This window comes from Nelumbo nucifera, chromosome 3 (genome assembly GCF_055504915.1).
Source record: "Nelumbo nucifera cultivar China Antique chromosome 3, China Antique-T2T, whole genome shotgun sequence".
NCBI lineage: Eukaryota > Viridiplantae > Streptophyta > Magnoliopsida > Proteales > Nelumbonaceae > Nelumbo > Nelumbo nucifera.
This window is the reverse complement of record NC_142651.1, coordinates 66,206,088-66,267,035: the sequence shown is the minus strand read 5'-3', so window position 1 is coordinate 66,267,035 and position 60,948 is coordinate 66,206,088. Positions and strand designations below refer to the sequence as shown.

Here is a 60,948-nt window from a genome sequence, read left to right as displayed (position 1 = left end):
ATAGCACAAGACAATAGTGTTAAACAGTAGGAATATATAATTAGTCAATTAACTAAAACGATAATTTAAGAAATTTTCCAAAAATATTTTAGATAGAATATAGAAATATAGAACCGAAGGGTCTGGCTCTGGCCTCTGGGTCGGGACCGGAATAGACGGTTTCGCCTGTCCCGAAGCAGACCCGACCCATTTACAGACCTACAAGCGATAGGTAACCGGCACCAGGGAAATGCCACCAAAGAAAATAATAGACTGTTGATAAACGAAAAGAAGACCATCTTTCAGAATCAGAAGAAGAGGGTTAGGAGACTTGACACTTTAGTTACAGTCAACAATTGCTAGATTGTAGGTCAGTTTCTGTTTTCTCTCTCTCTCTCTGTATTCTACATTTCCTGAGCTAGGTCCGCATAAAATCTATTATCGTGCATTGAATCGCTTCCAAATACCTTCCCAAGTTTTCTTTTCTCTCCTTCTCTTGCATTTAGATTTGATAGATAGGCGGGACTCTTATAGTGCAAGAATCAAGTTTCTGTATCGGTATTAGAGTGTGTCTTGTTTATTTTATTTTGTTTGTGTAGTTACATTGAAAGAACATTCTTTCTGAAAAGATCAGCAATGCATCGTTTGAGGTTGCAGTATAATAAGTTTCTACTTTGTATCAAATGGCTATTAGTTCTTGTTCAATGCTTTAGATCAAAGAGGCCTTGGAAATCTGACAAGCTTTAGATTCTAAAGTTGTTCTATGAAAAAAAAATGATTTCTTCTGCCTTGCTCGGTACAGAGGAAGTACACTACATATATGCCACTTTCGATGTTCAGATGTTTTTTTCTGACTATTATCGCAAATTGAAATTATAGTTTAGCTTCTCTTGGAATTTCAAGAACCGATTTTTGGTTTGGTATGGTGTTCAGGACGTAGGAAAAAATGGCAGGGGAAGAGAAGTGTTGTGTTGTCACAGGAGGAAGGGGATTTGCAGCACGGCATTTAGTGGAAATGCTGATCCGATCTAGAAAATGGTCAGTTTGCATTGCTGACTTGGCCCCATCTATCAAGCTTGAACCTGAAGAGGAGGAGGGAATCCTTGGGGAAGCTCTTCAATCGGGGCGTGCCAAATATGTGTCTGCCGATCTTCGCAACAAGTCCCAAGTGATCAAGGGTCATATTTATTCTCTTATTCCCAACTCGGTTATAATTTTGGTTTAATGGTCTCCATTGGCATGATCTTGTAGATGGGAATTTTTGATCTTTACATCTTCTGAAGTTTTGTTCACACCCGTTATTACTTATCTTGTGATTTCTCAAAACAAATTTTGTCTTCCCTTTTGCAGCATGCCAAGGGGCTGAGGTTATCTTTCACATGGCTGCCCCAGATTCATCCATCAATAATTATCAGCTTCAGCATTCGGTCAATGTTGAAGGTAAACCATTGTGGTTGTGTGGGACTTTCTAAGATCAAGTAGTGGAGTTCCTTTGACTATTTGATGCTTGTTTTATGCTTAATTTTCTATTTTACAGGAACTAAAAATGTTATCGATGCTTGTGTTGAGTGCAAAGTAAAGAGACTTATCTATACAAGTTCTTCTAGTGTGGTCTTTGATGGAGTTCATGGAATATTTAATGGAGATGAATCAATGCCATATCCACCTAAGGTCTCAACTCTATAATTTTTATTCCTCTTAACATTATCTAGATAAGCTTTACATCTGCCCTTCATTCCTCTCAAAGGAAGCAGCAGTATTTGACCTTATACCGAAAGCATGTGGTTTTCTTTTCTGGTTTAAAATTTTTCTAATGTTCATATGAATAAGGATAGAAAAGCTTCCCTTGCATGCTCCATACGCATGGTGTCATTGACGTAGCATTTAATAGGTCTAGCTTTGGAAAGATCTCATGTGGATACAACAACTTGAACCCACAGAAATGCTGGCATATTTTTCTTGACAGTTATCAATAATGTGATATTGTAATAGATTGGATATTTAGGACCATCTCGGTTGTTGGATATTGCTGCAAACATCTTCTTCATAGAACTCATAAGATGGTGGATTTTGATTACTTATGATGGTGTGCTACATGCCTTATTTATGTTATAAACTAGGATTCTATTCCCCTCCTATGATACCTAAATACCTGATTACTAATATTGTATCATGTTAGATGCTTCAACTTTTAGTGTAAATTTCGTATTCAATACCATATCCAGCTGTGTCCTTGCCATATAACAAAGTTTTCCCAACCTGTTCTCATCTCATGATTTCTCTCTCTCTCTCTCTCTCTCTCCCTCCCTCTATTTTACACAGACATACACAAAAAATAAATAAAAAAAGAAGAGTGAGAAGGAAAAGAAAAAAATTGTAATCTTATTCTTCTAGCTGAACAGAAATATAGTATGCATTTATATATACACACATAGTATATACATGTGTTTATGTCTGTGTTCATATGTCCTTTTCTCCTAGTCATTTGTCTAGAGAGAAATATTGATAGCTTCTCTTTAATGTGTGCTATATTTGCCTCAAATACTGACATTTCTTTTCTCTTCTAAGTTTGGAACTTATTTGTTAAATTTTCAGCACAATGATTTTTATTCAGCAACTAAAGCTAAAGGAGAGGAACTGGTCATCAAGTCAAATGGTACAAATGGGCTTTTGACATGCTGCATACGTCCCAGTAGCATTTTTGGTCCTGGTGACAAGCTTTTGGTTCCATCATTAGTTTCGGCTGCAAGGGCTGGAAAATCTAAGGTTGGACTTTATTTATTTATTTCAATATTTCCTATTACGTCTATTTCCATGTCATTGATAGTTTGGTTTAATTATTGCTTGGCGTTTTTGTCTTGTCTCCCACCCCAAAAGTAAGTTGTTGGGAATTAATTCATCAAGATACAATATCAGATGAAAATGAGGAAAGCTGGAGCTTGAATCATAAAGATTGTGGTTCTGTTAACTATAAAAGAATCATATGGATTGTAATTATAATCTACAAGAGGTCAGCTGTATATTTCCCAGTGTTTTAAAAACCTACCTGGAGTTTGACCTGTCTTTTCCCTTTGGGTGGTGGGTCAGCAGTTGGACCAGCCAGGTTGAAACTTGAAAGAGTTTGCACATGTATTGTTTGGGTCGGTCAAGGATGGACTATATTTGTAACAGGCTAGAACTCTATTGCACATATGCTCCAGCTTGAGGGGGAGTGTTCAAGTTAGTTAACCGGGGCAAATATGTCTTTTCCTGTTATATTTCTCTCTTATGTTTAACATATGTAATGGGGGGGCATAGTTGTAATTTTCCTCTTAATGAATGAGAATTTATCCTGGGTTGATTGTCAAGAGAGGTAACTAGACTTCTCTTGGTAGTTCTCCCTTCTTTCTTTCTCTCCTTATCTCCTTCTCTATACTGTTCTCCTCTTCTTTTCCTTTCCTTTCCTTTTCTTTTCCTTTCTTTTCTTTTACTTTTTCAGGTCGCCATAAGTTTTGTTTTATTCAGATATGTTAATCTGTTTCTTTGTTTTTTTTTTTATTTCTATCTCTGTTTGTTTTTTCTATTCAGATGGGTCAGTTTTGTTTGGGAATATCTGGATTGAATTACAGATTTGTAGGACTGTGATAGTACCAGGGATGTGAAACAGACAAGGAATATTGTTGGTGATTTGGAGTTGGTATTAATCTAGCAGACCTGTAGATGACAAAAACAAATTGAAATGTATTAAAAAATAGGAGTAAGATCTTCATATTTTCAAAGTGGCTGTGATATTGCAGAGATAAATTACATGGAAAACCCAGAATTAACTGCACAAAAGTAAAACCAAAACAAGAAAACAGAGAAGTTACTCTCTCTCTCTCTCTCTCTCTCTCAAAAAAAAAAAAGAATATAATAAAGGGTGGGAGCGAGAAATATAAAAAGAATATAATAAAGGAACCAAAGGTTGCCTACTGCAGACCGGCTCCTTTACTTTTCCTGAGGTTATATATTCTCTTTGTTTTTCAAGTATGCAGTAACTCTATCTGCTCTTCTAGAACTGCTATTTCTCTGTTTTCTGTTTGATTTAGGACAGAAAATCTTAAATAGAATTTGTGTTGAAAACAGTGAAGAAGGATAATTATTGATTCTCTTTCTCCATGCTTTTCCTCTTGCTATATTTTGGTTAATCTCTCCTTAGTTCCAGGCCACTTTTGAGGCTTAAAATTTGGGTCCTCAGCAGCTCCCTGTCATTCACTCACACAGGTGTCTTAATCAGGTTACTATACTTGGTCTCATGGTTTAAAGTATCGATACGATACGCCCCGTATCGGGCGTATCGTATCGTATCTTTTGAAAAAGATACAGTCCAAAATGCCTCCCCAACTTTTTTTAATCATAAAAAACACATTTTAAGCTTCCCAAAAAACCAAACTTTGAAAAAAAAAACTAAAAAAAAAGGTGTTTCAGCTGTTTCTAAGTACCGATACGATATGGTCGAAATGCATATTGTATCGATACTTTGAACCTTGCTTGGCCTTAATGCACTACCATCCATACCATCCATAGGTTTGTGTTGATATATTCATAATTCATACTAGTTCTACTGTTTTGGAGTGTAATAAGTAGAACTAGAAAAATGATACTAGTGAAAAGAACTAGAAAGTGATACTGTTCATGATTCACACTAGTGTTTCTATGCATGGTTTAGAGAGTAACACAAGGAATAGTCTGAATCATACCTATTTAGTGATTTAAATGTTAGAAAACCTATTTACATTATAAGCATTTGCAAGGACTTCCTTAGAAAACCTTAAATAATAAATCTATTTTATGCCATTTATTTTCTTGAAAATTGAAGTAATTATTAGTGATTTAAATGTTATTCATGCCTAATAATACCTTAGCATTAATGATTATTTGTATTTTGATTAGGAGAGATTAAAAACTTATTGTTGGAAAAATAGTAATATTTAGGGTAAAGGACTTAAACCTCCCTTAATGTTTCTAATAAATACTAAAACCTTCCTTCATTTTTCAAAAAGGAGTAAGACCTCCCATGTCAGTCAACTGCCAATTTGAGTCTTTTCTCACCTATGCAGACCGGACATTTTGTGAACAGTAGTGCAGCTAGTGCTGTTTGATAAAAAGAACCTGAAATCAAAGTACACAAAGTTTTCATACAATTTTGAATCTAAAGATGATACTTCACTGGGAGTTCAGAAAAGATTTTGATCAATAGTCTTTGTATAAAGAGTAGCTCCATTGTGGTAGTGCTGCTTGTTTGGAGAAGTTATACAACAGTCAGTTTTCAAACTACAATTCTATAACAAGATAGACAAATGAGAGAGAAAAAGACAGGGGAAGGAAATAAAAGGCAGAGAAAGAATTTCAAAAAAAGTTATTTTTATCCTTTGCTGTTAGTGGGAATTTTGGTGTCAATGAATTAATGGTTAGAACATGCTCACATGGAGATTGACAGAGCAAAAGTTTTGGCATGTTTCACTACTCTTTCTTATCTTGCTTCTTTAAATGAAGTTACTTCCTTAGCGAAATAAAAACAAGGTACCAAAGACAAAGGATCATAAAAGGAAAACTTCGGTTTTTAAAAAAATTGATTTGCATATGATGCTACATGTAAACGGATTTGAACAGATTGATAACAGAGGGGGCATTTTTGTCCTATGTCATCATCCAAAAGGGAAGGTAGCAGTCCAATTTGAAAAGAGAAGGGATGTTTCAGTATTTAGGAGGAACATCAAGAGAGGTTTAAGTCTTTTACCCTAATATTTAACTTATTGGAAGAAAAAACCTAGGAGCAGTTTACAAAATTTTCAACTTCCAAAATTTTTACTCGTTGTGCTGCCTTCAACTCCATCCCTAGATCTCCCATGTCATTGAGCTAACAACAAACTTTGCATATAATATGCACGTGTTGGAATCTCACCTCCTAAATTTATTCTGTCAATCTTAAGATTAGGCGTTGATTTGGGCCGTAGAAGGAAAGGGAGTGATAGGGCTGATGGGCTGTTAAGGGTGATGTTTTTGAGATTCCAAGAAAACCCAGTGCTTCGAGTAAATCTAGCATGGTTCATGTCACAAGGGTTTTCTCAAGACTGAAAGGTCTGGTTGGAGCAGGTCCGACTAACAAATACAAAAGAATTTATAAAAGAAGTAAAAGTGAAAAGTTCTTGTGTCGAGAACCCCCAAGAAGAAAAACAACCTTTGTAGGCTGGAGATGAGAGTGAGAATTTTTTGCCAAAGGCAGGGGATGATGTGGTAGTGGGTCTGGAAGGGGGGAAGACTCTAGAAAAAGGAAAATCAGGTGAGAGGAGGGTGGAAATCAAGAAGACAGTGGAGAGACAGGTGAAAGTGGGCAAATCTCTTGGTTTGTTCTTTTTGGGAGGGGAGAGTGTGGTCAGAAAGGCAATAGAACAGTTTGAAAAAAAAAAAGAAGAAAAGAGGAATTTAGAAAGAAAATAGTGGGAGAGGGAGGTGAGATTTGGGATGAAGGGGAGGGAAAGGAAGACGGATGGATTGAAGAAGAGTGAAGGGGCTTTGGAAGTTTAAGTAGTTTAGGGGAGGGGAGGAAGGATCGGAGTGGCTATCTTGGGTGAAGGTCCTTGGAGTTGGTAGAAGTTGGGGGTGGCTGTGGGCAATTTCATTGCTGTTGGTTTTTTGCTGCCAATGCTCTTAATGCTGAGAGAAGTTTTTAGTATTTGTCCTCGGGAGGTGGTGTATTTCAATTTGTAATCTGGAAATTTTGTTGCTCCGATTCGGTTGTAATCTCGGTGGTTTAGGTGCTACCTTATCACCTATCCAGATTGTATTTTTTTTCTTCCTTTTAATGAAATTTTCTTTTTTACTTTCAAAAAAAGAGATCTGCTACCTGACAGAGGTACCTAGTGGTACTTGGAAGGACATAGAATTCTTTCGATAGATTTGGAAGGACATAGAACTAAGTTACCATCTCTTGGTTCCCAACTACCCATGTACCATTCAAAAAAAATTTTTTTGGACTGTTTCATACTCATGCCTATTATTTCTTTTGATCTAAATAACGGCAATTATAAAAAAAATCTAATAAAATAGAGAAATAAAAGTAACAAAAGATGAGAACACAGAACTGTTTTCTTTATGATGCTTTTTGATGGCATGCTGATGCATCCTTTGTTTATGTAAATACAGCCTGATGATATTTTTCTGTTTTATTTTTTTTATCAGTTCATCATTGGTGATGGAAATAACTTGTATGATTTCACATATGTTGAAAATGTGGCTCATGCGCATATATGTGCTGAGCAAACCCTAGCTTCAGAAGGAGAAGGTGCAAAGAGAGCTGCAGGGCAGGTACTATGTATGCTACTTTTAAGTTCTACTTTTTGGTTCCATGTGGTATTTTGGCATGCTTTGAGTAGCTGCAAATGTCATACCCTACTCCATTTTCATGGAAAGAGAAAATATATGGTTCCTATTGGAGAGTCTGTTGACATGCTCTCAGATGGTGCTGCATAGTATTTGAATGAAAGGAACCTACCATTCCTTGGTCCACCTCAGATATCTCCCATAGTTTGCTTTCTTTATTATAAATTACTATTACTATTATCATTAGGGTGAGGCACCAGATTGCACATAGTAGAAATCTTTAGCTAAAACATTAAGAAAATGCACCAGAAAAACAAAGGAGGGTGATAGGGATGGTTTAATGTGAACAGAAAGGGAGCAACAACTCAATCAAGCTTGACTACCAGTTGCAATTTTTTTTAATCATCTTAATGTGTGCAAATAGCTTTTAGCTGTTGAGTTGCTTTTTTATAGCCCTTCTTTTTATATAGTTCTTTGAAGGTCCCTCTTCTTTCTTTTAATGGAACATATTCATCTTTCAAAAGAAAAAACAATGAAGAAAACCCAAGGTAAATATAATTAGAAATACTGCCACTGTGCCACCACAGACTTCTGCACAAATGTTTGCTAAAGAATTTTCTGGTTGCACAACAAATGCACTTTTTTTTTTACTTGTTAATGGACAAGTCTATGTTTCTGCTATATATACAATGTTCTAGATTTGGTTCAAAATGTTAGTGCTATTATACACATCAGCTGTATAATGCATCATCTTTTTTTTTTTTTGAAGATAAACAAAAAAGAAAATTCATTAGATAAGAGAGGTTCAATGTAGCAGGTGACAAAGCATCAGCCACAAATGTTAGTGCTGTTATATGCATCAGCTGTATAATGCATCATGTGTTGGATTCTTTTTAAGTTCCGAATATCAAAAGAGAAATAATCAAAAACTTTAACTTATGATAAAGAGATCCATTTGACCATTTTCAATGTTTCTTACTGTTGTGTATTCTGGGGCATAGGGATGTAATTTTAGTCCCAATCCTTTAACTTAATAGCTGAAAAAAAAAAAGAAAAAGGAGTGTCTTATGTCTAGGCTTATTAGGATCCACAATAAAGAAATGGAATCAGGATAGAAATAGGAATATTATATTTGAAGCAAAATGAGAGACTTTGATTTTAATTGTCAGCAGTTTCCGTTCTAATTAGTATTTGGTATTGAGTGATTATGGTAAATTTTATGATTTAGTAGTTTCTGCCATTGCTTTTGCCAATTCATGGCACTTCCATAGTATGCAATCAATGCTGTTCTTTTTCCTTTTTTGATCAGTAATTCAATATCATTTTCTGTCTCAACCCATATAGCTTAAAAACTTTCCACACAATTATCATCTAACCACCAATCAAATCCCTCATTAACAATCTATCATTAAGGCTTCTTTTTTTTTTTTTTCTTTTGATCAACAACAGAATTTTATTAGTTAATTTATAAGAAAATTACACAGGAGAGGAGAGGTAAACTTCTTAACTCTCCTCACCGAAAAAATAAAATACAGATTACAATTGTGCCCAATACATTTGATTCCTTTCCACCCCTTGTTTTGCTAGAACATAGGCAAAAGCATTAGCAGTTCTTTTAACCCAACAAATCTTCACCTCCATATCTTGAGTTAGTCACTTGTATTTCTTCTTTTTACCACTGAACTTCCAGAAACCACTCCCCTCCTTTTGCAGCCAATCCTCTACCAGCTTTAAGTCACCTTCTATAATCAGCTTTACATTCATATCCTTTGCCTTTTGCACTCCCTCCATCACAGCCAGAATCTCAGCTCTTAATGAGTCTCCTACACCATTTGGTCCTGAGACCAAGTCAATAACTTTGCTTTCCTTATTCCTAAACACCCCACCAATACCGGAAGGACCTGTATTGCCTGCATTACTTCCATCCAAATTGAATTTAATAAAATCATTAACTGGTGGAGACCATAAATGCCTCATCTTGACCTGATATGAATCAGAAGAAGCCACTTCCTTCAAGTTCTTCATAATATCGATTGAAGAAAAGTCAGCAAATAGCTCCACAGTTTTCATCCAATGAACCACCCTAATCAGTAATCATGATGGCTCAATGATTGCCTCTTTTCTTTTTTCCTTAAAATATTCTCGAGTTTCGTAAAATGAACAGAAAAATTTTTCATACTGAAATATCTGAGCTATCTTTTCACCTCTTTTAATGGATACTTTGTTTTCCTTGTCAGTCTGATTTTTTTTTTTTCTATTGGTGGAGAAACAAACACAGCCTAAAGAAAAATAAAGGGTATATAGATCTGATTTTGCAAATGGCTCAAATCTGAAACTGTTAGCTCTCATGGATCAATATTTGTTTTTTTGCACTCCCCTAGAAGATTTGCCTGTCACAGACTTGCAATTACAGGTGGCCTGACCTGATCATGAAATGTTAATTGGCTAATGAATACTTGACTAGTGCTATATTTTTGCTTGGTTTCTGTCATTGGTATGCCAGGATTACTGGTCTCATCCGATTCCATAGCTTTGAGATTTTCAAAGGGGATTTGGCTTGTATTAACTGGAGAGCTTTTATACATTATCACCATTATTTAATGTTTCCTTCTTCTGGGACTGTAGCATCTCTCCTTGGTGGAATGTGTCGATGGTGGATGCAGTCCCAATGCATGTACTACTCTCATAACCTGGTGGCTGTAAACTATTCTTGTGGTCGGCATGACAGATTCTTCATTCTTCACATGTTCTTATGAAGTCGGCAGAGTCATCATCATCATCATCTAATCCTTGTCCCAGCTATATGGGGTTGGCTATATGAACCCTGTTTTGCCATTCCATTTGGTTCAGTTCCATATCCAGTGTTAAATTATGAGCCCTTAAATCATTTCTTACAATGTCAACCCATATCCATTTTGTCTGCCCCTAGATCTTCTAGCCCTTTTAATGTCATGGATCACTTGTTATTTTTGAGAAAGATAACTTTCGTATGTATATATAATAAATAAAGGGCAAGTTTTACCTAAGGGGATGTACAAACAAAAAAGACGGTCCCTCCCTAAAAATATTTACACAGGCAGAGTGCTATCACTTACATTTTTTTCCTATGAACACCTGCCTTAGCCAACTCATCAGCCATCTTGGTTAAGTTTCTTGGTATTCAATCCTAGCCTTGTTTGCATTGATGTTGCTTTATCCCTGGCTTCGGTTAAAAAATGAGCCAACCTCCATGCACCACTGTTCTCATCTCAGTTAATTGTGCTTGCCAAGTCACCTTCAACAGATAAGGATGATAAGTCCATCTGTCTAGCAATCTGGAGCCCTGTTCACATAGCTACAATTTCCACTTTTGTAGAGTCAGCAAGTCAAATTGGTCCAGTAAAAGGCCCAGCATGCTACCATCCCTCCTCAAGATCACACCTCCAATGCTGGCCTCACCAGGGTTGCCCAAGAGTTGAACTGTGCCTCTTCCATCCTGTTAGAAGCCTGCAACAAGGTTTGGGACGCCGGAGGTGATTGAAGTATCTCCACAAGGTTCCTTTGGAGGTCTCCCAAAGAAATGCCATGAAAAGCCTCAGAATGAGTTGCACAAGTGGAAGTTCTGCGCTACCAGCTCTTTATCAGAGCCAACCTTATTATAAAAAATTCTTCTGTTTTGCTCTTCCCACACACCCCACATGATTGCATGTGTAACCGTACTCCAATATATTTTCACTTTGTTGCCTAAACCTTGCGCATTTCACTGATATAACCTTGGATATGCCCCAGATCAGCCCAACTATAACCAATCAAGTTTAAAAAGTAGTGCCACAAACGTCTGGCTAGAGGCAATGGAGGAGGTTTTCTGCCGATTCTCCATTCCTTATGAAAATAATGCACACAAGGAGACATTCACATTCTTCCCTTTTTCTTCTTTTGCAGAATATACCATGTGTTAATTCTCACCAAACATGCCTCGCACACTAAAAGGGATACTCTCAGAGGAATGATGGAGTTCCCCACCTTCCTAGCTGGAAATTTGGTGTCTTGCAGATATGAATAAAGGGCTTTAAAGAAGGAATTAGTAGATTACTTACCATCTTAGTCTGGTCTTTTCTGCATGCTACCAAACCATCATAGTCTATTTTCCTCATTTTATCAGTTATCACCTATTGGAGATAGTTACTGCTACGTTTAGTCAAATGAGTCATCTCTGACCCTGTCCTTTCTAGTTTTTCCACCCATCCATCTCAATATTCACATTTCTGCTACATTCATATTTTGGATATGTTGTTCCTTGACTGCCCAACACCCTACTCTGTACAGCATTGCTGGCCTCATATGAAATCCAGCAGAGTCTAGCATGTTAATGTGCTAGCTAGCTCAATCTTGAACCTTAATGTATTGGTTTATGGTTCTATCCCAAATTGTTCTATTGATAAATTCAGTCACTTGACCCTTGGTTTTTGCAGGCATACTTTATAACAAATATGGAGCCAATAAAGTTTTGGGAGTTCATGTCAATGATTCTTGAAGGTCTTGGCTATGAAAGGTGATCTCAATTTTTGTCCATCATTTTTCATTTCCATCTGGGGACAAGCTTCACCAAATTAATGGCTTTTGTTGGTAGTGTTTTAAAAGGCACTGGAGGCATGCTTGTGGGCAAAGCACTATGAAAATGCCTGGAAATTAACAGTAGAGGCGTATTCCTCATATGTTCTTACCTTTTAAGCTGGTATTTTATAATTATAAATGAAAGTGGATGAACCATTTTATTGTGTTCCCCATTATATTTTAACACAATACAGAAAATGAAATCCCTCCAAATTTGTTTATTGCAGTATGTTATATATAGAAGTGGGAACACTATAGCTTTGATTTCTTTTAATGTTTTAATTCCACTTAAATATGAGTGACTTGTTTATGTCAATGTTGTGCAATTCTTGTAAATTGTTAATTCTGGAATTTTGATTTGTATCTTTGCGAGTGTTATAGTGATGGATGATAATGCTTCATGCAATGATACTTCGATTCTGTACTTAGATATGATGGTTACATTTTAGAAATTATAAATATGAAAGTTTTTAATTTCTCACAAAATTTCCTATTTTTATGGGATAGTTACTATAATTTTTATTTGTTTTAGCTTTTTTTTTTTAATTATTAGTAATTACAAAATCCATGCTGAGGAGGCTTATGCCTCTTGCATTCTGGTTTATGCCTCGAACCTTAGGATGGTGGAATGCCTTGTGCCATACTTCCATGTTTTAAATCATTTATCAGAAAAAAAAAATACATCCATGTTTTAAAATGTTCTTTGTGGAAGTTCATTGAGCCAGTGATTTAAAAGGCACACCTAGGCGTACAGGCGGGGCACATTTTAGGGTATGCACCTTGCCTAGGTCCTAGGCACAGTACTTTCAAAAGGTGTGTAATTGGTGCGCCTTGCACTTCAGCCCAGGCATGCACCTTTTGAAAATCTGTGCATTTTTTTTTTTTTGTGCTTAGAAGCTGGGCCAGGGGCTCCACCCCTGGACCCCTGACCACAAGCCCCTCGAGACAAGTCCAAAAAAGTCCATATCAAGGTCTTAAAGTCTTAATCCCTAATTCCCTATAAAAAAGGTTTTATAACTTTAAGTGTCTTTTAGAAATATCTTTTTTTGAAAACCCCTTTTTTGTTAATGTTGTTCATTCAGATATTTTTAAGACGCTTAAGTTATAAAACCTTTTGTTTTTTATAGTGATTAAGAATTTAAGACCTTGATATGTGACTTACCTCAAGGGGCTTGGTACCGAGGTGGCTCGTAGAATTAGGAATGCATAATGTTTAACATCACATTAGCTATTTGAAGTAATGCATTTGGGAAAAAATAGAGAGATTAAGAGTTTACAAGCTTGAATATGTTTTATATGTAATGCTTGATTTTATTTTTAAATTTTCACTTTAAATATGTTTTACATGTTATGTTTATGTATTTTAATTTGAGATAATAGTTTTTTTAAAAAATTTATTTTAAAATTTAAGTTTATATTTTAATTAATAATGTATTTAATATTTTTAATATTTAGCATTTTTATTTTTTTGAATTTTTAGCATTTTTGGGCCTTGCTTAAAAAAGGTGCGTGCCTCGCACCTCAGGTGCAAAATGGCCCTTGCACTTTTAAAACACTGCATTCAGCAATATCATCTGTTGCTGATATATTCTTTTGCAGACAATTACTTATTCATTTATTTTATTTTCACATCATTAGCAATTCACTGGTTTCTTTTTATCTTCAACCATTTTACACCCTATTAATGTAAAATGGACACTGACACATGTTAATGTTGGTTTGTGGATTGTTAGATTCAGCATCTCAGATACTAGACATTTTGGCATGTCTATATAAGATCATGGTTCAGAGTATCAATACTCTCAATACACAAATTTTGCACATTGAGAGTTTCAGCTCAGAAAAACTATTATTGTTATTATTATTATTTTTAAACTTTTTGATCTGACTTTTTGACAGGGGTCCTGCACATCATATTTTAACGTTTTAAAACATTCAAATCCCCCAACGCCCATTATATGCCATTGTGGTGACTCCAAAATATGATAGAATACACCTGATATTGGGATATATTGTATTCATACTTTGAACCTTGTATAATATTATTAAGTATACCATGCAGAACAGAAGTAGTATGTAAGTGGCATCAATGTCCTGTGTTCTGTGTTTTAACATTGCATGATTTGCAGGCCAAGAATCAAAATCCCTGCCTCTGTTATGATGCCGATCGCATATATAGTGGAGTGGACATATAGGATCTTAGCCCCATATGGCATGCGGGTTCCACAGCTAACACCTTCAAGAATCAGACTCCTCTCATGCAGCAGGACTTATAATTGTTCAAAAGCCAAGGATCAACTTGGCTATTCGCCTATTGTCCCACTTCAGGTTGCTCTGGTTTCTCTAACTAATGATTGTAGAAGTCTGATATAAACATGAATAGAGATAAATTGTGATTTAAAGGGTAAATACAGTAGAAAGAAAATGATGTTTGTGCAGGAGTAGGTTCTTCTTCCCATTGGGTGGATATCCAACTGAGAGGAACCTCTTGGATGCTCTACAGTTCAAGAATCAGGGTGGTGAGATGATTCTAGTTGTCCAATAAAATCACTTCCTTTGGATTGTTAATAAAATCTATGCAACTGCACACTGGACACAAAATCTTTACCTCCCAGATGGCAGTTATCTGATGTAGTTGAGCTAGACCTCGGTTATGCATTGCATACTGTGTTCATGTTTAAGAGTCACTTTTGGACTCCTTTATTATTTCCAAAATGTATATTTCATGAATTCCCATTCAGTTGAATTGAATTTACACTCTTCATGCTTTTGTTCATACAAGAGAGGGCCTTTCCTTAGAAAACAATGATTGGTTGGTGTTCCCATCACATGTGACATGATTTTTTGATGTTAACATAGATGTTTATGTTTGTTTCCATCTGTGATTTTAAATCATTGTACTTGATATTGCAGGAGGGTCTGAAAAGGATGATTGAGTCATATCCACACTTGAGAGCTGAGTGTCAACCTAAAAGAGATGGCCCATCTAAGGTTTTCATATATCTTGGAAGTGGAAAGGGTATGTTCCTTTAAATCATAAATTTCTGCCCTAACCAAGGTACTTCTGTCCATCAGTAGGAATTGTGATCCAACTGAACCATTAATTAGTCGTCTACTTTGTGGCTGCTAGATGCCAAGATTATACAGATTGAATGATCATAATCAGTAAATCATGAGGCACTAGCCTTTAAGGCTAAAAGTTGCAGTTCTTGGAAATGTTTTCAATAACCAGCTTTGGATACACATGTTTATCAGCTACTGGTGAAAAATTATGTTATGAAAATATATAGATGATAAATTAGAAAAGGCCCATTATTACAGGGATGAGCTCTATATTTCAGTTGGTAAATCTAGTCTGAACATATCTCTTTTTTGCATAATTTATTAATGCTGCTATTGCTAATGACATTTTTCAGTTGCCAACACACTCCTGTGGAAAGAGAAAAAGCAGACGCTAACCACAGTGCTAGTCATGATTGCTTTTTACTATTACTTCATTGCGTCTGGATACACTGCCATAACTGCCATCTCAAAGCTTCTCTTTGCAGTCACAGTCTTCCTGTTTGTCCATGGCCTTCTACCTGCAAAAATGTATATTCACTCTCTATGTTGAAAGAACGGAAAAACTCTATATATTCAGTCTCTATGTTAAAAACAAAAACAGAAAAACTCTGTTGACCATATGCCTCTGACCTTTTGCCCACTCATTGTCATTGTTCAAGAAAGAGCAAGTTATTGATCTAAACTCTAATCATTTCCTAATTCTTGGTTTGGTTGTGTAGCCCCATGGTTAATCACTTTGCATCATTCAGTTGGATTTTTATAGCTATACAGCCAATCCAAGACTGGTTATCGATTCAGAGCTTTAATCAATAAGATGGCCCCATATGAATGAGGCATTGAGATATGTATTTGGTTTCTTCATTGAAACACCATAAGCACCATTTCTCTGCTAAGAACAAGAATTCTATTGGTTCAGATTAGGCTATACAATTGAGAAAATCCCTGCATCCAATTTTTGCTTTTCTGAAGAGACATCACAGAAGGTTGCTCTATTGGCTGCATCCACATGGAACTCTGCAATTAACATTCTAAAAGTTCTCTACATGGGAAAGAACTGGAAACTGTTCGTCAAGGTCTATACCCTTCATCTCTCTCTTCTCTCATTTCATATGTATCTTACAGATTTTTATGTTTTTATTGTTAAAAGGTTTTTAACTTTTTTTAATATTTTCTTCTACTGGCTAAACTAGACAGAAACAACTCAATGTAGACAAGGAATGAATTTAAGATGTATACACTGCAGAGAGTGCATCTGTCTGAAATAAACCTTAGTTAATTTAGAATGTTAGAAGAGTATATCTTAAGTCTCTCAAGTTGTAACTGGAGAGTAATCATATTGGTTGCTAATATTTCACAGGATGTTGTTTCTGCAAAACAATGTATTGAAGGTAATTTGGTATCCATTGAAAGGACCTATTTAAAGGCCGCATAGTGCTCACTGAGCTGCAATACTAAGATGGCTTGTTTATTGTCATTGCTGTATTTGAACAGACTTTGGAACCAAATGAGACTGACAGAGACTAATTTAGTCTTGTTTAATCTAGTGTAGACACTTTCTCTTGTTTTCACTTTTCATTGATTGTTTTTGCTGTATACTGATCTTTCTTTACTGTTGAAATAAATAGGTTATTGTTTGTCTATTGATTCTCAGCTTACTTGGAACCACTTCACTTCAGAGAATATTTATTACAGGTTTGTACCAGATTTTCCATGTGTCTTTCCACTTGAAGTTGAGCAAGTGTCCTACATAACCTATGAGAATAATGGCACGAGTCATGGCACTAAATTAAGATTAATAGAAAAAATGACTGAAGTTGAGCAAGTGTCCTACATAACCTGTTTTCAATTGTTTTCATTGATTATTTAAACTCTCTGAAGTTCTGTCTAGCCTATTTTTGATGGGTAATCCTAAGCTAAATCTCAAACAAGCCAAGGCCTTTGTGGTGTGATTCCAGCTTGCTTAGGCATTTCATCCACCTAATTAGCTGCTTTTTGGGTGTTCCGCATCAAAGTGCCAACTTTGTCGATTTCAGCTTGGAGCATGATCAGCATATTATAAGTTTGAGATCAAGTTCCAAGTGCCATAATATCTACACCTGTTACTTTAAAGGCATCCAAATAACAATTCCAGTCAATGTGCTGTGGACATGGAAAGAATATTTGCATCAGGATGGGAGAATGAGAAGGAAATGTTTGTAATGCCTCAGCTATTCAGTGGCATTCATGCAAAGTAATCAGGACAGGATCCCAACCCACTCTCCCCACCCCCAGAAGGGAAAAGAAAGTTCGTTGCCAAGAAAATAGTGATATCTGAATTCCACTATTTCTTGCTAGATTTATGTGGAGACTCACCTCATGCATTGGTGTTGAGGCTTAAGTCTATTTGAGCTTGTTACTAATGAACTAAGTTAAATGCAGGAGTACCCTTTGCCTTTACAGCATTCTATGTGTATGAGAAAAAGGAAGAGGAAATTGATGGTTTGATCCATGGAGCTTTTTCGTTTGGATGGAAACTGAAATCCGATATCAGCAAGAAATTGCTGATTTCCAAATGACAGAGCAGCATGATAAAGCTCTAGTTTTCTTCGGTTTATTCTTGATCCTTTTCAGCCTTAAGCGCTTAGACGAGCTTTTTGTGATTTGAGATGTGGTTGAAATTGCTGTATTTGTAGCGTCTCTGTATTCTGTATCCCCTGCAGGCATGCATCACTTGGTCATTCAAAATGTATAAACTGTTCAGTGTACTGTGATTTGAATTTTCATGTGTTTAAATTTTATGATTTGAAATTTTCTAGCAGATATTTTAATGAAATTGTTGTATTTGGTGTGTTTTGGTTTATTTCCTTGTCAACGTCACACTGCATCTAGACATTTAATTTGTTTGAAGTGTATTTGTTATTTAGCGTCTGTTTGGCTTGATGCTGTTGCTCCAGAAAACGACGACACATCAGCGCCACATTGAAAAAACAGTGCTCCAGGAAATGACTGTTTGTTTGGAACTGTTTTTCCATAAAAGACGGTGTTCTAAGACATGCCTTGGAAATCGGGAAGGTGTGGCTTAGAGCAACACCGAATTTGTCATTTCCTAAAGCTGCAGCTTGTTGCTGCCAATAGGGATATGGGGTGGCAGTGATAAGGACATGATGTGGCACTGGATAATAGGTACCAGTGCTGAAAAGTTTCCTGGAGCATTGGTGCCAAACAGAAAATATTGTTGCTCCAGGAAACGTCCTACCTGACAGTAATGTTTTCAAACAAAAAAAGACACCATTTTCTTAGGAAACGGTGCTTCCAACCCACAAATCTGCTGTATACCCGTATCTGCAGCATCGATGCCAAAATATACTTAACCGATAGTTTAATTTCCGATCTTATCAACCGATATGTACTGGTTTTGAAGCCAACTGACGTGCAACACGAGTGGAGTTGCGGGATGATATGCAACTTCTCCACTCTTGTTTAACTTTAACACCTTTCTCCATGTTAATTTCCCTCTCTCTCTCTTGCCTTTTTTCTTTCAAATTACAAGAATGCCACTCTCTCCTACCAACTCTCTCTCTCTCTCTCTCTTACAAATTACAAGAATGCCATCTCTCTCTCTCTCCTACCATCTCTCTCTTTCTCTCTCCTAGCATCTCTCTCACTCCTTATAAATTATAAGAATGCCACTCTCTCTCCAATTGAGGGAAACCTCAGCTCGGCATCTCGGTTGCTAGGGGACCTGCAATCAAAGGTAGTCAAGTTTGAGCCGAGCTGAGGTCGAAAAGCTCAAGTATCTAATTCGAATCGAGCTCGAGTTAGATGACACCTTGACCACTAAGGGAGACCTTGGCTTGACACCTTGGTCACTAAGGGAGATCTTGACTCAACACCTCGACGATTGAGGGAGACCTCAACTCGGCACCTTGTCAACTACTAGGGAAATCTCAGTTCGACACTTCAGCAGTTGAGGGAGACATCGATTTGGCACCTCGGCAATTGAGGGAGACCTCGACTGCTTGAGAAACCTACAATCAAAGGTAGCCAAGCTCGAACTTCCGAGCTTTTGACTCAAGCCGAGTTCAAAGTGGCTATTGCATGTTCTTCAGACTGAATCTAGTTGCTTGAAGTTCCAAAAAGCAATCGTTTGTGGCTCGGTCTAGCACTGAATCTGAATATCGTGGTTTGGCTTCTATGGCTGCTGAAGTTCTATGACTTCGTATGCTTCTCCAAGAATTAGGTGTCTCTCTCTTTGCACCTCCTTTGCTATGGTGTGACAATACGGGAGCTAAATTCCTTGATACTAATCCTGCACTACACTCTCGTTCTAAGCACATTGAGTTGGACATTCACTTTATTCACGAAAAAGATGCAACCAAACTCATTGATGTACAGTTCAATCCCTCAGCTGACCAATTAACAGACATTCTCATAAAGCCTCTTGGACAACCTCAATTTGAGCTACTTTGCAACAAGCTCATCGTTTCTCCTCCGGCTACACTTGAGGAGGAGTGTCAACGATAACGATAATACATCGCATGCATGGATAATGCAATGAACTTCAACCAAAAGTCTATCGCATGTTTGCGATAACTTCTGGTGATGTGGCACTATCATCCTAAGCTCTCTACGAATCCTAAACTCTCTAATGTTGTATGAATTATCTTTGTATTATTAATTCGAAATAATAATTAATAAATATTTTCATAATGGTAATTAGTAATTCGGGAATAATCATTTTATTTCAAAGTAAAGTAACTTTGGAATATATACATGGGTCATGAGAGCCCATCTTTTGTCTGTACTCGTGAATTGAACCACAATGGCTCTATAGGGGGTCGGGGGGGGGGGGGGGGGATGGGCCTTGGGAGCTCTCTCTCCTCATAGCTCGAGAACGACATGACCTCTACTAGTTGCTCCTAGGGGTGTCCATGGTTCGATAACCGAACCATGGCACTTTTTGTAAACTGAACCGGTGGTACTGGTTTTTCCAATTCTCTAAACCGAAACTGAATTGGTACCACCGGTTAACCGGTCCACCAGTTTCAGTTCTTCGGTTATTCGGTTTTTTATATTTATAATATAAATTATGCAAATATATGTATAATATTATATAATAAATAATAAATGATATATAATATATTATAAATATTTGAAAAATATATAATATATTTATAAATAGGTCATTATAAATATAATATAAGTATATATTTATATATATAATGAATATATATTTATATATAATACATAGAAAATATGTGACATATTAAAAATATATATAAATATACATAAAAATATATATACCGGTCGGTTCGGTTAACCGTCAGTTTTTTGTAGGTTAATAAAAAACCAAACCAGTCCTTCGGTTTTTCAAAAATCCCGAACAAAACCAAACAGATTGATTCGATTGACCGCATTTTGTGATTTAGTTTTCTCGGTTCGGTTCAGTTTTTTGGTTTTTTATGGACACCCCTAGTTGCTCCTCATCAATCCATTGCATAGCATGCATATGTCTTCTGGTAGAGACTCTCACTGCATTGGCCTCTGTTCCAGTAGGGCTATCATGTATAGTTTCAGAAGTGGTGATTGAAATTTGGTCACCTAACAACACAGTCTCTTCCCTGATTTGTCCTTCGATGTAGAGGGCCTACTACCCCTCACTAATACTTTTCTTTAGCAGGAGCGTTCTTCTTTGGCACAACAGTCTTGCTCAGTTTGCCATTTTGAGCCTCTCACACATACACATTAACAAGAGTAGAGTGCACACATAGTGACCTAAATGATACTAAGTGATTTAAAGAAGAAGGCTTCTTTAGCAGGAGCCTTCGTCTTTGTTGTCCATTAAGACGTAATCCCAACTTTCTTCAATAGAAGAAGCAAAAATTTGGAATTGTTAAATTTTTGTCAACGGTTGGATGGTTGATAAATTAGATGACACTCGAAGGGTATTTGTGTCCTTTCCAAATGCCACTTAAGAAATGATTAACAACCGGTAGATACTGGATTGACACGTTTTAAAGTCCAGGGACTAAAATAATACTAGGCCCAAAGTATAGGGTACTAGTTGCGAATTTTCCCTAAAATAAAAGCAACAAGATGCTTCCGTTTCCTTCCTCCCCTAATTTCCTCTCTCCCATTAAATTTGTCAAACCAAAATTTAAAAGCCACGACTATGTAAGTGGCATTTTCTCCCTGGACTTTGTCTTGCGGGTCCGGATGTAGTAGGGCACGTTAGGTAAGCACAATGAGTGAGCATATAATAGCTGTGTGACACATGTCCTACTTAATGCACCTTTCATGTGTCACACAGCTATTACGTACTCACTCATTGTGCTTACCTAACGTGCCTACTACATCGGACCCGTCTTTGCAATAGATATCTTATATTATCCGATTTTAGCGTGCACTACATCAAGCAAAGGCATTAGTAATTTTGGTGTTCGCTAGGCCTCGAAGATAATAGAGAGGAAATGTTTTCTGTTGAAACCCTGAACTCCCTAAAGGTTCCCAAGAAAGTACGAGTCCTAGGGCACTTAAGAGGGGTTCCATAAGCCCAATGTTCTTATAATTGGTCAATTCTAGCTCTAAAGCAATCAACGACAAACAACAAACAACTAGATTTCAGGAACTTACAAAATAAGGGGTACTCCGAGTATCCAAGTTGCCTAACTGTTTACCTGTTGTACTCTATGGAGTCCATTTCTCACGACTAGAATATGATGTCTTTTCCAAGCATGTCATAAAAATAAGGGAAAATTCCTAATGAGTATACTGTATTTTGGCTCGAGTGATAATTTGGTTTTTGAACTTTAAAATGCGATAATCCAGTACCTGAACTTTCGAAACACAACAATCCAGCCGATACCTGTCATTAACGAACCACTGTCAACCAACACCATCATGTGACACCATATATAGATTAAATAATTAAAAAATGCTAAAATTACCCTTATTGATAATTTTTGAACCATTTTACCCTTTCTCTTTAAACAAATAAAAGAAGGGAAAAGGTTCTCTTCAGTCCTTGATTGGAAGACCGACGAAGGAGGATCTCCGATCTCCATTGCTGAGCGTGCAGATGGCTCCCTGTTGGGTATCTCCCACCCGAGCTTGGCCTCTGACATCAATCTCAACTTACATCGTAAACCATTAGTCTCTGGCATCAATCTCAACCACACTGACATTGTTGGGTATCTCCCATCTAAGCTTGACCACTTAACGGATTTGACTCTTTTCCACCTCAATTCCAACCATTTCTGTGGCATCGTCCCAAATACCTTCCGGCATCTCAAGTTGCTCTACAAGCTAGATTGGGTGTCAGCACCCAATTTTTGCTTGGTCCACCGCCTGAACCTCCAATTTACCTCACGCCCGATCAAACCCTTCCAATGAAAATTAAATAAAAAATAAAGAATAAAAAATAATAATATGAAAAAGCAGATAAAACAATAGTGATAATAAAAAAAGGGTAAACAAAAACTAATTGGCTACATTGATCATGGAGGTGCAGAAGAAATCGTTCACCAGCCTAGCGGCTCAAATTGTGCCAACACCAGAACCGGACAACATAAGTTGGGTGAGAGCATGCCTATCGTGTGGTTGTGACTTTCAATGAAGAGAGATGCGAACCTTTCAAAACTTATAAACTTTTGGCAATGGCGGGTCGACCTGAGGTAGAGCAATGAAACAAATGCTAGGGGTGGAGGCAACAAGCGATTCAACATCATGGTCAATACCACAAGAAGATGGCTCCATACACAAGACGGTGATGGAGAGGCAATCATCTTGATCGATTAGCCGCTTCGCGAGCTCAACCGTTGAGATTGTCCAAAACGTGGCTTGTTATTGGGTCTCATGTGGTTTCATCGAGCAGCCTGAAACGTGAAGCCTCACATTGCATCGCCACACCTTTTCTCTTCAGTCTTCACCAGAAACAAGCATTCGTCTGGTTTGCCTTCATGTGGTTTTTGTTAGAGAATATCAACTTATTTAAGGAACTTACCTAACAACTTAAGCTTATAGGTCGAAAGGTTCTTTGAGATGGTATCAGAGCCACTTTGATCAAATGGTCTAGTGTTTGATCCTCATTAACTCCATTGTAATTAATTAAGTTTTAGAACAAGGTATGGGTGGGCCTGTGCTTATTCACACTTCAAGCCCAATGGCTTTCGTGTTAGGGGACGTGTTAGAGAATATCAACCTATTCAAGGACCTCACCTAATAGTTTAAACATTTAAGTTGAATGGTTCTTTGAGAGTTTCATCTCTTTTCTTTTTAATTAAAAAAGAGAGAGAGGAATCATTTATTTCAACAATTGATAATTACGTCATTTTATGCACTGGTTGATGGTCCATTAACGATATCGTGATTTTTCCCTAAAAATAAAGCATACTTCTCTTTATCACATCCTACCGCACCTCATCTCCAATGGTCATCGTAATAGAAGGACAAGACACCTCTATGGTCTCCTTGGTCTTCAACTTTGCCATTTTCTTGTCAATATCCTCCAGATTGGATTTGATCTAAATATGCTATAAAAGGCAAGAGAAAAGTAGACTTTAAAAGAGGATGAAGCGGACTGCAATAAAAAACAGAAACTGAGAATGACGAAAAGTTGCAGCAGGAGGCCCCATTAACGAAGAAGATGAAGAAGAAGAAGAAAGAAAGCCCTCTCTGTTTCTTTGAATGCAACGGCAGTCCAACGTTTTATAATTTAAATAGAGAAGGCAACACACATGCATATTACCACATATCGCAACAGGGTTAAACCTGCGTTTGCAAAAGAAATCACATTATGGGGTTTCTGGTTTTCAAAAATTGCGAATTAGTCCCTAAAATACATATGATTGCTTGATAGATAATAATTAACAGGCATACAATTGATGCGTCGTCACATTAATGGCTAATCATGCCCAAGGTTCAAAATCTATACGGCCAATATATTGGTAGGGGCGTATCGGCCTGTATCGAACCTGATTTCTTCTTTTATATTTTAAGTTTTTTTCAAACTTGATTTAGAGGGGGCGGTTTAACGCCTATCTATCCTCTGAACTGGGTTAAACTCTAAAACACACCATATAGAGCCATATCGGGAAACCTCCAATATGATATGTACCCGGTCGATACGACCGATATGTATTCATGCCAAATACATTAAATGACCAATACAAAACGAATGCCGAAGTGTTACATCCAAGCATTGCATCATTCTCACACACAACCACTGCCTACAACACAACTTAGAAAAATTCATCAATGTAACGGTTATCTTCATGTGTGCTTATTGGTAGAACGATACCTTTGAATAAGTAAATTGCAAAATGACTAGACCAATTGTTTTTATTCAGCACAGAAACAGACTTTTCTTATTGATAGAATTACAAGAGGGGCTAATGTAACTACATAGGTTTGGGCACCATGGAAAATGCATTGGAGGACATTCAAATAAGTGATCATAGCACAATCATATTTCACCATAAGCCTAATCATCCCACCTACATGGTATGAGTTGTGCTTAAGGACATTTAAGCACGACTATAGACAATAATGCTTGTGTTAAATTATAACATATTCTAAAAAACCTCTACAGCACAATCCCATATTCCCATAGCAGCAACTCTTGAGCTATGACAATAGTTTACAATTGTGATGCTGCTCGATCCTAGGTAGTACAAGAACCAAGGTTACATTCAGATAATCCTTGCCAACTAGGCGGAGCCGAGGTGGAATGATGGAGCTGTGCAATGAGATTTGAAATCAAGAAAAGGTCAAAGGCCCGAGGAATTATCCTCGAGTAGATATTTCGACGCTCAAGTCAATAGAAAGTAGTGGGCGGTTGGGCCGAGCAGTTAGAGAACAGTGCTGGTCTGAGCAGAGTAATAGTATGGAAGTCAAAAGTTGGATCATTTACCTTGAGCGGGATGTACCTTTTTATAGCTGATGATCGGTGTCTTGGTTGGATGAGGCTTCTGGGGTTGTCGGGATTAGTTTGCTCGCCGAGGTCTTCGAGATAAGACCTAATCCCCATCATTGTTGTCCCCATCCGTTGATGATCTCCTGCCTTGATCGCGCTTATCCACATGGCATGGCGTCGACGTGGTTGAAGAGATAAGGTGGAGTCACAGAGGTGATGTAGTGCTAACATGGCTGGGGAGATAAGCTAGGTCGAGGAGGTGACGCGGCGCTGACGTGGCCAAAGAGATAAGATAGCCACTTAGGTGACACGTGGCATCTGGAGCCAGCTCAAACATAACCCGAACACTACTCCCTCAGTTCTAAAGTTGAGGAGTGAAGTGCTGGGCCACGGAGGTGACGTGGTGCTGATGTGGTGCTGATGTGGCCAAAGAGATAAGACGACCATGTAGGCAACACGTGGTGTCCGGAGCCAGCTCAACCATACCCCAAACATCACTCCCCCAGTTCCAAAGTCGAGGAGTGAAGTGCTCGGCTGCGGTGTGGCATGGAAGAGTTCTTCGGTTCTCGATTAAGAAAATTGAAGTTGAAATTTGGTTGAGCATTTGATTCGGACCGCGCAGCTCAGAGTTGGACCGATTTTTCTGGATGAATCGGTTGGTTCAACACAAGTCTCATTTTTTAAATGGGTTATCAAATGCATAATTTTGCTTTCTGAGGCTCTACACGTGAGAATGGCGGTTGTGCCAATTAGCCTTCCCGAGCTTGTTAGAGCAGCACTTGATCTTCGTCATCAATCTTGTTCTGATCTGGATCGTCGAGAGTTCTATAAATAGGGGGAGGAGCATTTCCCCTTCGCCATTTGTGAAAAAAGTCACTTGGAGAGCTTGGCGAGGAGTAGTCTTTGGTGTTATAAATTTGGTAGTGTGCAATCTTCTTGATTTGATAGGATTGCTGCTATAAATTTGCCTTGTAAATTACTGCTATTAGGATTGCTAATTGTTTAATTATTTACATTTCTGATTTGAACACTTAGTCTTTTTCTTGCTTTGACTTGTACAGTTTATGACAAGCAGACCTGAACCAGAGGAAGTCCCTTACAACTTGGAGATTGAAAGAACCCTCCACATCCGCTTAAGAGCTGCTAGACAAGTTAGAGCTGAAATTGAAGAGATGGCCGAACCAAGGACTATGATGGACTATGCCAAACCAACCCTAACCGGAGCTGCTTCAAGCATTGTAAGACCCCAACCATTGCTGCTAATAATTTTGAGATCAAACCAGCCATAATTCAAATGATCCAAAACACAATTCAGTTTTGTGGGATGAATCATGAAGAACCGAACACTCACATAGCCAATTTCTTGGAGATTTGTGACACTTTCAAGCATAATGGGGTGAGTGATGATGCTGTTAGGTTGAGGTTATTCCCATTTTCATTGAAAGACAAGGCCAAGGCTTGGCTGAATTCATTACTGGTCGAATCTATAGCCACTTGGGATGAGATGGCTAGCCAATTCCTCTTCAAGTACTTTCCTCCATCCAAGACAGCAAAGATGAGAAATGACATCACCACTTTCTTCCAACAAGATGGAGAATCTTTATATGACTCATGGGAGCGTTATAAGGAGCTGTTAAGGAAGGTCCCTCACCATGGACTTCCTATATGGTTGTAAGTGCAAACCTTCTACAATGGTCTAACCGAAGCCAACAAGACCATCCTAGATGTGGCAACCAGGGGCTCCATCAACAATAAGACCCCTGAAGTGGCCCATGCACTTGTAGAGGAGATGGCAGCCAATAATTACCAATGGCATTCAGAGAGAGCACAAGTGAGGAAGCAGCATGGTCTTCACAATGTGGACTCATACACAACCCTATCTGCGCAAATAGGTGCACTTAGCAAGAAAATTGATGAGATGCAGATGGCAGCCATGAATGTGCAGTCCATGACATGTGATTGGTGTGGGGGAGGCCACATCAGCACTCTATGCCAAGTTGGCAATCAATTTAAGCAGTCCACAGAACAGGTAGACTTTGTTGGCAACTTTGCAAGGCAGCAAGGAAATCAGCACCAGCATGCCTTAAACCCCGGATGGAGGGGCTACCCGAATCGGCCATGGCCAAATCAACATGGGCTGAAGCCCTTTTCCCAAAATTTCCATCAACCAAAAAAGAAATCTAACCTAGAGGAGCTGATGACCAAGTTCATAGCCAGTGCTGAAACTAGATTTCAGAACCAAGAGGCTTCAATAAAGAACTTGGAGAATCAGGTTGGGTAGTTGGCGCAAATGATTTCAACAAGAATACCGGACACTCTACCAAGCAATACAGAAGTGAATCCATGAGAACAAGTCCAGGCTATCACTTTAAGAAGCGGTAAGGAGCTTTTAGATGTAGAGAAGAAAGCAAGGGATGAAAACAAGGCAGATGCAACCCTTGAAACCGAAAACAAGGAGGAGCAATCTGAACCGCAACAAGCAAGACACCAACAACCACAAGTTCCCTTTCCCAATAGGTTGAAACAACACAAATTGGAGAAAGAATTTGGTAAGTTTTTTGAAGTGTTTAAAAGTTTGCATATTAATATCCCTTTTGTTGGTGCTTTAGCCTAGATGCCACATTATGCAAAATTCTTGAAGGAGATGTTGACAAACAAAAGGAGATTGGGTGAAGTGGCTACGTTGCTCTCAATGAAGAATGCTCGGCAATCCTTCTCAACAAGCTGCCCCAGAAGCTTAAAGATCCAGGGAGTTTCACTATCCCATGCACGATAGGCAGTTTAAAAATTGAAAAGGCATTATGTGATTTAGGAGCTAGCATAAACTTGATGTCATATTCGGTTTTCAAGAAATTAGGATTGGGAGAACCCCAACCCACTAGAGTTGCATTGCAGCTAGCTGATAGATCCATAAAGCATCCAAGGGGAACCATAGAAGATATGCTTGTTAAAGTAGATAAATTCATCTTTCCAGTTGATTTCATTGTATTAGACATGCAAGAGGATGTTGATGTTCCTCTTATCCTAGGGAGACCTTTCCTAGCTACGGGGAAGGCAGTGATCGATGTCCAACAAGGGCAACTTAGCCTTAGGATTCAAGATGAGGAAATAATTTTTAAAATGTCTAATGCCATGAAACATGCATCTTCTAGTGATGATTCTTGTTACATGGTTGATGTTATTGACTATGCGGTTGAAGATTGCTTTCAGATTAGCAGGTTGGCCGACCCCCTTAACCTTTGCGTACAAGAGGGAGGAGCTACAAGAGATGAAAATTAGGAGATTCAAAGCATGGCAGCATACCTGAATGCCAATCCACAATTTCAAGGGAAGGGATTTCTCAAGTTGGAGAGCTTGGACAAACCGCCAATACCAACAAGCAAGCTTTCAACCCAAGAACCTCCCACCCTTGAGCTAAAGCAACTTCCACCACATTTGGAGTATGATTTCTTAGAGGCATCATCAGCTCTACCGGTAATCATATCAACAACATTGAGCCATTTGCAAAAAGAAAAACTGTTGAGAGTGTTACGGGAACACAAGACAACATTGGCTTGGAAGGTAGCCGACATCAAGGGCATCAACCCATCGGTATGCATGCATAGAATTGTGATGGAAGATGGCAGCAAACCCTCAGTTCAGCCCCAAAGATGCCTGAACTTGAACATGAAAGAGGTGGTGAAGGCTGAAATCATTAAGCTCCTGGATGCCGGGATTATTTATCCTATCTCTGACAGTTCATGGGTGAGCCCCGTACAAGTAGTACCGAAGAAAGGTGGCATGACCGTTGTTCCGAATGAAAGAAATGAACTCATCCCGACTAGAACTGTTGCTGGGTGGCGAGTATGCATTGACTACAGAAAGTTGAATGAAGCCATACGCAAGGATCACTTCCCTCTCCCGTTTATTGACCAAATGTTAGAGAGGCTGGCCGGGCATGAGTACTACTGTTTCTTGGATGGGTATTCAGGTTACAATCATATTCCAATTGCACAAGAAGACCAAGAGAAGACCACCTTCACTTGCCCTTACGGTACCTTTGCCTATAGAAGAATGCCATTCGGATTGTGTAATGCTTCAGCAACTTTTCAGTGGTGTATGATGTCAATCTTTTCTGATATGGTTGAAAAGTTCATGGAGGTTTTTATGGATGATTTTTCAGTCTTTGGCTCTTCATTTGATGCATGTTTGAGCAATTTGGAGAAGGTGCTTAGGCAATGCAAGGAGACACATCTAATGCTGAATTGGGAGAAGTGCCATTTCATGGTGCAAGAAGGCATCGTGCTTGGGCACAAGATTTCACAAAAAGGTATTGAGGTTGACAGAGCCAAGGCGGAGACAATTGAGAAATTGCTACCACCAACATCAGTCCGAGTTGTGAGAAGCTTCTTGGGACATGCCGGGTTTTACAGAAGATTTATCAAGGACTTCTCCAAGATAGCCAAGCGATTGTCTACTTTGCTTTAGAAGGAGGTGGCCTTTGAGTTCACAGTTGAATGCCTATAAGCTTTCAACATCCTGAAGGACAAACTGATCAATGCACCCATTATTATAGCACTATATTGGACACTTCCATTTGAGTTGATGTGTGATGCGAGTGGTTAAGCCGTAGGAGCTGTGTTAGGACAAAGATTGAACAAACACTTTCAGCCGATCTACTATGCTAGCAAAACTTTGAATGGTACTCAACAGAATTACACTACAACCGAAAAGGAACTACTAGCGGTAATCTTTGCTTTTGATAAGTTTCGTTCATATCTAATTTTGTCCAAAGTTATTATGTATACAGATCATTCGGCATTAAGGCACCTACTCGCCAAGAAGGATGCAAAACCGAGGCTGATTAGGTGGATCCTCTTGTTGCAAGAATTTGATGTTGAGGTCTGTGATAAGAGGTGCACCGAGAACCTAGCTGCCGATCATCTTTCCCGGTTAGATAATGTGAATTTAGAGGAAAAGACAATCAGCAACATCCGAGAGGAGTTTCCAGATGAACAACTCTACTCCATTTAGATAAATTCATCACCTTGGTATGCTGATTTTGCAAATTACCTTGCTGCACATGTTATCCCTCCTCATCTTTCATATTAGCAGAAGAAGAAATTCTTCTCTGATTTGAAACATTATTTGTGGGAGGATCCCTTTTTGTACAAGTTATGTATAGATCAGACCATAAGGAGGTGTGTCCCTGAGGAGGAGATGGAGTCGGTGCTCCGGTACTGCCATGATAGAGAAGCGGGAGGCCACTTCGGAGCCAACCGCACTGCGGCCAAGGTTTTGCAATCCGGTTTCTATTGGCCTACCTTGTTCAAGGATGCTCATAGGTATGTGTCCACATGTGATCAATGTCAGAGAGCAGGTAACATTTTCCAGCAGAACGAAATGCCCCTCACTAATATTCTGATTTGTGAAATTTTTGATGTATGGGGTATAGACTTCATGGGACCCTTCCCGAATTTTTTTGGCAATAAGTACATCTTAGTGGCTATTGATTATGTATCTAAATGGGTGGAAGCCACGAATTTACCCAAAAATGATTCTAGGAGGGTAGTACATTTCCTGAAAAAGCTATTCACTCGATTTGGCACACCTCGAGCTATCATTAGTGATAGGGGAACTCATTTCTATAACACCCAGTTTGAGCGGCTGATGCGAAAATATGGTGTTACACACAAATTAGCTACCCCATATCACCCTCAAACCAATGGCCAAGTAGAATTATCTAATAGGGAGCTCAAGAGAATTCTGGAGAAGACTGTAGACTCTACTAGAAAAGACTAGGCAATCAGGTTAGGTGATGCATTATGGGCATATAGAACTACATATAAAACACCCATCGGCATGTCTCCCTACATGTTAGTTTTTGGAAAAGCATGTCATTTACCTGTTGAATTGGAACATAAGGCATATTGGGCACTAAAATTCTGGAATTTTGATTCACAGGCCATAGGAGCAGAGAGGCAGCTGCGGCTGAATGAGTTGGATGACTTCAGACTTGGCACCTATGAGAATGCCAAGGTTTACAAGGAGAGAACTAAAAGATGGCGATAGGAACTTGCTGAGACATGATTTCCATGTGGGCCAACAAGTGTTGCTGTATAATTCCCGTCTCCGGTTGTTCTCGGGCAAGCTGAAATTGAGATGGTCTGGACCTTTCACCATCACACAGGATTTCCCTTATGGAACCGTAGAGGTCACCCACTTGGCACAAGGCACATTTAAGGTGAATGGTCAGCACCTCAAGCCATATATAGTGGGATGAATATTGCCTACTCCATCCACTGTATACTTAGATGACCAGTGACCTCACTAGACTGTCGAGTTTCGAATGAGCTGTCATAAACTTTCTTGTTTGTTCTCTGCTTTTCTTATTCTTAGCATTTGAGTTTAGTTTTTTTTAGTTAGGATGTTAAATTGGTAGGCTACTGATCTCTCTCTTTCTAGTTTAATGTGATTCTTGGCAGCTAGAGGCTTCCCATCAAAAGAACTATTGCAGAATTTGAGAATGATCTTCAGGGAAGTCCTCTCAACCCCTCTCCTTACATGATATTGCTCTTCATGCCCTTACCCTCATTGCTGGATTTAATTTTACTCCCTAACACTATGAACATTGAGGACAATGTTAATCTTAAGTGTGGGGGAGTTGGGCTGTAGCCATACACCTCAATCAGCCCAACACTTGTATACATGCAATGACATAACCAAATAAGTTGGAAATCTCCTTAAGATCATTGTTGTTTATTAGGTGAATTCAAAGAGGGAATACAATGAGTTGAGGGAGACCACTGTTAGTTTTTATTCTTGTGAATGATCCAACTTAGCACAATGCATGAGGATAAGAGAGCTGAATATGACTTTCATCGTGACCAGTCCTAACTACCTTCATATGTATAAGGCACTTGATTGCATTATTAATGATCAGTCGAGCTAGTCGCATCTGAACTGTCAATGCATGAGGTTCAACAATTGCAAAAGAATTGACTCCGCTATTTCGAGATGAATAGTAAAACTATCAACTTGGAATATGAGTATTGTTATCTGCCTCAAGCTTGTGACCAGTATGAGATGGAGCATAAAATGCACTCACATCAAAAGAAAAAAAGAAAAAAGAAGACAGAAGCAAATACCCCGTGTGAGATGGAGCATAAAATGCACTCACACTAAAAAAAGTTTGGGGAAAGAAAAGAAAAGAATTCGGTGATGGCTGAGGTTCAAAGGGACAAAATGTGGTTGAACACTCAATGAGGTGTAGTTACAGATTTAAGACCTAGCCCAATGTGATGGTTAACTTTGGCGGTCAAGGAGCTGATCTACATGTTGAATGGGAGTGAAAGTTGGAATTTGAAGAATCACATATTCTCCCCTTCCTTGGCTCTTATGTATGTGATAAGAATGGTAGTTCATAGGAATGGAGCAGAATACTAACACAAGTTTCCTGACCACTCAATGCATTTTCCTCTTAAAAATTCATCCGGTAAAAGGTGATAATAAGGGGGGATGATCAGTTTATGGTTGATGTCTTTGCTTGAGGACAAGAAAAAGCTTAAGTTGGGGGTGTTTTGATGTGTGCACAACTTACATGTAAATTCTGGTGTTTATGCTTGGTTTTGATGTTGATTTGTGTGAATTCTTACCCCAATTGAGCTTGATTTCAGGAAATTGTCAAAGAGGACAAGTCTAGGAAAAAAAAGCATAAAACCATGCTAAAGGAGGCCAAATTGAAGGTGATACAGTCCACCTGGGAGCAAGACCCAGCCGAAAGGTCAAAGGAGGGCTATTCGGCCCTTAAAGCCCATGCAACACTCTTTGGGAGAGCCCAAAGAGAGAGCCTAGCCGTAGCCTCCAAGGGAGCATATTTGGCCCAGCAAGGAGGAGACCCAAATTGCAGCTCAAGAGCAGCCCAAATTGCAGCCCAAAAGAAGGGTGGCAACTTCTAGAAGGATCAAGAGAAGTTAAAGGCACCAAACTTTCCAGATGGGAGAACGTTCTAGATGAGAGAAAGGGGCTGAAGAGAAGGCTATAAAAGGAGAAGAGGAAGAGGGGAAAAGGGGTCAAAAACCTTTTGGGGCAAATTCCTTTTGGGGAGAAGAGAAAGATAGGCGCAAGAGAGGAGAAGAAAGGAGAAGATTCAAGAATATTCAAGAGAAGAAGAAGCTGATTTCGAATTTGGAGAAGAAGCCATTGGAAGAGATCAATCTAGGATGTCTTCTTTCTTGATTTCTGCACAAGTGGTAATCGAATTCAGCTAGGGCTTTCATGTTTCTTTTCTCCATTAATTCAATCTTTCTTGCTGTAATTGAATGATGTTTCATGTAATTTCAGATCTATAATTAGTTCTCTAGGGTTATTCGAATGGATTAGATTCAATTTTGATGTTTCTTGATTAGAAATTTAATTGTTAGAACTGCTAGACGAATTGATCTTAATCTTTGTAATGTCTGAATTGCTTGAGAAAGAATTTAGGCAATCTCAATTCTGTTTGGCCAAACTGTTATTCTTTCTTGGAGTTTTTAGATTTCTTGAGAAAGAGTCTAGAAATTCAGATCTGCTAATCAAGAACCGAATTGAGTGCAAGGTTAGAGATAACTTGCACAATTTGGTTGGTGATCATTCAATCTGAAATGATGCCCTAGAATTTCTAGATCTTAATGCATACATGGGGATTAGATTCTTGCTAGAGATAGAAGAATCATCACTCATGCATAGAATGAACATGCGCTTGATAGAGGCAGTTCATTGCATTGGGGTTTCACCAAACCAAGGTTGAATCCCAATCTAATCGAATGACCTAGAGATCTAATTGCTGAATCAATTATGTGCATAGTTAGCTTGTCTTCTCAATTTTCTTGGAAGGTGTTTGATCCAATTCCTTAGAGGTAGCTTGTTAGATAGAATTTCAGATTTGTATTAGATTTACAATTCGGCTAATCAGATAAGAGTAGGTTGATATACTACTAGTAGTTACTGCATAAGTCCTCATGGGAAATAACACTCTATTCATCACTCTATTACTTGTGCGGCTAGTGCACTTGCTAGTGTAGCAAATACGCATCAACATATATATATATATACATATATTATGGTTTCAAAATGTTTGCAAAAGGTTTTAATTCCTAGGATCTACGTGAGTAGAGAGTGCAGCACTGCACCTTGCAGCCGAGGGAGAGGTCCTTTCTTGTCGGGCAGTGTTTGATTATTATGGGCTGAGAGGTTAAGTGTAAGACTATTGAGGGTAATACCTGATGAGCTAATCTTGCATCTGCCCATAGTCCTTGGGTTTTCATAAGGTTGCTGGACCCAAGGACCATTTAGTGTAAATGTTGGGCCCATTAAGAGCCCATGGTGATGGACTCAGGGGTTCACTGTCTTCTATAGAGAATTCGGCCAAGCCTTGTAACAAAGGCTGGGCTGAACCCATGTGGCTGATGTGTAGATCAATGTTTGGGTCTCATGCCATACAAGGATAGCCAACTGGGCAGCAGATTAAGAGATTAAGTGAGCACATAGACTTAAAGGGCCTAAAGCCTAATTCGAACTGGCTTAATAAGATTAATTAAATAAGGGCGGTTCTAGGATTTGGATCATTAGATAGGATAAGAGATTATCCCTATCCACTCAAAGAGTCCAGATCCAAATAAAGATTTGGATAAGGAAACTCCTAATTTGATTAGGTAGGTTGATCTTTATCTACAGATAAAATAAGAGATTATCTTTATCTCTTAAAGATAGTCCAGATCCAAATATAAGATTTGGATTAGGAAACTCCTAATGAGATTAGGAGAACCTCTCTTTAAGGCTATAAATAGGAGAGTAGGACGGACCTCCAAAAACAACTCACAATCTGCTGAATCAAGAGAGAAGACAACACACAGTTTGATTGCTCCTGTCTTTTGCTCTTTTCTTCTTGTTCTTTCTGCCCCTACTCAGTTCAATCTCTACCTGTGTGAGTGATCAAGAACAGTTCTTGATACTTCCTTTCTCTAGAAAAGGCAATCTAAAGTCATGTTCAACTGCCCTCCATGATATTCTTGTTGAAGAATTCAGTTGTTACTGAAGAGTCATCCTGCTGATTCTACTTCACGTCACACTATGTCATCTTCGGTGGAAGCAGTCTTTGGTTTTCTCCTTGGGCGTGAACACCTTCATTGGGAGTTTCTATTACTCCGTATCATGTATATCCCTCTCCTCCCTTTTGGTTTCAGATCTGGTCCGGTTTGGTTTCAAGATTGATCCTTGAAAATGCAGTTTTCTAAAATAGGGAATGTGATTCCCACATGGGAGAGAGAATTTTTTTAAATTTCGCCCAACCTTCTTGTAGGGTTCAGCCGTCCATATGATGGATCTCTCATCCCTTCAGTTGGTATCAGAGCTAGGTTCAAATCTTGAACCGAATTAAGCCAAATCTGGATCTGCGCAAATGGGCAGAAGGCGTTCTACCTGATTGATCTGAAATTAAATCTTTATAAATTTGATTAATGTTTAGAACTGTTCTATATATTTTTCATGATTTTTGGGCTGTTTGTATGGTGAAGATTGGATTCTTTAATGGCGCAAGAAATCTGTGCACCTACTGTTCTATTCATTCCTGATCTGTAATTAATTATTTTTAATTTTTAGATGGAATGTATAGGAATTTAAATCTGATGTAGTATTAATAGAAAATGGGTTTTCTATTTTATTTCATTCGAAGATAAAGCAGAATGTGCAGAGGAGAAATTTTCATAGAATTGGGTTCAGCCATTTGCGATTTGAAGTTTTGGAAACTTCATATTGCGATCTAATCTTTGTTTTGCAGGGTAGCAGTCTACGAACAACACTCCTACTGATTCCTAATTGTCTTGCATCAGTAATTTAATTTCAGATCATCTTCTTGAATTGAATCATGAATTAAACATCAAACCCTAAACCCATTCAAACCAGATTGGACCAACCTGGTTGGACCGAATCTATGGATCGATGGGGCTGTTCTCTGCCCTAAAATTTTCTATATGGGCCAAGGGATTGATGGTTAATTGCAAGATGCAATTCGGCCCACATCTGTTGATAGCTATAATTATATAACCCTAGCAAGTGCATTAGTTATCAAGTATTATAAAGATATCGTTCCCATGAGGATTTAACAAAATAAGTATTAGAACTATAGCTTCCCTCAATTATCTGAACAACTGAATTCTAACAATAAGAACTATTGAAAAGATAGAAAAAGAAAGAATACAAACAAAGGCAATTAATGACAAAACTTGCAATGATCTAATTAGAAGCACTAGGATTGTTGGTCCACCTAACTATTCCAATGGATATCAATTTATTAGATAATCCAAGACAATTTATTATTTTTATAAGCTGAAGTTTTTCCAAAATTATTTAATATTCCCTCTCAGGATATATCAAATCTACCTCTATCAAGTAACCCTTCGATCTCTCGACTAGAGTTCTCGTGATAGAAATGCATTAAGTTCTATGAAAAACTTATTTCATCAAATGAATCATGTATATATATCTCGATATACCATTCAATTCGCACTATGAATTATTCAGTTGATTATGTGAATTCCTCTCTCAATTCATTCACATAAACCAAATCAATTAAGAGGTGGGCAAGCTCTTAATCACATTATGCATAATAATTCATAGACAATATGAAAATAACAATCTTGGATAAATCAGAATAAAAATCAATTCATTATCGTGGTTAGGCTTCCCACAGCCCTAGCTACAAATAAATTAATTCATGACAAAGGAAATAAAACAAACAAGGGGTAAGAAAGAACTCATGATGTCGCCCTTGAAGCTGAGATCTTGTCTTCTCCTTGCCGCCACCTCCTTCTTGAAGCATTCTTGCCTTGCTGATCTCTTTCTTGAAGCTTTCTTGATTGTCTTCTTGATTCCTTCAAAGAGAGAGCTTGAATGCTTGATTCCAAAAGCTAGTCCCCCCCCCCCCCCCTTTATATATCTTTAGGAGGAGGGGCTGTTTCCAACTCCTCTTAGGAGTTTTTTCTTAAAAATAGAAAGTCCTAATTAGATCTAATCCTATCCTATCCTATCTAGTAATCTCAATCTTTTATCTTTCTAGAATTACAATTGAAATTTAAATCTAATAGGACTCTTTATTCTCGAATTCGAGTTGGGCTTCTTTAATAAATTGGGTTGCTACAAGGCTTTTATGCGAATTGGGCTTTAGCTGTGAATTGAGCTTTACTACGAATTTTCTTTGACTTCGGTCTCAATTTTGAACTCGACACAAACTGAATCTGTCAAAACCCAAAACATGAAAGTTGTGGAGTTCTCCCTTATATTTCCGGTACATCTTGAATCATCCCAATCGGAGTCCGGATGTGAAAGTTATGTCCAGATTACTGATCGGTGCCGAAACTATGCAAAATCATCCGGTTAGCCTTGTTTCCCTCCTGTCACCTTATTGCTTGCCCTGAATCGAAATACAAGAGTAATGAGTCTAATTAAGTGCAAAATAATGAATATTTAGGGATAAAAAAATGATAATTTTTATTCACATCAAATCTCCCCACACTTAAGCTTTGCCCATCCCCGGGCAAGATAAAAACTCAAGCAAAAACAAAATAACTACCTACCGATTTTCAAACTCTCTCTCAACATGATGCTTGTCCTCTAGCATACCTTGATCAGACTTAATAGTCTTTCCATTTTCCACTTGTTTCTCCTTTTCAACTTGTCAGGGAGTAATCTCAAATCACCATTCCTCATGATCCCAAGTTAAACCAACAGTTAAGGAAAACAAGCATTCCACCGAATGAACATTTTTGGACTAAAATAAGCACTCATTGTTTTAATAATCAAAATGCAACAAGATTCAAATACCCATTCTTTGTCTTTGAGGTATCATTAGTCTCTCAGGTCAAAACAAGGTGTGTTATTACCATAAACTTGCTATGTATCACATCTCCACCACTAAGTATGAATTCAATGTATTAGAAATAAAAAGGTGAAATGGTGCTTGGGGTTCTAGGGGTGAGTGCATTTTATGCTCTTTCTCACCCTTTTCTTTCGCTTCTAGGGTGAGTGCATTTTATGCTCCATCTCACCCTTTTCTTTCGCTTTTAGTGTGAGTGCATTTTATGCTCCATCTCACACTAGTCATGATTTTTTTTTTTGGATAATAACAATCTTCCTTTTTCAAATTTCACAAGAGCATCACCATTTTCATTCCAATCCATGAACTCATTAATGTGGTCTCAACATGTATAACAAAGCAATTTCTAGTATAATCAAACCGTGTTTGACAATCATTTAAGTGAACAATAATTAGAGCAAGATGCCCATTGGCTCAAAAGCTCACATAAGGATTAAATTTGTATTGAATCTTGTCTATTGATCATTTAAAATAATGAGGTACCTACTGTAGCCAAAAAAAAAAAATTCAATTGTTCATGTTTGCATCCTATCTTGTCTATTCAACCTAAGCATATAATTCATGATAGATTGAAATCATTCAAAAATAAGTTTCTAGGGAGCAGAAATTTCAAAAAGAAAGGTTAAAAAGTGATGATCGAAGCATGCTAGAATTAACAAAAAATTATCAAATTCCCTTAATCCCCCCACACTTAAGGTATACATTGTTCTCAATGTATGTGACCCTGTGTAAGATAGAAAGATTTAAGGGAACTTCCCTGAATGCCTTGTTGAGATCCTTCAAATGCGAAATCAGCTGCTAAACATGACCATGTTCCTAAAAAATTGTAAAAAATCATGACCATAAATAGCTAAAGACAATAAAAATAACTGAACAAAAATTGAACTCAATGGGTTGCCTCCCACAAGCGCTCCTTTTAAGTCGTGAGCTTGACTGTCTTCTTTCTTTCATGGTTGTTGTAGGGAAAGAGTGGACCCATGATGAATGGGTTATTTCCCTTTGATATAATGTTTTAAACGCTGCCCATTTACCTTGAATGTGTCTCCCTTACCATCGTGCAATTCAAGCGCTCCATGAGGGAATACCTTAGCCACTACAAAGGGTCCACTCCACCTGGTCTTCAACTTTCCAGGAAATAGCTTGAGACGAGAATTAAAGAGCAGAACTTTGTCTCCTTCCTTAAATTCCTTCCTTGCAATACGGGAGTCATGCCATGTTTTGGTTTTTTCCTTGTAAGTCCGGGCATTCTCATATGCTTGATTCCTCCATTCTTCTATTTCGTTGAGTTGAAGTTTTCTTTTATCACTTGCATTACTCAAATCGAAGTTCAAAAATTTGGTAGCCCAGTAAGCTATATGTTCCAACTCAACGGGTAAATGGCATGCCTTGTCGGAAACTAATTGATAAGGAGACATACCAATTGGGGTTTTGAATGTAGTATGTTAAGCCCAAAGTGCATCATCTAATTGCAAGGACCAATCTCTCCTAGATGTGGTAACCATCTTTTCTAAAATCTGCTTTAATTCTCTATTAGAGAATTCTACTTGGCCGCTAGTCTGAGGGTGGTAGGGGGTTGCAATTCTATGCCTAACCATACTTGTTTAACAATTGTTCGAATTGTTTATTACAGAAATGCTTCCCCCATCACTTATGATAGCTCGAGGTGTTCCAAAATGAGTGAATATGAATTATTTTATAAATTTAATAACAACCCGAGCATCATTAGTTGGATATGCACATGGTTCCACTCATTTGCTTACATAATCCACAGCCACAAGTATGTATGAATTATTAATAGATTTTGGAAAGGGCCCCATGAAATCGATGCCCCATACATCAAATATTTCGCAAACAAGAATATTGTTCAAGGGCATCTTGTTTCGTCGGGAGATGTTACTTGTCATTTGACAATGATCGCAAGCACTTACGTAAGCGTAGACATCCTTGAAGAGCGAAGGCAATAAAAACCGCTTTAGAGAATTCTTGATGCAGTTCTTGATGCTCCATGGTGACCTCCTGCTTCTTTGTCATGGCAGAAATTTATAACACTTCGCACTTCTTCCTCAGGAATACATCTCCTTATCATTCCATCCCCGCAGATTTTGTATAGGTAAGGTTCATCCCATAAATAATGCCTCACATCAGAGAAAAATTTCTTTCTCTGTTGATATGTCAAGTGAAGTGGCACCACCTTTCCTGCTAAGAAATTAGCAAAATCAGCAAACCAAGGTTCATTGTTTCTGCTAATCGCAAACAATTGCTCATCTAGGAATTCATCATGCAATGCTGAATTATTAATGTTTTCAACATAAGTTTTATCAAGCCTTGATAAATGATCGGCTACTATATTTTCACTACCCTTCTTATCCTTAATTTCTAGATCGAATTCTTGCAAAAGTAGAATCCATCGCAATAGCCTAGGCTTTGCATCTTTTTTAGCAAGTAGATATCTCAAGGCAGCATGGTCAGTGAACACGATGACTTTAGATAAGAGCAAATAGGATATGAACTTTTCAATAGCAAATACCACTGCAAGTAGTTCCTTTTTGGTAGTGGAATAATTTTTTTGTTCTTCATTCATGGTCCTACTTGCATAGTAAATGGTATGAAATTTCTTATCTTTTCTTTGCCCTAAAACTATGCCCAAGGTATCATTACTTGCATCACACATGATTTCGAAGGGTAGTTCCCATATAGGGGTTGACATGATAGAGGCTTGAATCAATTTTTCCTTAAGAGTGTTGAATGCATGCAAACAAGTATCATCGAATTCAAAAGGTACATCTTTAACTAGCAACTTTGTCAAAGGTTTGGCTATTTTAGAAAAATCCTTAATGAATTTCCTGTAAAAACTTACATGCCCAAGAAAACCTCTAACATCCTTTAATGATTAAGGTGGAGGAAGCTTTTCAATCAGTTCTACCTTAGCTTTATCCACTTTGATGCCCCTGGATGACACTTTATGCCCTAAAACTATTCCTTCCTTAACCATGAAATGACATTTTTCCCAGTTCAAAACAAGGTTAGATTCCTCACACCTTTGAAGTACCTGTTCTAAATTATGCAAGCATTCATCGAATGATGATCCATAAATGGAGAAGTCTTCCATGAAGACTTCCATGAAGTCATCGATGAAATCACCAAACAAAGGGATCATACAACGCTGGAAGGTAGCTGGTGCATTGCACTACCAAATGACATTCTCCTAAATGCAAATGTTCCATACGGGCAAGTAAAAGTAGTCTTCTCCTGATCTTCAAGTGCAATGGGTACTTGAAGATACCCGAAGTAGCCATCTAGGAAGCAAAAATATTCATGCCTTGCCAGTTTCTCTATCATTTGATCAATAAATGGCAAAGGGAAGTGATCCTTCCTAGTGGCCTCATTCAACTTCCGATAGTCTATGCACACCCTCCAGCCAGTTACTGTTCTTGTGGGAGTCAATTCATTATTTTCATTTAAAATTACAGTAGTCCCCCCCTTTTTTGGTACAACTTGAACAGGACTTACCCATGATGAATCAGAGATTGGGTAGATAATACTGCTTCGAGCCATTTAAGAATTTTTGTCTTCACTACCTATTGCATTTTAGGGTTCATCCTCCTCTGTGGTTGATTGCAGACTTCTTCCATCAGAATTTTGTGCGTGCATACCAAAGGGTTAATCCCTTTTATGTCGGCGATGCTCCATCTGATGGCCAATTTATGTTGCTTGAGCACTCTCACCAGCTTTTCCTCGCGGAGACCTATCAAATCAGAAGAGATAATCACAGGTAAGGTGGAACTTTCTCCCAAGAATATATATTTCAAATGAGAAGGTAAAGGTTTAAGTTCCAAAGATGGAGGTGCTTTGATGGAGGGTAGCAATCATTTGGTAGCGGTTGGACCATCTAGTGGTAGAAATTTTCCTTGTCTTGGCTTGCACCCTTCCTGACCGACCTCCAAGTAGTTCTACGCCTCCTTTGTTTCTTTTTCCAAGACCTGCATGTTTTTACACGAATTAAGAATGTAGCTTTCTAAGGGATCATCTAACTTTGATGCGTTAATCTCAGCTGCCTAAACATCGATACAACCGATTGCATATATTTCATGTTCAATTGTGTTGGGATATTTCATGGTTTGAAATATGTTAAACACCACTTCTTCACCATTGATTCTAAGAGTAAGTAGGCCTTTTTGAACATCAATTAAAGCATTACCAGTAGCCAGAAATTGTCTCCCTAGAATCAACGGCATTGTCCTATCTTCCTTCATACCCAACACAATGAAATTAGAAGGAGTGATGAAATTACCCACTTTGACTAAAACATCTTCTACTATTCCCCTAGGGTATTTAATGCTTCTATCAGCTAATTGCAGGGTAATAGTGGTAGATGTTAGTTCATGCAATCCAAGATTTTCAAAAATAGAATAAGGCATTAAATTTATACTAGCACCTAAATTACATAAGGCTTTTTCAAATTCAGTATTCCCTATAGTGCAATTTATAGAAAAACTCCTTGGATCCTTAAGCTTTGGGGGCAATTTATTTTGAAGAATGGTTGAGCACTCTTCGTTTAACTTTACCATCTCACAGTCTTCCTATTTCCTTTTATTTGACATCACCTCCTTCAAGAATTTGGCATATTTTGGCATCTATGGCAATACATCAAGAAGAGGGATGCTAATATATATCTTTTTAACCACTTCTAAAAATTTTTCAAATTGTTTATCCAAATTAGCTTTCAAAACTCTTCTAGGGTAAGAGAAAGGAAGTTTAATAGCATCTAAATTCAGATTAGGTGTACTCCCTTCGGTCTCCTTTTGTGAATCGGCCACTTCAGCACTCTGGTCATCATTCTGGGTCTCACCATCAGTCTTCCCACTTCTTAAAGCAATGGCATTCACTTGCTCCCTTGGGTTCTTTTCTGTATTGTTGGGCAATCGTCCCACTTTTCTTTCTGACAATATATTCACAATCTGCCCCACTTGGACTTCTAAGTTCTTAATTGATGCTTCTTGACTTAAGAATCTTTTTTCATGTTCTTGAAATTTTGTTTCAGCAACATTAATGAACTTAGAAATCATTTCTTCTAAATTACCCTTCTTTTCTTGTGGGGGCGGCTGTTGTTGAAATCCCATGGGTGCTTTTTGTTAGTTGTTGTTCCATGAAAAATTCGGATGACTCCTCCACCCTAGGTTGTATGTGTTCGAATAGGGGTTGAAAATCGGCCTGCCACCATGGGAAATAAAGTTAGCACTTTCATGTGGAGCAAAAGGATTACCTAACGGACAGTCAGAATTAATATGTCCTAATTGATCACAGAGATCACATGGATTGCTAGATGATGCATTTATTGCTGCAACATTAAGATTATCTAATTTTTTATTCAGGCTAGCAAGTTGAGCAGATAAAGCTGCAAGAGAATCGATATGGTGTACTCCCCTTCCATCATTTTGATCATTATTCCATTGGTAGCTATTTGACACCATTTCTTCCACTAGATCATAAGCTTCCTTTGGCATTTTCCTCATTATAGTACCTCCTGCAGCTGCATCAATAATGGAACGATTAGAGAGGGTAATACCATTATAAAAAGTTTGGATTTGATGCCAAATTGGTATCCCATGGTGAGGACACTTCCTAAGCATCTCTTTAAATTGTTCCCATGCCTTATACAAGGATTCCCTCTCTAATTGAGCAAAAGTAGTGATATCATTAATTAATTTTGCTGTTTTAGAGGGTGAAAAATACTTAGCCAAAAATTTTTGGGTCAAGTCATTCCAAGTGGTGATGCTTCCTACAGGGAGTGAGTTAAGCCAATCTTTAGCTCTATCACGTAATGAGAATGGAAAAAGTCTAAGCCTAATAGCATCATCGCTAACTCCATTATGTTTAAATGTATCGCATATTTCTAGGAAATTAACAATATGTGCATTAGGATCATTACTTGGCAACCCACTAAATTGAATACTCATCTGAATCATTTGGATAATCGCAGGCTTGATCTCAAAATTATTGGCCTGAATTGTTGGCTTGCAAATGCTAGAAGTAACCCCATCAATTGTTGAACAAGCATAGTCCAAAAGGGTTCGATTTTCTTCCATTTCTTCATCAATTTCTTTTGCTGGTTTGCCTTCTTCAACCTCCTCTCTTTCTTTACTTTTGTTGGCTCTTTGCAGTATACGAAGGGTTCTCTCTATCTCAGGATTGAATTCTGCTAGTTCTTCTCTTCTAGTATGTGTCATACACTAAGCAAGAATTTGAATAAATAATGATAAAAGAAAAAAAATAAAAATCCAAATTAATCAAGATTAACAAGTTCTAATATTATTTTAGGATTAAATCCCTGGCAACGACGCCAAAAACTTGATAGCTATAATTATATAACCCTAGAAAGTGCACTAGTTATTAAGTACTATAAAGATATCGTTCCCACGAGGATTTAACAAAATAAGTATTAGAACTACAGCTTCCCTCAATTATTTGAAGAACCGAATTCTAACAATAGGAACAACTGAAAAGATAGAAAAAGAAAGAATACAAAGGCAATTAATGACAAAACTTGCAATGATCTAATTAGAAGCGCTAGGATTGTTGGTCCACTTAACCATTCCAATGGATATCAATTTATTAGATTAACAAAGATAATTTATTATTTTCATAAGCTGAAGTTTTTCCAAAATTATTTAATATTCCCTCTCAAGATATATCAAATCTACCTCTATCAAGTAACCCTTCGATCTCTCGACTAGAGTTCTCATGATAGAAATGCATTAAGTTCTATGAAAAACTTATATCATCAGATGAATCATGTATATATATCTCTATATACCATTCAATTCACACTATGAATTATTTAGTCGATTATGTGAATTCCTCTCTTGATTCATTCACATAAACCAAATCAATTAAGAAGTGGCCAAGCTCTTAATTGCATTATGCATAGTAACTCATAGACAATATGAAAATAACAATCTTGGATAAATTAGAATAAAAATCAATTTATTGTCATGGTTAGGCTTCCCACAGCCCTATCTGCAAATAAATTAATTCATGATAAAGGAAATAAAACAAACAAGGGGTAAGAAAGAACTCATGATGTCGCCCTTGAAGTTGAGATCTTGTCTTCTCCTTGGCGCCACCTCCTTCTTGAAGCCTTCTTTCCTTGTTGATCTCCTTCTTGAAGCTTTCTTGATTGTCTTCTTGATTGCTTCAGAGAGAGAGCTTGAATGCTTGATTCTAAAAGCTAATCCGCCCCCCCCCCCCCCCCCCCCCCCGCTTTATATTGCTTTAGGAGGAGGGACTGTTTCCAACTCCTCTTAGGAGTTCTTTCTTAAAAATAGAAAGTCCTAATTAGATCTAATCCTATCCTATCCTATCTAGTAATCTCAATATTTCATCTTTCTAGAACTACAATTGATATTTAAATCTAATAGAACTCTTTATTCTCGAATTCGATTTGGGATTCTTTAATAAATTGGGCTGCTACAAGGATTTTATGCGAATTGGGCTTCAGCTGTGAGTTGGGCTTTACTAGGAATTTGCTTCGACTTTGTTCTGGATTTTGAACTCGATTCAGACCGAATCTGTCATAACCCAAAACACTAAAGTTGGGGAGTTCTCGCTTATCTTTCCGGTACATCTTGAATCATTCCAATTGGAGACCGGATGTGAAAGTTATGCCCGGATTACTGATCGGTGCCGAAACTGTGCAAAATCATCCGATTAGCCTTGTTTCCCTCCTGTCACCTTATTGCTTGCCCTGAATCGAAATACAGGAGTAATGAGTCCAATTAAGTGTTAATTAAGTGTAAAAGAATGAATATTTAAGGATAAAAATATGATAATTTTTATTCACATCATCTATAAAACCCAGTTTTAATCTATTAAAACTGCTTTTAGTCCAATTTAGCACAAAAAGCTATATGGACCCAACTGCTCTTTGCAGTTCAGCCCATATACCTAGATAATATTAATTGGTAATATTATGAAATTATATGGGATTTAATTATGGGTTTTACAGTTATTTAATTGATTGGATCAATTATGAATTTCATGCATGGGACGTATGGATGTGTGATGTGCTACGTTCATGGGCCATAAGCACTTGGCCCATGCTGATTCGATAGTGGCTCTTACGCACACCATGGTTGAATGCACATCATTTCCATGGTGTTCTTAAGATCATTGGATGATCTCCCTGCATGGTGGGCCCCACACCAGTTTCCTCCTCAAGAGGAACCGTGTAGAACCCTAGCCGTTAAGGGCCCATCTAAATCTGGCTTTATGAAAGCCAGTGGGAGACACTTTGGTTTGACCTAAGTGCATGTGATAGGGAAATTCATATAAGTGCATAGCGTAATTATTTGTTCCCTCCTAAAAATATAAGTGAATGTGATAGGGAAATTCATATGATGAACTCTCTAAAGGCCTTCCATCATTAGTATGAAGGTTGACTGTATTGATGGATGGGGATGCACTATAAAATTGGGCTATCCATCTGCTAATGCAGTTAGCTGAATTGCTTCATGAGATGATAGGGGCGTCATAGACTGGTGTGGGAGGGGCCTATCCTAAAATGGAAGACTCTCTCATGGTACCTTGGTGTTCACGAACATGATGGGTGAGCACTTACTGGACAGAAAGGTTTAACCTAAAATGGCTATGAATCTTGTCTGATAGAGGCCAAAGGGAAAACTCATAAGATGAGTGGATAAGATCCTTCACAGAAAGGTGGTGGGGTTATTCATCTGAAACAGTTGGCTCCATGCACCCTATGTGATTTTCTACATTTCCAGAGACACAACTGTCTCCATCACTGAGGTTGGAGGGAATCTCAGAGATGCCCAAAATGGAAATGGAACATATATTAAAATCTATATCTATGTGATGACATGAATCAATTACGTTGTGGACTTATAAATCTGCCTTGCCTTTTATCAGAAATGACAAACAAAAACTTCACCAAACTGTTGGATGACAACAAACTCAAAGGCCCTAATTATGCTGACTGGTTCCGAACCCTCATGCTGGTCCTAACGTCCAAGAAATTGGACAAAATTTCTAAAAACTCTGCTTTGGATCATCTGGGTGACAGGGCTTCTGAGGCCAGACGAAGAGAGTATCAAGAATGAGAGGAAAAAAATTCTCTTGCCCGGTGTTATATTATAGCCTCTTTGGATAATCCGATACAGTGACAATTCAATAAGATTGAAGTGTCCAAGGATATATTGGATAGTCTAAAGACTATGTATGAGGAGCAGAACCGTTCTACTCATCAGAAGGTCTTAAAGTTGTTTACCGCACAGATGACCGAGAACCAACAGGTTCATGACCATTGTCTAAAGATGATGGGTTATATTAATGAACTGGAGGCTCTTGGGTCAGGGCTAGACCATGACACCATAATTGATGTTGTCCTCAATTCCCTGCCTCCCTCCTTCAATCAGTTTATCATGAACTATAACATGAATAAGCTAAACGTTAGCCTTCAGGAACTCAACAATATGTTGTAGAGGGCTGAAGAACTGATCAAGAAGGATAAGCCGATAGCCATACTTGTTGAAGGTGGAAAATCAGGCAAGAAAAAGCGGAAGGCTAAAGGGAAGGCTCAGAAGAAAAGTAGCAAAGCCAAGAAGTAGAAGAATGATAAGGCATCAGATGCCTGTCACTTCTACAAACAGGTCAGCCACTGGAAGAGGAATTGTCCTCAATTTCTAGAGACTAAGATGAAAGGTAATTTCAAATCTTTTATCATAGAGACCAATTTGTTGGTCACTTTTGCTTCCGGGTGTATTGACTCCTAGGCTTCAACTCATGCATGTAACTCACTATAAGGGTTCAAGATGAGCAGAAGACTGAGTGATGGAGAAGTGACACTCTACTTGGGGACTTCTGCAATAGTTGTAGCTACAACCATAGGAACTGTATAATTAGTTCTCGGAGAAGGAAATATTGTACTTAAAGATTGTCTTTTCGTACCCAATTTAAGAAAAAATTTGATTTCTGTCTCAAAATTGTGCATGGATGGTTATTCTATCTTATTCAGTTATGTGATTACTATTAAATGGAATAACAAATTCCTCGCATACGGAGAACTTGAGAATGGTCTCTATGTTCTTCATCCTTCTCTGGAAACAAACCTTACCGAAACTACGTCGGAAATAATCCCCAAGAAGAGAACCCGTGATGTAGTGAATCCAACGTGCCTGTGGCATTACCGACTTAGCCACATTAATGTAGATTGTATTACAAGGTTGGTAAAGGATGGTCCTTTGGATTTTCTAACTATAGAAAACTTTCCAACTTGTGAACCTTGCCTTCAGGGTAAGAAGGCGAAACGACCATTTACCGGTAAGCCTGAAAGATCTACAGGCACACTTGACCTTATACGTACTGATGTATGTGGTCCCCTGAATGTTAGGACACATAACCAACATGTTCATTTCATAACCTTTATCGATGATTACTCATGGTATGGTTACGTGTACCTAATGAGACATAAGTATGAATCTTTTGAAAAGTTTAAAGAATTCAAACAAGAAGTCGAGAAACAGTTAGGGAGAGAAATTAAGATCCTTTGATCAGAATGAGGTATCGAATATCTCTTTGATGAATTCAGGGACTACTTAAAGGACAATGGGATAGTATCACAACTAGCTCCTCCTACTACATCACAGTTAAATGGTGTGTCAGAAAGGAGGAACCAAACTTTATTAGAAATGGTCCAATCACTTCTCGTACACTCGGAGTTACCCACATCCTTTTGGGGTTACGCATTAGAGACTGCAACATAAGTGCTAAACCGGGTTCCAACCAAATCCGTTCCAAAGACTCCCTATAAGCTTTGGATCGACAAGAAACCAAGTATAAGAAACTTGAAGATTTGGGGTGCCCGGCACATGTTAAAAGAATAAGTGATAACAAATTGAAATCCAAGACCAGACATTGCCTATTTATAGGCTACCCCAAAGGCTCTGTGGGTTACTTATTATATGATCCAAAAAAGCAGAAGGTGTTTTGCAGTTGAAATGCCCACTTCTTAAAAGAAGATTATATCTTGGATAATCATCATTAGGAAGTTGTTCTTGATGAGGAAAGCCCAGGGGTAATAGGAGATGTTCCACCAACTCCAGAAAATAACCAACCTAGGAGATATACTCGGGTTTCTAGGCCTCAAGTCCGTTTCACCTATGACCAAAAAAGTTACTTAGTGGAATCCACTACCAGTGAGGAGGATCCCGTGACTTACTTGGAAGCTATGTTGGACATAGATTCCTTAGAGTGGGTAAATGTCATTTGAACTGAGATGGACTCAATGGAGACCAATGGAGTTTGGGCTCTAGTAGATCTGCCCCCTGGAGTAAAAGCAATTGGTTGCAAATGGATCTATAAGAGGAAGAAGGGCCCCAATGGTAAGGTTGAGACCTACAAGGCTCGTCTTGTGGCGAAAGGGTACACTCAGAAAGAAGGAATCGATTATGAGGAAATCTTTTCGCTCGTGGCCATGCTTAAATCCATTAGGATCCTGCTAGCTATAGTAGCATACCATGACTACAAGATTTGGCAAATGGATGTCAAAACCATGTTCTTGAATGGAGATCTTACTAAAAATATCTATATGTAGCAACTGCAAGGTTTCGTAGCTGCAAGACAGGAACACATGGTATGTAAACTCAACCGATCCATATATGGACTTAAGCAAGCTTCTAGGAGTTGGAACATCCGGTTTGACTCTACCGTTAAACAGTTTGACTTTGAGCAAAATCCGGATGAACCCTGTGTCTACAGGAAAACCAGTGGTGATAAGGTTACATTCTTGGTTTTGTATGTAGATGACATTCTACTCATTGGGAATGATGTAGGAATGTTAACTATGGTGAAAGTGTGACTTTCACAACAATTCTCCATGAAAGATCTTGGAGAAGCCTCCTACATACTTTCACAACAATTCTCCATGAAAGATCTTGGAGAAGCCTCCTACATACTGGGTCTTCGACTCTATAGAGATAGATCGAAGAGGATAATAGGATTATCCCAATCTGCTTACATTGACAAACTAGTCAAGAGATACAGCATGGAGAACTCCAAGAAAGGAAATGTTCCTTTCAAACATGGAGTCACTCTCTCCAAGGGTATGTCTCACAAGACTCCCGAAGAGATTTGAGGGCATGAAAGAGGTTCCCTATGCCTTAGTCGTAGGAAGCATCATGTATGTCATGCTGTGCACTCATCCTAACATCTCTCAGGCAGTGAGTGTGGTAAGCAGATACCAATCTAACCCAGGGCAAGAGCATTGGACCGCTGTGAAAAACATACTAAAATACCTTCGAAGGACAAAAGAGTTTTGTCTGGTATTCGGTGGTAGTTCACTACAGATCTAGGGGTATACCGATGTCGATTTCCAGTCAGATCCAGATGATAGAAATTCTACATCTAGTTATATCTTCATGATAGGATTGTGTGTTCTTTGCTGGAAAAGCAACAAATAGGGGTCCACCGCAGATTCCACAACCAAAGCTGAATACATTGCCGCAAGTGAAGCTACCAAAGAAGTCGTTTGGATGAAGAAGTTCATTCAGGAATTAGGAGTAGTTCCATCCAGCACATCACCCATTCCATTGTTGTGTGACAACACTAGAGCCATTGCATAGGCTAAGGAGCCACGAGCCCACTCGAAGTTGAAGCACATCGAGAGGAAGTACCATGTACTGCGGGAGATAGTTGGAAGAGGGGATGTCTTGATTCAAAAGGTAGCATCAGCGAAAAATGTAGCAAACCCATTGACTAAGCCACTGACATAGAAAGTGTTTGAGAAACACGTGGAAAGTATGGGACTCCGGTTTGCACCCAATTGGACCTAAGTGCAAGTGGGAGTTGTTAGACAATTATGCCATTTAACTCCAATCAGATTGATGTACCTTTTTGACATTTATTGTAAATGAATAAAGTACATAATTGATTCATGTCATTGTGGTGTGTTTCTGTGTAATACCCTTAAACTGGACACTTATGAGACTCGTGATAGTTTAGAATCTTCACAGCCATTGGAGAGATCTAGGGAGATTTATCCTGCCAAGGCTGACACTGGTATACTGCCAAGTTGGTTGGGGTGGCTTGTCTTAGCTGCCAGGGTGAGACCTGAGGTACATGTAGTGTGGGTAATCTTGAAACCCTGAACCGGACCGAAATTCCAGTATTTCCCTATACCCTGGAGATAGTTGGGCAAAACTAGAATTTTACACCTGACCCCTAGACTCGATTGTGATACTGCACTAGGTGTTAGATTGGGATGTCTTTGATATGCCAATCGGTGAGATCCTTAGAGGGGGTCAAAACCTGGGTATGTTGGGACAGTTCAACAATTCATCTGAGTGGGTGATCATAGTGACAGGATCAACCCCTTTGTCGGACAAAGTGAATGATTGGGGATGCACTCTCTCTATTGGAAACCTAAACTACTGACAGTTGAAATTTGTTTTGCAAAATATATTTATTTAAAGATATACATATATATATATATATATATTATGGTTTCAAAATGTTTGCAAAATGTTTTAATTCCCGGGATTCACGTGAGTAGAGAGTGCAGCACTGCACCTTGCAGCCGAGGGAGAGGTCCTCTCTTGTCGGGCAGTGTTTGATCATTATGGGCTGAGAGGTTAAGTGTAAGACCATTGAGGGTAATACCCTATGGGTTAGTCTTGCATCTGCCCATAGTCCTTGGGTTTTCTTAAGTTGGCTGGACCCAAGGACCATTTAGTGTAAATGTTGTGCCCATTAAGAGCCCATGGTGATGGACTCAGGGTTCACTGTCTCCTACAATGAATTCGGCCAGACCTTGTAACAAAGGCTGGGCTGAACCCATGTGACTGATGTGTAGATCAATGTTTGGGTCCCACGCCATACAAGGATAGCCAACTAGGCAGCAGGTGAAGAGGTTAAGTTAGCACATAGACTTAATGAGCCTAAAGCTCAATTCGAACTTGCTTAATAAGATTATTTAAATAGGAGCGGTTCTGGGATTTGGATCAGCAGATAGGATAAGGGATTATCCCTATCCACTCAAAAAGTCTAGATCCAAATAAAGATTTGGATCAGGAAACTCCAAATTTGATTAGGTAGGTTGATCTTTATCTACAGATAAGATAAGGGATTATCTTTATATCTTAAAGATAGTCCAGATCCAAATATAAGATTTGGATTAGGAAACTCCTAATGAGATTAAGAGAACTTCTCTTTAAGGCTATAAATAGGAGAGCAGGGCGGACCTCCAAAAACAACTCTCAGTTTGCTGAATCAAGAGAGAAGACAACACACAATTTGACTGCTCCTGTCTTTTGCTCTTTTCATCCTGTTCTTTCCACCCCTACCCAGTTTGATCCCCACCTGTGGGAGTGATCAAGAACAGTTCTTGATACTACCTTTTGCTAGAAAAGACAATCCCAAGTCGTGCTTATCAGCCCTCCTTGGGCATGAACACCTTCGTTGGGAGTTACTGTTACTCCGTATCAGGTATATCCCTTTCCTCCCTTTTGGTTCCAGATCTGGTTGATGAGACCAAAAAGAACCCTATTTTTATCCCCTAATATTCACTCTTTTACATTTATTTAGCACTTAAATGGACTTGTTACTCTTGTATTTCGATTCAGGGCAACAAAGAAGGCAATTGGAAGAAAATAGGGCAAATCAGGTGATTTTGCACAGTTTCGGCGATAGTCAGTAATTTGGGCCTAACTCTCAATTCCGGACTCTGAAATGGAAAATTCAAGAAGAATTAAAAGGATGAAAGGAAGTCCCACAACTTTTATGTTTTGGGTTTCTATGGATTCGGCCCGAATCGAGTACGAAAATGAGCCCGAAGTCGGAGAAAGTTCGCAGCCAGGCCCATTTCACAACTTAACCCCAACTCGCAGAAGTACCTTGAAGCAGCCCAACTCGAATTCAAGAGTTCTTAGTCGGAATTTCGAATGTAATCTCCAAGGATAGACTCTTATCAGATCTAAAGTCTTGAATGTAATCCTAGAGAAATAAGAAGATTGAGATTAGATCATTAGATAAGAGATAGGATAGGATTATTTCAAAGAAGATCAAGACTCCCTAAAGATAAGATGATCTCCTAGGAGGAGTTGGAAAACAGCCCTCTCCTCTGGCTATATAAAGAGGGGGCGAACCAGCTCTAGCATCACTCACTCCAAGATCCAAGAGATCATCAAGCAACTCAAGAAACTCAAGAGAGCAGTTCAGCCATGGAGAAGCAGAGCATGGAGATTGCACAGATCATGAGCAACTAAGCTTCTTTTTCTGGTTCAAGGGGGGAGGTCGATTGTGCCATTGTGAGGTTCTGTACTTAATTTATTTTCTTAATTTTTAATTCAAGTATTCATTGGTTCTTGTGCACATTTTTATTGGATGTTAATGTTAAGTAGTCTGACAAGTTGAATTAATGTTGATTTTCCTACTACTATCCATGATTTCGGTGATCCGTAATTGTCACGAATAGTGGTACAAGTAGCAATTAGGTTAATATCTTTCTGGGTCAATTGTTCGTGACAGCCTTTGACCAATGTATTGACATGGTTTAAAGTAAAAGGAATCGATGGAACAAGATTCAATAATTACAGCTATCTCAAATATTGTTGTTTTGTTTTAACTGTTTTCACAAATCTTAATGCTATCACCGGTTAATAAGGAACGCTATTGTACCCAGTTGAGTGGTGATAAGTGTTGATCGAATGCTGGGTTTGGTCAACTGAATTAGGAAAACACAAGGTTTATTATGGCTATCCTAATAAATCTAAGGTTAAATGCTTAAATTGCAAGACTGCTGAATTTTACCTAGGATCGATAGCCAATTGATTCAACCCGAACCCTTGAAACCAGAATTCGGTAAGACTGATTTTCTCTTGTTTGTTTAAGTGCTTTCTTATTCTTTTTATTTTAGTTATTAAATTTCCCCACTCAATTATAGTATCCATTTGATTAAGAGATTACTGATTTGCTCCCTGTGGGATTCGACCTAGCACCACTTTTACTGCAAATATTTTATTGTGGGACTAGTATTAATTTTGAGGGCTTCGACAAACCCGTCAAAATTTTGGCGCCGTTGCCGGGGAGCAACTTTAATTTCTTAGCTATTACCTTCCTCTTGTTAACCTCTTTTGTTTTATGACTCGTGCTTCTCAACGAGGTGATTTCAAGTACAACCCCAAAATTGAGAGAACCACCCGTCATTTAAGGAAGGAGGCTAGGCAAAGGAAGGATCGTTCACCAAAAAGGGTGAACTTAGATTGCGAATTGCCACTTGTGATTTTCCCATCTTCGAAGAAGGAGAAAGAATGGATGATAGAGAGAGGACATTGAGGCAGTTGGCTGCACTGATTATGAACCAACAGCCCTTATAAATCACGTACCCCACTCTTGAGGTTGCTTTTGAATTGAAATATGGGTTGATACAATTATTGCCTATATTTCATTGTTTTCCAAGAGAGGACCCTCATAAGCATCTAAAGGAATTCCATGTAGTCTGTGCAAGCATGAAGCCCCAAGATATGATCGAGGAACAGGTAAAACTCATAGCCTTTCCATTTACTTTAAGAGATAAAGCAAAGGATTGGTTGTATATTCTTCCTCCCAGTTCAAAACGCACATGGGATGAAATGAATAGGATATTTTTAGATAAATATTTTCCTACATCCCGGGCTGCAAATTTAAGAAAACAAATAAGTGGAGTTCGGCAGTTTGGTGGTGAGACACTATATGAATATTGGGAATGATTTAAACAACTTGTTGCTAGCTGTCCACACCACCAAATACCCGAACAATTGTTAATCCAGTACTTCTACAAAGGGCTGCAGCCCATGGATAGAAGTATGGTCGATTCAGCCAGTGGAGGAGCCTTGGTGAACTAGACACCCGAAGCGGCCAGGGAGTTAATCTCCAACATAGCCGAAAATTCACAGCAGTTCGGTGCAAGGACAGACGGTACCATTAGAAGGGTTCATGAGGTAAGCCATGTAAATTTAGAAAATCAGATTTCTGACTTAACTACTTTGGTAAGACAACTCGCTGCAGGACAATTACAAACTGCCAGGGTGTGTGGTATCTGTTCGATTCCTAGCCATCCTATAGACATGTGTCCATCATTGCAAGATGGTTCGATGCAGCAAGTCAATGCCGTAGGAGGATTCCCGGGCCAGTCCCAATGAAAGTTTGATCCCAACTCCAATTACTACAATCCGGGGTGGAGAGATCATCCAAACCTAAGCTACGGAAACCAAGGAGTACAGCAGCAATATTAGCCCCATTTTTTCAGTCGACAACCACAGTTTTCAACACCCATCACAGCGCAAGGCCAAACCCCGAATTCAGGTACGCCATTAGAAGATATAGTTAAGGCTCTAGCTACTAATACTTAGCAATTTCAACAGGAAACAAGAGCCAACATTCAGAATTTGGGGAATCAAATCAGCCAACTTGCCACTTCCATTAGCAAGTTGGAAGTGCAAAGCTCTGGGAAACTACCATCAGAAATGGTAGTCAACCCCAAGGAGAATGTAAGTGCAGTGGTGCTGAGAAGCAGGAAGGATCTACAGCTAGAACCTACCTCACCAAGGAAGGCTGATAAAGGACAAGAGGAGGTACAGGACTCAAATGAGAACCCCATTAAGGTAGGAGTTGGAGAGAATGTTTCAGCCGTGATCAAAAGGACCTTACCAAAAAAACATGCTGATCCAGGTATGTTCACCCTACCCTGTGTGATTGGCAATAAGCGAATTGAGCATGCCATGCTAGACTTAGGTGCATCTATCAATGTCATGCCATACTCAATTTACTATGCTTTGAGATTAGGTCCTTTAAAGGAAACTAAAATTGTTATCCAATTAGCTTATCGTTCTAACGCCTACCCAGAAGGGATTGTTGAGAATGTAATGGTGCAGGTTAACGATTTAATTTTCCCAGTTGATTTTTACATTCTGAAGATGGAGGAGGACACGATCGAAGGTTCAGCCCCACTTCTATTAGGCTGGCCATTCATGAAAACGGCCAAGACCAAAATAGATGTGGATGAGGGTACCCTCTCCGTCGTGTTTGATGGGGAGACTATTAAATTTGACATTTTTGAAGCTATGAAGTACCCAAATGAAGACCGTTCGATCTATTCAGTTGACACTATTGATCCAACTGTGCAGGAAATTTTTGAAAAGGACATGAATGAGGAGCTAGAATTGAATGCACAATTGGATACGAAGGCCCCTATTCCAGATTTGAACCCGCCCATGATGGATGGAAGGGGAGCACACCGGAAGCTGCAATCACGAGAGTTAAAATAGCAAAGGAGGACGTTGAGCATAACGGAGTTAAACAATTGTGCTTGTGGGAGGCAATCCATTTCACAATGACATAGCCAGGCCCATTTCACAACTTAAGCCCAACTCGCAGAAGTACCTTGAAGTAGCCCAAGTTTTAAAGCAGCCCAACTTGAATTCAAGAGTTAAGAGTCTAAATTTCGAATGTAATCTCCAAGGATAAACTCTTATCAGATCTAAAGTCTTGAATGTAATCCTAGAGAAATAAGAAGATTGAGATTAGATCATTGGATAAGAGATAGGATAGGATTAGTTCAAAGAAGATCAAGTCTCCCTAAAGATAAGATGATCTCCTAGAAGGAGTTGGAAAACAACCCTCTCCTCTGGCTATATAAAGAGGGGGGCGAACCAGCTCTAGCATCACTCACTCCAAGATCAAAGAGATCATCAAGCGACTCAAGAAACTCATGAGAGCAAATCAGCCATGGAGAAGCAGAGCATGGAGATTGCACAGATCATGAGCAACTAAGCTTCATTTTCTAGTTCAAGGGGGGAGGTCGATTGTGCCATTGTGAGGTTCTGTGGTTAATTTATTTTCTTGTTTTTTAATTCAAGTATTCATTGGTTCTTGTGCACACTTTTATTGGATTTTAATGTTAATTAGTCTGATAAACTGAATTAATGTTGATTTTCCTTCTGCTATCCATGATTTTGGTGATCCGTAATTGTCACAAATAGTGGTACAAGTAGCAATTAGGTTAATATCTTTTTGGGTCAATTGTTTGTGACAGCCTTTGACCAATGTATTGACATGGTTTAAACTAAAAGGAATCGATGGAACAAGATTCAATAATTGTAGCTATCTCAATTATTGTTGATTTGGTTGAACTGTTTTCACAAATCTTAATGCTATCATCGGTTAATATGGAACGCTATCATATTCAGTTGAGTGGAGATAAGTGTTGATCGAATGTTGGGTTTGGTCAACTGAATTAGGAAAACACAAGGTTTATTATGGCTATCCTAATAAATCTATGGTTAAATGCTTGAATTGCAAGACTGCTGAATTTTACCTAGGATCGATGGCCTATTGATTCAACCCGAACCCTTGAAACCAGAATTCGGTAAGACTGATTTTCTCTTGTTTGTTTAAGTGCTTTCTTATTCTTTTAATTTTAGTTATTAAATTTCCCCACTCAATTATAGTATCCATTCGATTAAGAGATTACTGATTTGCTCCCTGTGGGATTCGACCTAGCACCACTTTTATTGCAAATATTTTATTGTGGGACTAGTATTAATTTTGAGGGCTTCGACAAACCCGTCAAAATTTTGGCGCTGTTGCCGGGGAGCAACTTTAATTTCTTAGCTATTACCTTTCTCTTGTTAACCTCTTTTGTTTTATGACTCGTGCTTCTCAACGAGGTGATTTCAAGTACAACCCCAAAATTGAGAGAACCACCCGTCGTTTAAGGAAGGAGGCTAAGCAAAGGAAGGATCGTTCACCAAAAAGGGTGAACTCAGATTGCAAATTGCCCACTTGTGATTTTCCCATCTTCGAAGAAGGAGAAAGAATGGCTGACAGAGAGAGGACATTGAGGGAGTTGGCTGCACCGATTATGAACCAACAGCCCTTATGCATCTCGTACCCCACTCTTCAGGTAGCTTTTGAATTGAAATCTGGTTTGATACAATTATTGCCTATATTTCATGGTTTTCTAGGAGAGGACCCTCATAAGCATCTAAAGGAATTCCATGTAGTCTGTGCAAGCATGAAGCCCCAAGATATGACTGAGGACCAGGTAAAACTCATAGCCTTTCCATTTACTTTAAGAGATAAAGCAAATGATTGGTTGTATATTCTTCCTCCCAGTTCAATACGCACATGGGATGAGATGAACAGGATATTTTTAGATAAATATTTTCCTACATCCCGGGCTGCAAATTTAAGAAAAGAAATATGTGGAGTTCGGCAATTTGGTGGTGAGACACTATATGAATATTGGGAAAGATTTAAACAACTTGTTGCTAGCTGTCCACACCACCAAATACTCGAACAACTGTTAATCCAGTACTTCTACGAAGGGCTGCAGCCCATGGATAGAAGTATGGTCGATTCAGCCAGTGGAGGAGCCTTGGGGAACAAGACACCCGAAGCGACCAGGGAGTTAATCTCCAACATGGCCGAAAATTCACTGCAGTTCGGTGCAAGGACAGACGGTACCATTAGAAGGGTTAATGAGGTAGGCCATGTAAATTTAGAAAATCAGATTTCTGACTTAACTACTTTGGTAAGACAACTCACTGCAGGACAATTACAAACTGCCAGGGTGTGTGGTATCTGTTCGATTCCTGGCCATCCTATAGACATGTGTCCATCATTGCAAGATGGTTCGATGCAGCAAGTCAATGCCGTAGGAGGATTCCCGGGACAGCCCCAACGAAAGTTTGATCCCTACTCCAATTACTACAATCCGGGGTGGAGAGATCATCCAAACCTAAGCTACGGGAACCAAGGAGGACAGCAGCAATATTAGCCCCATTTTTTCAGTCGACAACCATAGTTTTCAACACCCATCACAGCGCAAGGCCAACCCCCAAATTCAGTTACGTCTTTAGAAGATATAGTTAAGGCTCTAGCTACTAATACTCAGCAATTTCAACAAGAAACAAGAGCCAACATTCAGAATTTGGGGAATCAAATCAGCCAACTTGCCACTTCCATTAGCAAGTTGGAGGCGCAATGCTCTGGGAAACTACCATCAGAAATGGTAGTCAACCCCAAGGAGAATGTAAGTGCAGTGGTGCTGAGAAGCGGGAAGGATCTACAGTTAGAACCTACCTCACCAAGGAAGGCTGATAAAGGACAAGAGGAGGTACAGGACTCAAACGAGAACCCCATTAAGGTAGGAGTTGGAGAGAACATTTCAGCCGTGATCAAAAGGACCTTACCAGAAAAACATGCTGATCCAGGCATGTTCACCCTACCCTGTGTGATTGGCAATAAGTGAATCGAGCATGCCAAGCTAGACTTAGGTGCATCTATCAATGTCATGCCATACTCAATTTACTATGCTTTGAGATTAGGTCCTTTAAAGGAAACTAAAATTGTTATCCAATTAGCTTATCGTTCTAACGCCTACCCAGAAGGGATTGTTGAGAATGTAATGGTGCAGGTTAACGATTTAATTTTCCCAGCTGATTTTTACATTTTGAAGATGGAGGAGGACACGATCGAAGGTTCAGCCCCACTTCTATTAGGCTGGCCATTCATGAAAACAGCCAAGACCAAAATAGATGTGGATGAGGGTACCCTCTCCGTCGAGTTTGACGGGGAGACTATTAAATTTAACATTTTTGAAGCTATGAAGTACCCAAATGAAGACCGTTCGATCTATTCAGTTGACACTATTGATCCAACTATGCAGGAAATTTTTGAAAAGGACATGAATGAGAAGCTAGAATTGAATGCACAATTGGATACGAAGGCCCTTATTCCAGATTTGAACCCGCCCATGATGGATGGAAGGGGAGCACACCGGAAGTTGTAATCACGAGAGTTAAAATAGCAAAGGAGGACGTTGAGCATAATGGCGTTAAACAAATGTGCTTGTGGGAGGCAATCCATTTCACAACGACACAGCCAGGCCCATTTCACAACTTAAGTCCAACTCGCAGAAGTACCTTGAAGCAGCCCAAGTTTTAAAGCAGCCCAACTCGAATTCAAGAGTTTTGAGTCCGAATTTTGAATGTAATCTCCAAGGATAAACTCTTATCAGATCTAAAGACTTGAATGTAATCCTAGAGAAATAAGAAGATTGAGATTTGATCATTAGATAAGAGATAGGATAGCATTATTTCAAAGAAGATCAAGACTCCCTAAAGATAAGATAATCTCCTAGAAGGAGTTGGAAAACAGCCCTCTCCTCTCGCTATATAAAGAGGGGGCGAACCAGCTCTAGCATCACTCACTCCAAGATCCAAGAGATCATCAAGCAACTCAAGAAACTCAAGAGAGCAGTTCAGCCATGGAGAAGCAGAGCATGGAGATTGCACAGATCATGAGCAACTAAGCTTCATTTTCTAGTTCAAGGGGGGAGGTCGATTGTGCCATTGTGAGGTTCTATGGTTAATTTATTTTCTTGTTTTTTAATTCAAGTATTAATTGGTTCTTGTGCACATTTTTATTGGATGTTAATGTTAATTAGTTTGATAAACTGAATTAATGTTGATTTTCCTACTGCTATCCATGATTTCGGTGATCCGTAATTGTCACAAATAGTGGTACAAGTAGCAATTAGGTTAATATCTTTTTGGGTTAATTGTTTGTGATAGCCTTTGACCAATGTATTGACATGGTTTAAACTAAAAGGAAGCGATGGAACAAGATTCAATAATTGCAACTATCTCAATTATTGTTGTTTTTGTTGAACTGTTTTCACAAATCTTAATGCTATAATCGGTTAATATGGAACGCTATCGTACTCTGTTGAGTGGAGATAAGTGTTGATCGAATGCTGGGTTTGGTCAACTGAATTAGGAAAACACAAGGTTTATTATGGCTATCCTAATAAATCTAAGGTTAAATGCTTGAATTGCAAGACTATTGAATATTACCTAGGATCGATGGCCAATTGATTCAACCCGAACCCTTGAACCAGAATTCGGTAAGACTGATTTTCTCTTGTTTGTTTAAGTGCTTTCTTATTCTTTTAATTTTAGTTATTAAATTTCCCCACTCAATTATAGTATCCATTCGGCTAAGAGATTACTGATTTGTTCCCTGTGGGATTCGACCTAGCACAACTTTTACTACAAATATCTTATTGTGTGACTAGTACTAATTTTGAGGGCTTCGACAAACCCGTCACTGGTTTGGTTTGGTTTCAAGATTGATCATT

General features: G+C 38.5%; 1 protein-coding gene and 2 non-coding genes across 5 annotated transcripts; 2 read left to right on the top strand and 1 right to left on the bottom strand.

The window, feature by feature from the left end:
- The first annotated feature begins 209 nt into the window (after positions 1 to 209).
- On the top strand, positions 210 to 17,815 carry LOC104588912 (3beta-hydroxysteroid-dehydrogenase/decarboxylase). Of its 3 annotated transcripts, none has more exons than XM_010247037.3 (13): positions 210 to 349; positions 913 to 1,157; positions 1,330 to 1,419; positions 1,517 to 1,650; positions 2,575 to 2,745; positions 7,180 to 7,305; positions 11,772 to 11,851; positions 14,043 to 14,241; positions 14,827 to 14,932; positions 15,330 to 15,504; positions 15,893 to 16,049; positions 16,628 to 16,668; positions 17,395 to 17,815. In XM_010247037.3, exons 2-13 carry the CDS (start codon positions 926 to 928, stop codon positions 17,429 to 17,431), a joined length of 1,548 nt encoding a protein of 515 aa, XP_010245339.2. In that variant the 5' UTR covers positions 210 to 349; positions 913 to 925; the 3' UTR covers positions 17,432 to 17,815. The 3 variants fall into 3 exon arrangements, with proteins under 3 accessions (XP_010245339.2, XP_010245337.2, XP_010245338.2); XM_010247035.3 differs by having other exon boundaries at positions 16,602 to 16,668; XM_010247036.3 differs by lacking the exon at positions 210 to 349 and adding an exon at positions 395 to 537 and having other exon boundaries at positions 16,602 to 16,668.
- Positions 17,816 to 26,420: 8,605 nt separating this feature from the next.
- Positions 26,421 to 26,527, bottom strand: LOC148801299 (small nucleolar RNA R71). The gene has a single exon (XR_016084866.1). It is a non-coding gene; the product is annotated as a small nucleolar RNA R71 (small nucleolar RNA).
- Positions 26,528 to 43,358: 16,831 nt separating this feature from the next.
- Positions 43,359 to 43,465, top strand: LOC148801298 (small nucleolar RNA R71). Its single transcript, XR_016084885.1, has one exon. It is a non-coding gene; the product is annotated as a small nucleolar RNA R71 (small nucleolar RNA).
- Positions 43,466 to 60,948: the final 17,483 nt, after the last annotated feature.

What these genes read in the sequence shown, in the direction of transcription:
- LOC104588912 (XM_010247035.3), top strand. Translation starts at nt 926, where the DNA reads ATGGCAGGGGAAGAGAAGTGTTGTGTTGTCACAGGAGGAAGGGGATTT. An exon ending in ACTGGAAACTGTTCGTCAAG is followed by an intron (nt 16,050 to 16,601) that starts GTCTATACCCTT and finishes TGAAATAAATAG; the next exon opens with GTTATTGTTTGTCTATTGAT. An exon ending in TCAGAGAATATTTATTACAG is followed by an intron (nt 16,669 to 17,394) that starts GTTTGTACCAGA and finishes AGTTAAATGCAG; the next exon opens with GAGTACCCTTTGCCTTTACA.